The 72,089-nt window shown below is 44.9% G+C and overlaps 1 protein-coding gene across 1 annotated transcript; it reads left to right on the top strand.

Annotated features, from left to right (window-relative positions):
* Positions 1-21,858: 21,858 nt before the first annotated feature.
* LOC141134041 (carbohydrate sulfotransferase 9-like) lies at positions 21,859-39,184 on the top strand. The gene is made up of 3 exons (XM_073623630.1): positions 21,859-21,957; positions 32,502-32,532; positions 38,282-39,184. Exons 1-3 carry the CDS (start codon positions 21,859-21,861, stop codon positions 39,124-39,126), a joined length of 975 nt encoding a protein of 324 aa, XP_073479731.1. The 3' UTR covers positions 39,127-39,184.
* Positions 39,185-72,089: the final 32,905 nt, after the last annotated feature.

Genomic DNA, 72,089 nt, shown 5'->3' with positions numbered 1-72,089 from the left:
CACGGTCGGACTTTGTTCGGACATTCCGACAACAAAATCCTAGGATTTTTTCCGACGGATGTTGGCTCAAACTTGTCTTGCATACACACGGTCAAACAAAGTTGTCGGAAAATCCGATCGTTCTAAACGCGGTGACGTAAAACACATACGTCGGGACTATAAACGGGGCAGTGGCCAATAGCTTTCATCTCTATTTATTCTGAGCATGCGTGGCACTTTGTCCGTCGGATTTGTGTACACACGATCGAAATTTCCGACAACAAATTTTGTTGTCGGAAAATTTTATCTCCTGCTCTCCAACTTTGTGTGTCGGAAAATCCGATGGAAAATGTCCGATGGAGCCCACACACGGTCGGAATTTCCGACAACACGCTCCGATCGGACATTTTCCATCGGAAAATCCGACCGTGTGTACGGGGCATAAGTCTATAATTGCTGCACTTCTCTCTTCTGCCGCTAGGTGTCCAGGTACCTGGTGGCATTAGATACGAGAAGGGTAATGCAAGGTCAAATTATGGGTATAAGGGGTATCCCAGGCAATGGGCAGGGGTTTTCTTAAATCCCTTGGCCTGCTGGGAGCACCTATATATTTGGGTGGAGTCAGGTGATCAGGGTTCTTTGCCACCTGGACGGCTGTCTGGGTGGAATGTGTGTTGTATGGCCCGGACTGCTGAGCTGGAGTTTCGGCCTATCCCGGGCACATCTGGCTGCTAGGCTGTCTGAGGGCCTATCCAGAAAGAGAGCAGCACAGGGCTGGGATTGGGGCTTACAGTCCAACCAGAAGTGATGGTTCTAATCGTCAGAGAACCTGTCGTGGTCGGAGGTAGAGGGGAAGCTGTCGCCACTAAGGATCCATCCACCTTATTACCAGGGACCACAGTGAATAGCTGAAGCAAGTACCGGAGCAGTATTCTCACCAACCGGGGACAGTGAAGAATCGGGAAACTTCAGAGTATCAAGCCAGGGACCCAGCCAGCAGAGGTGACGCTTGCAGAACAGCCTTGTGTGTCAAGCCAGGGACCATGCAGGCCAGTGGGGTGAAGCTTGAGAAGTATCTTGAGTGCCAAGCTATGGACCCAGCAGAGAAGCGGGGGTGACGCTTGAGGAAGATACTACAGTGAAGATTGGATGAGCTCACAGGATTCAGTGGCAGTGAATCATCCAGTCTGGTGAGAGAGAGAGAGCTCAGTGGGCTGAAGAACTACAAGAAGTGATTGTAGTGGAAGTGAAGGAACTTTAGTGTGAGAAACTGTTAAAGACTGTTGCCATAGGAGACATCATTCCTACACATGCAGATATGGCATCTTGCTGGATGCCTTTCCCTGCATGGTTAACCTCCTGTTGAAGTCTCTGAGTCTGCCAATTAATCTTGCAACCACCTAAGGGTGTCCTGGCCCTAACCCTCTCTCCCAAAGTTCTGTTAAGAGAAATAAAATCTCTTTTGCATTCAAGAAGTGTCTGGTGCCCAATGACTAACTGCTTTTCACCAACTATGCCTCACAACCCACCACATACAGAAGGATGGCAGCTTTCCCTAACCCTTGAGGTCACCATTAGACCTTGCTACAGGTGGAACAGGAGATTCCCATCATGGATGTCCAGTCGACAAATCTACAGCAGCTGTGTGATGCTATCATATCAATATGGACCAAAATCTCTAAGGAAAAGTTTTTAGCACCTTGATGAATCTATGCCATGAAGAATTAAGGCAGTTCTGAAGGCAAAAGGGGGTCTAATCCGGTACTAGCAAGGTGTACTTAATAAAGTGGTCAGTGATAGTATATTTACATACTTTTTTTAATCATTTAATCTTTTTAACTTCTTTACATTTTTCTAATTTTTATTTATTGACTTATAAATGTAATCATTTATTTATTTCGATATATAATATTTCGTGCATGAATTCATTATACCATTTATTATTGTTACCATCATGCCATCATTATTAATAACTGTCAAGTGTATGTTTGGAGTCTTATGCCCTGTACACACGGTCGGACTTTGTTCGGACATTCCGACAACGAAATCCTAGGATTTTTTCCGATGGATGTTGGCTCAAACTTGTCTTGCATACACACGGTCACACAAAGTTGTTGGAAAATCCAATCGTTCTAAACGCAGTGACGTAAAACACGTACGTCGGGACTATAAACGGGGCAGTGGCCAATAGCTTTCATCTCTTTATTTATTCTGAGCATGCATGGCACTTTGTCCGTCGGATTTGTGTACACACAATCGGAATTTCTGACAACGGATTTTGTTGTCGGAAAATTTTATATCCTGCTCTCAAACTTTGTGTGTCGGAAAATCCGATGGAAAATGTGTGATGGAGCCTACACACGGTCAGAATTTCCAACAACGAGGTCCTATCACACATTTTCCATCGGAAAATCCGACCGTGTGTACAGGGCATAATTCCTACATATCCATTGATTTATTCAATTTACTTTTTGAGCATTGTTAGATAGCTTTTGTATGCAAACTTTTTTCATATGCAACACCCTGATAGTAGGCAGGGTTGCTAACACATTTAGCTTGCTAGGTGGTAACTAGCCTGGCTGATTGATAGGGGATTACCTGGATTTTTCCCTAACTCTGGATTTGTTGCACCTCTCTCTTCTGTCACTAGGTGGCATTGTTGCCTGTGGCAGTAGAATGATAAGGGCATAGGCAATCCAGACAAGGAGTGAATAGGTTGACCCAGCCAATTGGCAGGGGTCTCTTTGGTCCCTTGGCCTGCTGGGAGAGCCTATTTATTCGGGAGGAGTGAGGTGATCGGGGGTTCTGTACCACCTGGATGGCTGTCTGGGTGGGCATGTGTCACAAGGCTCCGGGTTGCTAGACCAGAAGCCTGAGGCCTATCCCGGAAGCACCTGTCTGCTAGGCTGTCTGAGGTCTATCCAGGTTTGAGAGAGGCAGAGTGGGGTTGGGGCTTTAGGCTGGAAGTCCAACCAAGTTGCAGAGGTTCTGCCAGACGGGGGAACTGGATCTTTGTCAGCAAGAGGGAGAAGCAGTTGCCACAAGGGACGACCACTCCTTTTGCCAGGGGCAAGTGATGATGAAGGCCAGAGGTAAAGGGAGTAATAGTCGCCAGCAAAGCAAACCATTCTTGTTATCAGAAGCCAGTATATGGAAGTCTGATTGAGTACCAGAGCAGCCTTTACACCAGCCGGGGATGGTGAAGAAGTGGGAAAGCTTCAGCAGAGTGCCAAGCCAGGGACCCAGCGGGTAGTGTGGGTGAAACTTTAGGAGTATACAGCAGGTTAGCTGTGGAAGAGCTCAGGGGATCCAGAGAGGTCTGGGGTTTTGAAATCTAGTGAGAGACCGGGAGCTCAGTGAGTGAAGATCTACAGTAGGATACCGTGAGATGTGATTGAAGATCTATAACAGGTTACTGTGAGTTACGTGTATGGATCGCTATTGACTGTTCAAAGTTCAGATGTCATAGGACACAGCAGTTCTACAAATACAGTTGCTGCATCCAGCCTAAAGGCCTTCTACCTGTATAGCTGTCTGCCAGAGGCGTTGCTAGGTGTGAAAAAGACCAGGGGCTTCAGCCCGAGGGTAAATTTGATAGCCCCTCCCACATTTAAGTAAGACCAGCCCAAGCTCCACCAAATGCCCCCTCACCCCTGCCGAATTCCCTACCTTAAAGTAAACCCATTATGACATCAAATCTTGGAATGGTTGCTAATTGGCAATTGACTCTGAATATTATATAAACCTATATTTAAGACAGTAATAATCTCATGCAGAGAGCAAAATAAAATATATGCATGCACAGTTGCACACATACCCCTTTGTGCACACATCAAAACACATTGGCAGAAGAGAAAAGTCAGACTCAAGTAAAAAAAATATGCGTACACATTTTTAAACAGTTGTATGTTTATTATACTTAATAAACGCAAAGTAATCAACAGCGAATATAAACAGAAGCAGCTTACACACATCAATTCACTACTTAACCTCCTTGGCGGTTTTCCCGAGTGTGGCTCGGGGTTAAAATTCAGGACCATTAGCGGTAACCCCGAGCCACACTCGGGATTACATCGCAGGATCCTGGTGTGGCTTTACTTACCTTGTCCCTGGGATCCTGCGATGTCCCCCGCACTATCTGCGGGCTCCGTCCTCCTCCGAAGCCTCTCCGTGCCAGGCTCCGTTCCCTGTGAGCGGCACGACGCACGGGGGCGGAGCCTGGCGGCAAATTCAAAAAAGTGTAAAATCATAACACATACAGTACTGTAATCTTACAGATTACAGTACTGTATGAAATTATTTCACATCCCTTTTGTCCCCAGTGCTTTGTCCTATGCCCTGCATGCAGTTTTATGTTATATATACTGTTCTTTCTGCCTGGAAACTGGAGATTGTCCATAGCAACCAAAAAGTGTCCCTTTACATCAAAAGTGGCTTTAGACCAGCTAGAAAACAGCGATAGTAAATTAGAACACTTGCAGAATTGAGCGATAGTGAATCGTGGGGAAATTTATTTTATTATTAATTTTTTTTTTTTTAATTATTTATTTTTATTTATTATATTATAATTTATGTTTTTGTGTTTCAAACTTTATCATACCCGGGATATCTACTAGACTCTTGGTGGACAGATTTAAGTGTGTCATTGTTAAGAATTACAGACCTACAATATAAGACGCCAAATTTCCATGCAAAATAATTGTACCGCTTTCAGCACCTAAAATCCGAAATAATCATACCGCCAGGGAGGTTAAAAGTGCAAGGTACTCACTGATGTAAAATACACATCAGTTTAATCCAAAACAACCAAAAAATGTAGCTTACACACATCGATTCACTACTAAAATTGATATATTACAGGCAACAAAACAACCGGCTGAATCAGTTTGTGTATACACCATACACCTTTATTTTCTCTGCCATTTAGGAGTTGAATGACTTGTTTGACCATGCAGGCAGCCCTAATTACACCTCCCCTTTGATGTGACTGACAAAGCCATCATGAAAAAAGGGTTTCCTGTGGCCAGGTGAACTACACTGCAGGAGATGAGAAATTTTAAACACAATGGAGTTGTATTAATAAAATAGTAGAGTGCAAAATCTGGTGCAACTGTGCATGGTAGCCAATCAGCTTCTAACTTCAGCTTGTTCAATTAACCACTTTAAGACCGGGCCTCTTTTTGAGATTTGGTGTTTACAAGTTAAAAACAATTTTTTTGCTAGAAAATTACTTAGAACCCCAAACATTATAAATTTTTTTTCTAACACCCTAGAGAATAAAATGGCAGTCACACCATATTTGCGCAGCGGTCTTTTGAAACAATACACTTTATTTTAATTAAAAAATAAGACAACAGTAAAGTTAGCCCAATTTTTTTTTATATTGTGAAAGATAATGTTACGCCGAGTAAATTGATACCCAACATGTCACGCTTCAAAATTGCACCCACTCGTGGAATGGCGACAAACTTTTACCCTTAAAAATCTCCTTAGGCGACATTTAAAAAATTCTACCGGTTGCATGTTTTGCGTTACAGAGGAGGACTAGGACTAGAATTATTGCTCTCTCTCTACCGATCGCAGCGATACCTCACATGTGTGGTTTGAACACTGTTTTAATATGCAGGCGCTACTCACGTATGCATTTGCTTCTGCACGCGAGCTCGGTGGGACAGGGCGTGTTTAAAAATGTTTTTTTTCTTATTTATTTTACCTTTTATATTTTATTTTTACACTGTTTTAAAAAAAAAATTGTGTCACTTTTATTCCTATTACAAGGAATCCCTTGCAATAGAAAAAAAAGCATGGCAGGACCTCTTAAATATGAGATCTGAGGTCAAGAAGACCTCAGATCTCATATTTACACTAAAATGTAATTTAAAAAAAAAATTTGTCATTTAAAAAAAATGAAAAAAATAAAATGGCCCTTTAAGAGCTATGGGCGGAAGTGACGTTTTGACGTCGCTTCCGCTCTGCAGTGTCATGGAGACGGGTGGGGGCCATCTTCTCCTCACTCATCTCCATGCACAGCCACAGGAAGGATCCGATCACCTCAGTCACTGCCGACGGCTCTGGTAAGCGACGGAGGGCACCGGATCGTGGTGGGGGGCCCTCTCACGCTGCCGATAAAAGTGATCTTGCGGTGAATTCGCCGCAGAGACCACTTTTATCTCGTACTGGACTGCCGGCCGAACACTGGGATACCGGGGTTATGGCAGCTAGCTGCTGCCATAACAACAATATCCATCCTCAAAGGTGGGACGTACATCGGAGTGCGGCGGTTAAGCTTTGACAATAAAACCTGGAAGCTGATTGGTTACTATGTACAGCTTCACCAGATTTTGCACTCCACCCAGTTGTAGTAAATGAACCCCAATGTGCAATAAAGGAAGTCTTAGGCCCCTTTCACATGGGCGAATAGAATTGTGCTTTTAGTCACTGACTGTGATCAATTAGTGATGGTTGCATTTGCATTAAAAAGGAATACCATTTCATTGCTGCATTCATTCATTCATTGCATTATTAACTGTATCAATCATGCATAATGCATGCATCATTACCTGCTGCTGCTGCTGTAGTACGCTAGTGCTCCCATTATCAATCTCATCTGATGCTGCATGCCACCGCCAGGCAGTGACCGTGGACAGGTAACTAACCAAGCCTAGTGCGCGGCCTTTCCTGTTTTCCACCCGACAAGGCCGCAGGCCCGCAGTCAGTGCCACGCCCACCTTCTGGATCCTCACCTGAAGTGCGTGGGCGGCTTTTCCACCCAACAAGGCCACAGACAGTGTGCCACACTCCTTCCAGAAGGACTGGTGCTGACTGGTCCCGTGCTCCGGGTCCTCAAGTGCGTCCGTCCATCCATGCCAGGTGGTGCCGGCGGGTTTTCCACCCGACAAGGCCGCACTGCCTCTCTGAGCTCTCTCTTCCCGGCTCTCCCACCTTCTGGACTGGTGGTGGGAGGTTGGGACTGTCCGACTGGGATGGATGCTGGCTGGTCATCACCTCAAGTGCGTGGTGGCGGGTGGTGGGCGGTGGCTTTTCCACCTCACACAAGACCGCAGTGCCACTCCCGCCTTCTGGTCCTGTAAGCGTGTGCTCTTCCTACCGCCGTGCGTCACTTCGCTTTATGAATAAGCCACGCCTATGAATGACGTCACACGTCCCGCAATCCTGGCATTGATTGGACTTTGGAGCAGTGTGACATGACTGACGTCCAATCATAGGCGCTGCCTGGACATGGCAGCGCGTATGATTGGATGTCACACTGGTCCAATCAATGCCAGGATCGTGGGACGCATGTCCTGCTGTGTGATGTCCACCACTGGGTCGAGCCAACCAGTAGCACTAGCACTATTAGCAGTTGCAATAGTAAGATATAGCTAGGCAATATTGCGCCGGCGCCGCCACCCACCGGACTTTGTGCACTGCTGAGCTGAGTGCTCGCCCCTTAGATCAATCCCCGCTCAGGCTGGACGCCCATTCGGGGCTCCAGCCTCCCCCCCCCCCCCCCCCCCCACGCCACTGCTGTCTGCCTATTTTTTTTTCTGCCAATTACTATTGCATCTGCCTAAGGGTGTGCTGACCCTGACCCCCTCTCATCCAGTTCTGTTTAAGAGTTAATAAATCTCTTTTCTTGCATTCCAAAAAGTGGAGGTCACCATTAGGCCTTTGGAGGTTGGGGATGCTGGTACACATATACTGCATAGGTGTGTGCCGGCCTATTGCATTAGGGTGTGCACCCCAAATCTCAAACACACATGCCTTTCTCTGCAGCCTCAGCTGCACTGGACAGTGAATGAAAAGGAAGTGCTCTGTGCTGAGTGGCTTCCTGTTCATTCAGAAACCGAAGCATAGTAAACACATTTTACTATGCATCAGATATGAATGAACACAGTGAGTGTGTTCACTGTGTTCAGTTAGAAAAGGAAGGGGAAGGTAAATTACATATTTACTAGTACCTTCCCCTGCTTTCTGTTCTAAAACATCCCCCACAGCAGGTGGGGAGAAAGAGCAGAGGAGGGAACCCAGCAGCACTGCTGGGGGAAAAGGTGCAACACAGGGGGAAGCCTGGGCAGTGGGGGGAATCTGCACATAGTGATTAGAGTGTGCTCGGGCACACCTGGCACACCCCCTGTGCATGCCTATGGTGCCGCCTCATCATTGCCACCTCATCAGTGCCTATCAGTGCTCCTCAGTGCAGCCTCATCAGCGCACATCACTGAAGGAGAAAAATTACCTGTTTACAAAATTTTTATAACAAACTATATAAAAAAAAAATTTCAGTCTTTCTTTAGCAAAAAAAAAAAAAAAAAAAAAACTCCAGCGGTGATTAAATACCACCAAGTGAAAGCTCTATTTGTGTGGAAAAAAAAAAAAGATAAAAAAAATTTTGTTTGGGTACAGTGTTGCATGACCACGCAATTGTCATTGTCATTGGCCTTTGCAAGAAGGTGGTATAAGTGCCCAGTAGGCAAGTGGTTTATCATCATTCATCAGCGGTCCACTATATATGCAAAAACCAAATAGAACACATAGAAAGGAATAGCAAATCAATCAATAAAAATCTAGGAAGTGATGCAAAAGAATAATTCAGTAAATGTATAATACAGAACAAAATCCTGAGCATTCAGCCCCACTATCCTAGCCAGCAAAAAAAATAATCTGAACTAAATTGCTCTCAAATATGTAATGAAGAAGTACCTGAGTTTTCCCACATTCCAAAGACATGCTGGTGGGTTAATGGGCTCCTATCTTAATCAGCTCTAGTATGTAAGAATGTTTTTCCAGCCCAGTGTGCATAGAGCCTTAGGGACTTTAGATTGTAAGCTCCTTGAGAGCAAGGACTGAAGTGAGTGTACAATACAGGTGATACTTGAAAGATTGAAATATTAGAATATCGTGCAAAAGTTCATTTATTTCACTAATGTAACTTAAAAAGGTGAAACTAACATATGAGATAGACTCATTACATGCAAAGAAAAATAGTTCAAGCCGATATTTGTCATAATTGTGATGATTATGGCTTACAGCTCATGAAAACCCCAAATCCACAATCTCAGAAAATTAGAATATTACATGCAATCAATAAAACAAGGATTGTACATAGAGCAATATCGGACCTCTGAAAAGTATAAGCGTGCATATGTACTCAGTACTTGGTTTGGGCCCCTTTTGCAGCAATGACTGCCTCAATGCGGCGTGGCATGGAAGCTATCAGCCTGTGGCACTGCTGAGGTGTTATGGAAGACCAGGATGCTTCAATATCGGCCTTCAGCTTTTCTGCATTGTTCGGTCTCATGTCTCTCATCTTTCTCTTGGCAATGCCCCATAGATTCTCTATGGGGTTCAGGTCAGGCAAGTTTGCTGGTCAATCAAGCACAGTAATCCCACGGTCATTGAACCAGGTTTTGGTGCTTTTGGCAGTGTGGGCAGGTGCCAAGTCCTGCTGGAAAATGAAGTCAGCATACCCATAGAGCTCGTCTGCGGAAGGAAGCATGAAGTGCTCCAAAATCTCCTGGTAGATGGCTGCATTGACCCTGGACTTAATAAAGCACAGTGAACCAACAACAGCAGATGACATGGCTCCCCAAATCAACACAGACCGTGGAAACTTCACACTGGACTTCAAGCATCTTGCAGTGTGTGCCTCTCCATTCTTCCTCCATACTCTGGGTCCTTGGTTTCCAAATGAGATGCAAAATTTGCTCTCATCAGAAAAGAGGACTTTGGACCACTGAGCAACAGACCAGGTCTGTTTTTCTTTAGCCCAGGTAAGACGCTTCAGAAATTGTTGTTCAGGAGTGGCTTGACAAGAGGAATGCGACATTTGAAGCCCATGTCCAGGATCCGTCTTTGTGTGTGGTGGCTCTTGATGCACTGACTCCAGCCTCAGGCCACTCCTTGTGAAAGTCCCCAACACTTTTGAATGGCCTTTTCCTGACAATTCTCTCCAGGCTGCGGTCATCCCTGCTGCTTGTGCACCTTTTTCTTCCACACTTTTCCCTTCCACATAACTTTCTATTAATGTGCTTTGATACAGCACTTTGGGAACATCCAACTTCTTTTGCAATTACCTTTTGAGGCTTTCCCTCCTTATGGAGGGTGTCAATGATGTTTTTCTGCACAACTGTCAGGTCAGTAGTCTTTCCCATGATTGTGATTCCTACTGAACCAGACTGAGAGACCATTTAAAGGCTCAGGAACCCTTTGCAGGTGTTGTGGCTTAATTAGCTGAATAGAGTGGGACACTTTGAGCCTAGAATATTGCACCTTTTCCCAATATTCTAATTTTCTGAGATTGTGGATTTGAGGTTTTCATGAGCTGTAAGCCATAATCATCACAATTATGACAAATCACAGCTTGAACTATCTTGCTTTGCATGTAATGAGTCTATCTCATATATTAGTTTCACCTTTTAAGTTGCATTAGTAAAATAAATGAACTTTTGCACGATATTCTAATTTTTCAAGTATCACCTGTATATATGTAAAGTGCTGCGTAAATTGACAGCACTATGTAAGAACCTGTAATAAATAAATAAAATGCAGAGAAGGTTTCTCTGCTTTTATTTTTAATAGGAAACCAAATGAAAGGGCTGCCTTAGCTGGAGTATTGGGGATTTATTTTTATTCACTCTAGATGGAAATATAAATATATATCTCGGTCTTTCGTGCAAGAATTAGGTGTCCGTTTATGAAGCAGTGAAATCTATTCACTGCTTCGTTCTCCGGCATTCACAGTGAAGATCTTTCTCCTCTGTGTGCCTGTTTATGAAGCTTTGTAGACCGCTTCACCTTCGGAGGAGTGAAGAGATCTACAAATGCTTCAAACAGTGGAGAACGGCCCCAGATACTGGAATCTCGTGAGACTTTACGAGATTACAGCACCAGAAATACAGAGATGTCAGTTTATTAAGCGGTGATAAATTATCACCGCTCAATACACGGACGATTAATGTTAATAAAATAATGAGTCCCCCTACATTATATACATATGTATACACACACACACATTATATATACATGTATATACACACACATTATATATATATACATATACACATTATATGTATATATGTATATATATGTATACACATAAATATGACAGGGGGACATGCTAACAGTGTTGGGGGGTCTGAACGAGGCATAAGGAAGTTAAAAATCTTCCTCCTTCCCCCTCAGATCCCCCCAGATTTCCTCTTCACTCCCCGATTCACCACCTCTGAGCTGGTGAACCTGGGAGTGTGAATTCTGACTCAGATCGCCAGTGAAGCGCTGAGATCACCGCTTCATAAACTGGCCGTTACTGTGTCATTCATGAGAATTCTCCGCGTGTAGAGATAATCGGCGGGAGAACAAGTTCAAACATGTTCTCCCCCGATTATCACTGTTTCATAAACTGTTTATGGACTGTGATCAGCGGTGATCCTCCGGATCACCGCTGATCACTGCTTCATAAATGGACACCTTAAAAAAAAGATGGGTTCACCCACAATTTTATTTTTTCTTTCTTGCAGTATCAGGTTGCAATATTTCTGTTATAATTAAAGGAAGTCACTCCAATAACATCATTTGGAATCAGCCTAGAAATAAAATTCTACTGCTTTTGGCGAGCGAAATTGTCCAGCTTACACGTGTAACAGCAGAAAGGGAAGGTCAGAACTATGCTGGAGGCTAAAACAATAAATGAATGCACTAATGACATGGACACAACATTGAAGAAGGTGTGCATTTACATGAGAAGAGAAGAGTAGGTGTGGACTGGAAATGAGTAGAAGAGCTCACATCTCTATGGAGAAGGTGGACAAAACAGATTCCTAAGAAGTGGAGCTTAGGTAAGCTGTCTTTTATCTATCTATCTATCTCTCTATCTATCTATCTCTCTATCTTCCACTGTGCCCTTTAAAGGCGGCCACTGTGCCATCAAACGCAGCCACTGTGCCCATCAAACGCTGCCGCTGTCCCATCAAACGCAGCCACTGTGCCCATCAAATGCTCCCACTCTGCCCATCGAATGCTGCCACTCTGCCCATCGAATGCTGCCACTCTGCCATCCATCGCCGTCTGCCTGGCACTTACCCTGTCTCTGTGGGGCAGCAGGTGACAGCGGTGAGCGGTGTCTTCCGAGTGGTGTCTTCACGTGTCTCTTCCCGTCCTCTCCTCCTGTCAGGCGTCCAATCACAGTGCCAGTGTTAATTTCGTAGACTAAAATGACTAACACTAAAACAACTGAAATGACTAAAATATGACTAAAACTAAAATGGCATTTTAGTCAAAAGACTAAAATGGATCCTTAGCGGATTTCACTGGAATATTAATTGATCTCTCTCCCGATATGGCCCTCCTAGGATTAAATTTAAATTTTTACCCACAAATGTTTAGAACAATAGTAGTCCACATACTTATAGCAGCTAGACTATCAATATCTAATTTATGGAAATCTCCTAATGCTCCGAACATATCCAATGTAATTATCAAACTGAATATACAAGCACAATATGAGCTGATGTTAGCTTATAAAAACTTTCACATGACATGACTAGTTATAAAAAACAATGGCAAGCTTGGATGGATCACACTAGAGCTTCCAATTATTTAAAAACCTGTAACCTTTAATTGTTTAATTTTTGGATATCAAAAATAACTTACCTCTATCCTATACATTACAAGAGCTTAATAATAAACTTTGTTTACAGCTTGAACCCATTTGGGGTAAGCAAAGGTTTATATTTTGAGATTGATATTATCGAGTTGAATTGTTACCTGTGTATTTTAAGACATGTTTACATAGATGGAAGTATACTATATTTCTTCTTTTTCCATTTTTGTTTGTTTGTTATTATTTTATTCTTATCTATTTTACCCATATATTACTTAGAGCGAATGATATTACTTTAGTCCAGTGTTTATTGTTCTATAAACATTATTGATATTCGAATTTCTGAATAAATAAATATTTTAAAGTTAAAAAAAGACTAAAATGGGACTAAAACTAAAATGCCATTTTAGTCAAAAGACTAAGACTAAAACTAAATTGAAATTTGACTTCAAAATTAACACTGGTCTGTAGTGCATGTTCATACCTCAATTTTTTGCAAAAAAGAAACAAAATTTCTAAAATTTTTACAATGCCTCATAGGAACTACACATCCCATGAGGCATTGTAAAACTCTGACATTGACAGACATTACTAGGCATGATGGGAATTGTAGTTCCTGAACAACTGGAGGATCGTAGTTTGAAGACCCCTGTGCTAGACCATTATTATGCCTCCAGAATGGGGAGTGTGGCATCTACCCAACTTCTTTCTGCTGGTGGACACAAGAACCTACATCTATAGATAAATATAAAATTATTATTATTATATTATTATTATTATTATAAATTGTGCAGTCATGCGCAACACTGTACCCAAAACAAAATTTTTATCATTTTCTTCCCACAAATAGAGCTTTCTTTTGGTGGTATTTGATCACCTCTGCGTTTTTTAATTTTTGCGCTATAAACAAAAAAGACTGACAATTAAAAAAACAAAAAACTGATGGGCACTGATAGGCGGCACTGATAGGCAGCACTGGCGGCACTGACAGGTGACACTGATAGGTGGCACTGATGGGCACTGACAGGTGGCACTGTACTGTACTGAGGCAGTACTGATGAGGAGCTACTGACAGGCATTACTGAGTGGCACTGATTGGCACTTTGATGGGGCACTAACAGGCATTACTGATGCGGTACTGATTGGCACTTTTTTGGGCACTGTTGTGGGCACTGACATCCAGGCTGGCAGGTGATGGGCACTGATTGGCAGCTGATGGGCACTTTTTGATGGGGGCTGTCCTGATAATCAATGTGCTGATTATCAGCACAGACCCCCCTACTGACAGGGAGAGCCGCCGATTGGCTCTCCCTGTCAGCGTGAACCGAGGAAAGCCCTTTACCGGCACTTCCTGGTTCAGGCGATGATCAGCTCTGATTGGTCACAGCTGATCACGTGGTAAGAAGCCTCTGTCAGAGGCTACATACCATGATCGGAGTTGCAGTGTGTCAGACTGACACACAGCACCTCCGATCGCCACACTGCGCGCCCCCGCGGGCGGGCCCCAGCTCTGTTATCCTGATCACGGCATATGACATCCGATCAGGATAACACAACCACTTTGCCGCCATCATTCTGCTATATGGTGGGTGGCAAGTGGTTAATTTACTATGGATGGGGTCATTCTAAATAAACCCCAGTGTCAAGAGATTTTGACTACATGCAGGTGTCTTCTGTAGTATCAGAAAAAAGAAAAAAAAAAGATAACAAAGCAGATTCTATTTAGTAAATAATGGTAGAATTAATGTAAAAAGTAAAAGTGATTTATATATTGTTTCACTTTGAGCTTGCCTATTTGAGGCAATTATAGATTAGATCCATTGAAATAAATATAATAGGTAATGAGAACACAGTTGTTTTAGGGTTACTGGTAAGGTTATTGTTAGGGTTGGGGTTACAGGGAGGATTATTGGGAAGATTAGGGCAGTATTGGGGTTACAAAAAGGGATTTTTTTTTAAAAAAAGGATATTTTTTACTTTCTGCTGTAGCACGGCCCCCTAGGGACTGCTGAGAAATACCTGCTCATCTGCACGGCCATGACCAAGTGAACCTTCCAACCCACCTGACACTCTGGGTTAAGAAATCCTTGTAGCACTCTGTGGCAATAATCAATTCAGTATAATTAGGTTCTGAAATATTTTACTTGAACCAAATAAGGTTCAAGTAGAGAACTTCAAAGAGAGAGGTAATAAATCTGCTGAGCCGAGATAACAGAGCCAATTCACCAAACAAATTCCTCCCAAAGACACAATAAAATAATGGTTCAGCAACAACAATATTATATACATATATGTGCACTCACTTTTGATCAGAGGTCACCTCCTAGTGGTTATTTAAATTAACTACTTATGCGGCCACACTGAGAAAGATGTAATCTAGCCAGGCCATGCTATCCTAATGAAAGGAGCAGGTCTACAAAGAGTAATATAGGGGCCTTCCTATAAGTATTGGCAAAAGAGTTCCACGTTGCAGATCTGTTGTTCTACGCCAGCTAGTTGGAGCTCGTTAACTGTAATCCATTTGGGTATAATGAAAGCAGTAGATTTCTAGTGATGACGATCTAAAGGTGTCTGAGCACAGTGTTCAAGCAATGCAGTAAAGTGTTCTTGGGGTAAAGATGTCTGTGCAAAGTGTTTCTGTAATGGTGGCAATTAATAGATAAAGGTGGAGCAATCTGCCCTCTCACCAACGACCAAATCGCTCCAATGTCTTCCAGTAGCGGCACTCATGCAGCGGATCAGCTGTCTGGATCTTCCGAAGTGAAGCTTACCACTTGTACCCACACCGACAGGCAGGCAATCTGTTGGCGACAGGATGTCCGACAGCGAATAACAGAGCTAGGCCCCCCTTAGGCCTCGGGTTGGAAGTAAAACTCTGCGTGGTAGGCTGCAACCTCTCTCCCAGTTGCACAGAGAGGTCCGTATGGCGTTAGGCCCAGGAGGAAGAGACCCTCGCGCAGGCTTCTGTTCTTTTTATAGTTACTCCCAGCAATCTTCATGTTACAGCAAAGCTCCCTGGGATATGTACTCTTAGGGTACATGGGTGCAAAGCAACTATCTGAAGGAGAACTATATGTCCCATAATTCACTTTGTTGGGCACACCAATATGAGATTACTGATTACCAAAAGGACAAGCGATGTCTAGAAACACTGAAAGGTACGGTGCTTTCTGCTGGTAGTCCATATCGCTACACTGCTATAAAACATATGCAATAAAAAAAATAAATCTAATTTCTTCAAGAATTTAGGCTAAAATGTATTCTGCTACATGTCTTTGATTTAAAAAAAAAAAAATCACAATTAGTGTATATTATTTGGTTTGCATGAAAGTTATAGTGTCTACAAGCTATGGTATATATATTGGAATTTTTATTATTTATTTGTTTTATACTAGTAATGGTGGTGATCAGCGACTTATAGTGGAGCTATGATAGGGCTCATGCACACTGCTTCTCAAAGAAGCTCAAAGAAACTGCTCTTACAGGCTTTTGAGTTTTTTTGAGCTCTTATTTTTTTCTGCCTGGAAACTCCCCTCCATGTTATCCAATGTGTCCATGCACACTATGGCCTTTTCAGGAGTTTACAGACATATTCTCTTACAGGCAGAACCCCCCCCATAAAACTCACGTTTTGGAGAGGAGCTTTCGAGCAGAAAAGACGCCTAATGGCGCGTACACACAACCGTTTTTTCCATCGGAATAAACTCTGAAGGTTTTTCCAACGGAGTTCCGACGGAGTTCCGCTGAAACTATCTTGCATACACACGATCACACCAAAGTCTGAGCATCTAGCACGCGGTGACGTACAACATGTACGACGGGACTAGAAAAAGGAAATTCAATAGCGAGTAGCCAATAGCTTCCGTCTTGTACTTGCTTCAGAGCATGTGTCGTTTTTGGTCCGGAACAGTTGGTTGGAACAGCATACAGACAAGCGGTTTTCCCGATAGGAACTGATTCCGTCGGAAAGATTTAAAACATGTTCTATTTCTAGGTCCGTCAGAATTTTCGAAAAAAAATAGTCCGACGAGGCCCACACACAATCGTAATGTCCGATGAAAAGATTCCGTCTGACTTTTCCTGACGGAAAGTCCGACCCTGTGCACGCGACATAAGTGCTCAAAAACGTGCGAAAAAGAGCAAAAAAAGCGAAAAAGCACCAAAAAGCTCAAAGAAGCTCTAAAATGCACAAAAAAAAGATAAAAGCTGGGTTTAAAAAAAAAAAAAACACTTATGCTCAAAACAGCTCAAAGAAGCTCGAAGAAGCTCAATAAAAACGCAAAAAAAGAGCACACAAACGCACAAGCTTTTTCAAGCTTTTAGGCAAAGAATTAAAAGCTCAAATGCCTGTAAAAGCAGCTTTTTTTTGAGCTGCAATGTGCAAGAGCCCTAAGTGCTCAAAAATGTGCAAAAAATGTGCATGAAAAAGCACAAAAAGATTGAAAACACACACAAAAAAGAAAAATTAGCTATGGGGAGGGTTTGTGAAAAAAAAAGCTCAAAGCTCAAGCTGGCTGGGGGGTACACTAACTGACATTGACATTAATAGTTACACTAATACAGCGATCAGTGCTAATGTACCGCTACCCCCATGAGGGCCGCTTCCTATTTTATACCCCACTGGTTGCCCCAACCTTGCAAGTCCTACGAGACCTCAGTTCTACCTGTGATTTCAAATCATGGCACAGGACGCTTGTACGATGCCCTTACTTCTTAATGGCACACCAATTGTGGTGCGATTGTCGTGTGATTTTGTGGCAAATTGTGTGGCAAATCACAACACACGACGCTGTCGCTCAAAAGAAGCTCCTGCTCCTTTCTGAGGAGCAAGCTTTGAGATGTGCCACGATTGCAGCGCAATTTATCGTGCGGCAATCACTGCAAAATCGCGCTGCAATTGGGATGCCATTAAGAAGTAAGGGCATCGCACAAGCGTTCCGCGGTTTGCTGCAATTTGGAATCGCGGTGATTCCGCTCCGCGATTCAGATCACTCAGGTGTGAAAGGAAACTAACTGATTGCGGGATATAAAGACTACTCACACAATACACTGTTTAGTTGGAACCTATGTGAACAGGCAGGAGAAGGGCAGAGGAATGACCTTTCTTATGTCAAACCGCTCCCTCCTGTGCTGAACACCACTGTCCAGATGAGACAGGAAAGTTACAACACTGTTCTTATATTGATGAAACTACTAAACCCTTGAGTACTTAAACCCATTTAATTACCAAATAGTGTCCTGGGTGAAAATACTTGTCCTTATGGCACAAACTGCTTTAATCCCTTAGTGAGGGGAGGATTTGTTGTAGTCCCTCAGAGAAAAGAAAACCTTTTTGTCTTCAGCTAGCTCTTTGGTGAAGTGCTTATCCTGGTAATCAGAAGAAGGTGAAGTAGCCTGGTGATGTCTTAACAAGCATTGGGGTTTATTTACTAAAGGCAAATCCACTTTGCACTACAAGTACACTTGGAAGTGCAGTTGCTGTAGATCTGAGGGGGACATGCAAGGAAAATAAGACAGCATTTTTGCTTGCACATGATTGAATGCTAGAAATCAGCAGAGCTTCCCCTCATTTCAGATCTTCCCCTCAGATCTACAGTGACTGCACTTCCAAGTGTACTTGTAGTGCACAGTGGATTTGTCTTTAGTAAATCAACCCCAATGCGTATCAAAGTGTACTTGCAGTATCCTGTGGAAACAGGAATGCTGATGCTGCTATGCAGGGAGTACGTTTAGCACCAGGTCCTAAAGGCTTGGGTAAAAGAACAAGACAATGGTGTCTGCATGCAGTGTCTCTTGTGGTACCAGAAAGGGCAAGTGAATCAGTCTCAACGACTCTTGATAATGGCGTGGGTTTCTGCAATAGACCTCGGTAGAGCCCTGCTCAAGGGCTAATGCAGTCTGGCGACACACGTGTGAAGAGTGGCCTCCAGACTGCTGCTGGACAGTCAGAAGTAGCTGGCAGTGGATGCTCCTGCACCCGCATGCAATGACACTCTCTCTCTATAGCACAGGCCATGACTTGGCCACAGCACACACTGACAAAGTAACTTACTCACAGTCCCAAGCCGGGATCCCGAGAGAGAGATCACGCCCCAACTCAGAGTTTTTTTTATCACCTCTCCCAGCATCTAGTTCTTCTTCCCCAGTCCAGCTGAATGCAAATCTTGGCTCCCTAGATTACAGGCCCCAAGATGCTTTGCTTTACTCTTAGAACTCAGTCACTCCATCTTCAGGATATGACAACACAGACAATACTAATACCAGGGCTTTTTTTCAGCGGAAGCGCAGGGGAACGCAGTTCCAGCACCTCCAGCACTGAATGTATTTTATGGCAAGGAGTGCTGGAGTGTGCTGGAGAGTCTATTGAGCTGGCTGCTGGGGGACCTATTGTCGCTGGTGGGGATCTATTTTTGTTTGGGGGTCTATTGTTGCTGGGTAGGTCTATTGTTGCTGTGGGGGGTCTTATGTTGCTGGGAAGGATCTACTGTTGAGGGAGAGGTCTATTTTGTTGCTGGCTGCTGGAGGATCTGTTGATGCTGTCTGCTAGGAGATATGTTGTTGCTGGGGGGGTCTATTGTTGCTGGAGTAGTATTTTGTTGTGGGGGGGGGGTCCATGGTCACGGGGGGGGGCAGGTCTGTTGTTGTGTGGGGGATCTAAAGTTGTGGGGGTGAGGGCTATTGTTGCTGGGGGGGGGGGGGGTCTACTGTTGCTAGGGTGGGTTCTATCAAATTCCATAGAAATTATTTAGTAGCACAAAATGATACTTGATTCTGTATTTTCTAAAAGGGGCGATACTGGGAGGTGGGTAGGGCCTGGAGCCAAGAGACAGCACTTAGAGGTGGGTAGGGGGGTGAGTGTCGAATCCAAAGAGAGTGGGACTCAGGTGATGTGGTGTCAGTGATTGGTTTCATGGAATATCGGAGTATTATCCCACTAATGTCACTCATTTAGAGACTGTTTTACAGTTACTGTATGTTTTGGTGGGCTTTATGTAAATACAAGATACCATTGGGAGTTGCGTGCATGCATGTGTTTCAAGCTCCTTCTAGTAACACTTGTGTATGATGATAGTGGCAGCTGAATTTTAAATAATTTTATTCTATTTTATTTAAACTTCCTGCCTATGTGCGCTTAGTAGAGTGTTTAAATGTTTTCATCACAGTTTGGAGATATCGTGATTTTTCGTATCTACAGCAGCCATGGATGCAGTGAAGTTTTTAAGCACCAGACAAATACATTTGGATACTCTTTTTTTTTTTAAAGGAGATGTTGACACTGAAACCCTGAGAGGATTGCAGTGGAACTTTACAAGTTTATGGCAATTGCTTGAAAAACAGGTTAGGACATGGTGGGACCGCTGCGGGATAGAACACTATTTTAAAGAAAAGATAATTGTGCATAGCTTAAAATGGGAAGTAGCCCTTCAAGATGGACTGGAAGATCCAGAATCCATCACTGAATAGTTGGAATTTTTTAATGGAGTAGCTGCTAAGGCCTGGTTCACCACTATGCGTTTTTAGTTTTGCAGACACACACTATAGTCCATTTAACATGGTTTCCTATGAATGTAGTTCACATCTGTGAATTTTATGGAAAGACTTCAATGGATTAAAAACGTGTATTGAAAATCGCAAAATGCACCTGCAATATGCAAACTGCAACCTGCATAAGTGTGAACCAGTCATAAAAGTGTTTCAAGTTCCTTCAAGTAACACTTGTGTGTGATGAATGTTTACAGCGGCAGCTGAACTATTTTAAAGAATTGAATTCTATTTTTTCCTGCCCGTGTGCGCCCAGGCTCGATTCACATGTGTGCATGTTGCTTTTGAGCGTTTCTGCAGTGCTTTTTGCGGTGCTTGTTTTTGCCGCATTTTTGCCGCGTTTTGCATTTTTTTTTACAGTGTTTTTTTTTATACTGTATAGAGTGTAAAAAAAAAGAAAGAAAAAAAATGCGGAACGTGGCAAAAACGTGGCAAAAACGTGGTAAAAACGCGGTACTTGCGTTTTGGATGCGGGTCCATTGAATTCTATTACATGCAAAACGCTGCATTTTGCATGAAAAAAAAGTCCCTGACCCTTTACAAAAATGCAGAGGCACAAAAATGCATTGATATGAACCTGTTCCATAGGAACCCTTGTTAAAAAATTCCCATGCATTTCTGCAAAATGCAAAATGCATCAAAAAACGCATTAGTGTGAATAGAGCCTTAGAGTGTTTCAACTTTTGATTACAGTTCGGAGATTGACAATGTATTGCTTGTGTATTCCAGAGATATTGGAAAACTGAAGGATTGACTTGAGAATTTATATATACACTAATTGTCAAAAGTATTGGGACATTTGCCATTACACACACATGAACTTTTTTTTTTTTAAAAAAAAAAGGTGTTTATTTTGATTTTGTAACATAAAAACAATAAAGGAAGGACTGCAATTACAGACATGTAAAGTGCACATAACAGACCCAATCACATAATATAGAGAGTGGATCAATTTTAACAGTCCATAAGGAACAGAAATACCCCAACAACAAACAATCGCGCATTCATAATTACACTCACTCAAACCAGCAACACGTACAGCCCCGTAACAACAGTAGAGGTCCAGGTTCCCCCCAGACATTGGATGTTTCATATAAGACAATCTGTGATTATTAGTTTTGGCATCTTGCCGAAAAGTGTTGTTGGAGTACATTAGTGGAGGTCCTACTGGGAGAGCTGTGAGGAAAGGACATGCCCCAAGAAATCCTCCGAGACATCAAGCCATGGCTGCCATATTTTGGTGAATTTTTTAGGGCATGCTCTACTCTTGTATATCAATTTGAATTTGGGGAGGACCCCATGAACAATGCGGAAGAAGGCGTGGGCTGAAAGGGGGGCCCACCTCCTTCCAGTGCAATAGGATGGGTTTACGTGCATAAACAGTATACATAGCAAAGTCCTGGTGTGTGTACAGGGAACATGGTCATTAAGAATTCCTAAAAGTCCAACTTCCGGAGTATGAGGTATCGGTAAGTGAAGTTTGTGGTCAAAGAAAGCAAATAAATCCTTCCAGAAGGTTGAAAGTCCAGAACATGTCCAGAACATACGAAAAAAGTCAGCAGCAATCATATCACATCTAGCACATGCAATATCCTGACCAGCCTAGCTGGGGTGTAATGCAGGTGGTCTATAAACTTAAGCAGGTCAGCAGTGCTAATTATATCCTTAAAACATATCTCGGTTGCTTCTTCACAGTCCTCTTCAGAAAGCTCAGGCATAGACAATAGCCATTTGCGATGAGAGTTCTGGAAAGGATCTGCTTCCACCAGCTGGAGGTGACCATAGAAGGTCGTCACCAGTTTGGCAATTTCCGGGAACGACAGAAGGTCTTCAATGTATGATTCCGTGAGCTAAATGGTCAATGCCCCACACTGTGCCCGGGTGGCGTGTCTTAGTAAAAGATATTTGAAAAAGAATTTATTGTCCATGCCATATTTAAGTCCATCAAAGGATAGTAAGGTATTCTTCTCAACTATATGGGTTAGGTGTGTAATTACAAATCGACTCCACCATGTGGAGTGCGGGTCACCGAGGAGCTCAGGGAGGTTGGGGTTCCGCCACAGAGGAGTCTGTGTCAGAGTTCCCCCCACCTCCCTTAAGGCCATAAAGCTAACCTCAACAGGGGAAAATCTGGAACCACCCGATCTCCTCAATCTATGGAGTTCATCCCTTAGAGAGGTAGGAGGTCCAAAGAGGGTGAATAAAAGTGCCGTGGCAGGAGTCAGGGGGTCAGAGTGTAACCACACATGGACATAGGTGAGTTGGGAAGCAAGGAAATAGTTTCTTAAATTTGGGCAAGCCAGGCCACCCGCAGCCTTTGCCACCTGTAAGGAGGACCTGGCTATACAAGGTTGGTGACCATTCCAGACAAAGGAGGAAAGGGTGGAGTCTATTTTTCCCAAAAACTTTTTAGTGAAAAAAACTGGGGCAGCTCGAAAACAATATAGAAATTTTGGTAGAAAAATAAAAAATATTTATTTTAATTTATTTTATGTGGCCAATTAGATTAAGGGGCAATGACGACCAGGTATGGAACCTATCCATCATCTGTTTGACTACAGGAGTGATGTTAAGTTCTTCGTATTTAGAGATATCAGCATGTATTTGCACGCACATGAACTTTAATGGCATCCCAGTCTTAATCCATAGGGCAGTGGCAGCTGGTGGTCAAAATTTAGGGGGGGGGGTGCAAAACAGACCCGGCCTCCTCACTCGCACCCCACCCCCACCCCCAAGGCAGGCTCTTGCACTACATAGTAGTTGGCAGATCTATAGGAGATTGCACAGACTGTATTGTGTATGGTCTGCTGAAAAAGGGGATTGGACAGAGTAAGGTCAGCTTTAGGACAATACCAAGAAATGAATTGCTTTCATATAGGAAAGAGGAGGGATAGTCAGGATATACACAACCAGCAGGAAGGGGTGTGCAGGGATGGATGAACAGGTAGGTGGGTGGATGGATGGATAGGTTGGTGGATGGATGGATGGATGGATGGATGGATGGATGGATGGATGGATAGGTGGATGGATGGATGGATAGGTGGATGGATGATAGGTGGGTGGATGAATAAGTGGATGGATGGATGGATGGATGGATAGGTGGATGGATGGATAGGTGGGTGGATGGATGAATAGGTGGGTGGATAGATGAATGGATAGGTAGGTGGATGGATGAATAGGTGGGGGTGGATAGGTGGGTGGGTGGATGGATAGGTGGGTGAATAGGTGGGGGTGGATAGGTGGGTGGGTGCATGGATAGATGGATGTGTGGGTGGATGGATGTGTGGATGGATGGAAGTGTAGGTGGATGGATGTGTGGATGGATGGGTGGATGGGTGGATGGATGGATGGATGGATGGATGGATGTGTGGATGGATGGGTGGATGGATGTGTGGATGGATGAGTGGATGGATGGGTGGGTGGATGGATGGATGTGTGGATAGATGGGTGGATGGATGGATGGATGGATGGGAGGATGGATGGGTGGATGTATGTGTAGATTAATGGATGTGTGGGTAGATGGATGGATGGATGGATGGATGGATGGATGGATGTGTGGATAGATGGATAAATGGATGTGTGGGTGGATGGATGGCTGGGTGGATGGATGGGTGGGGGTTGAATAGATGTGTGGATGGATGGGTGTGTGGATAGATGAATGGATGTGTGGGTGGATGGATAAATGGATGTGTGGGTGGATGGATGAATGGATGTGTGGGTGGATGGATGTGTGGATGGATGGATAAATGGATGTGTGGGTGGATGGATGAATGGGTGGATGGATGAATGGGTGGATGTGTGGATGGTTGGATGTGTGGATGGATGGATGTGTGGATGGATGGATGAATGGATGGATGGATGAATGGATGTGTGGATGGTTGGATGAATGGATGTGTGGATGGATGAATGGATGTGTGGATGGATGGATGTGTGGATGGATGGATGAATGGATGTGTGGATGGTTGGATGAATGGATGTGTGGATGGATGAATGTGTGGATGGATGGATGGATGGATGGATGAATGGATGTGTGGGTGGAGCCGATTCACATATCCCCGTTGCGGCTGCGGAGCACACTGCACAGAAACGCTTTGCGTCTTTGGCTCTGTTTCGGGGCCGCATTCAGGCATAGATTCGGCCCTGATTGGTCCCTGAAATGGAGAACAGGGACGGACAGCGTTCCTGTGCGATCCGCAGCCGGTTCTAGTGTGAACCGAGCCTAAGTTTGAAGACTAGTCGATGCTGGACGTCCTCCAATCAGGATATGAGGTAGACTCTATCTGACTTGCTGCAGCTTCTATATACTATAATACTCACGGTGAGAAGCTTACAGTGAAATCAGAGTATACAATTTTACAATTTTAGTACAGGAGATCAGCCTGTACAACTGTGCAATCCCAAAGGTGAGTTGGAGTTCAGCTTTATAGGGTTTATTCCACCTTTTTTCTTTAAACAGATTGTAATGATCTGGGGTGATTATGCTCAAGTAGTGAATGCGTTTTCAGGAACACCGGTCAGTCCAGACTGTATTTTTAAGGGCCGTGGCAGCCTCATTTTATTTAACCACTTCCCGCCCGCCCTATAGCGGATTGACGTCCAGGAAGTGGTTCCGTTATCCTGACTGGGCGTCATATGACGTCCAGCAAGATAACATGCCACCACGCGCCCGCAGGGGCGAGCATCGCGGCGATCGGTGGAGCGGTGTGTCAGCCTGACACACTGCTCCACTGATCTTGGTAAAGAGCCTCCGGTGGAGGCTTTTTACCACGTGATCAGCCGTGTCCAATCACGGCTGATCACGATGTCAATAGGAAGAGCCGTTGATCGGCTTTTTCTCACTTGCGTCTGACAGACGCGAGTAGATGAGAGCCGATCGGCAGTTCTCCTGACAGGGGGGGGGGGTCTGCGCTGATTGTTTATCATCGCAGCCCCCCCTCAGATCACCACACTGGACCACCAGGGATCGCCACTAGGACCACCAGGGAAGGGGCAACATGTGGATGGCCAGGTATGTACCCCATGGCCATCCACATGTGCCCAATCTGTGCCAATCAGTGCCCACATATGGGCACTGATTGGCACCATTATGTTTTAGTTATGCCCAGCAATGCCACCAATAAATTTTATCAGTGCCACCAATCAGTGTCAGCAGTGCCACCTGTCATTGCCCATCAGTGCCACCTGTCAGTGCCCATCTGTGCCCATCAGTGCCCACCTATCAGTGCCCATCAGTGGCACCTATCAGTGCCACCCATAAGTACCCATCAGTGCCACCCATAAGAAAGCTCTATTTGTGGGAACAAAATGATAAAAATTTAGTTTGGGTACAGTGTAGCATGACCGCGCAATTGTCATTGAAATTGCGACAGCGCTGAAAGCTGAAAATTGGTCTGGGCGGGAAGGTGTCTAAGTGCCTGGTATTGAAGTGGTTAAACAAAACAAACTTCACAGAAAGTCTTCCTTCGCAGGGGGTTCCACCATCATTGTATAACAGAAAACTTCAGCCTCCTGGCTCACTCATTCTTACTTAGTCAAACTCCCTCCTGGAGTTTACTTGCTCAGCTGCGTGCTGCTTGGCCACATCTGCCTCCTGCAGACATACACACTCAGACTCCTAGAGACCGCCTGTCTCTCTTTCGTGGAGCCGTCTCCACCTGAAAGCCCTCCCAACTCCTACACCAGGCCACCTGCCTGTAGGGTGGGGCTGTTCCCAAGTGTGAGCCCTGAGGGGAATATAAACCCAGCCCACAGGTGTGCAATCATCATGCCTGTCTTTGCAAAAACCAGGCTGAAGGTGCTAATGTGACCTCACCGTGACCTGGGGTCGCCTCTCCATTCCAAACACTGCCTGGTCTTCCGGCAATACCGGTTCTTCACATCTGACCTGAGGTCGACTGGTCTCATCTGTTTTTGCTGTGATTTGCCTATATAGCACATTTGTTTGTGTGTGCAACCATTGTCATTTTTATTTAGAATAAGAAAAAAATGCGCTGGGTCGGTTCATCCTTCTTTTGCTATTATTTTACAGCTCTAAGGATACCCATTGTCCTAAGGAGGGCAGCAAGGCTGTTGGCATAGAAAGGAGTTGTCTGTACTACACATCCCCAGCCCTTCCACTCGAGCGCAAGAGAATCACTTTGAGAATAAATTGACGTTTAGGACTGTCCTAACCCTGCTAAACACAGTGTGATGTGTATTACAGACTTTGGCATTGCTCATGGCAACCACAGTAAATGCTTGCTACCATCTGCTCCCAGTTGTTTGGGCATAGTCAGTGCCGAGCGGCATGTCTCGACAAGTTCTGTAAGTACCACTGTGCATATACCAATCACCAGCCTCAGTGGCGGCTGGTGGTCAAAATTTAGGGGAGGGGGGCAGAAAACAGACCTGGCCCCCTCACTTGCACCCCCACCCCCAGGGCAGGCTCTTGGACTACATAGTAGTTGGCAGATCTATAGGAGATTGCACAGACTGTATTGTGTATGGTCTGCTGAAAAAGGGGACTGGACAGATTAAGGTCAGCTTTAGCACAATATCAAGAAATAAATTGCTTTCATATAGAAAAGAGGAGGGATAGTCAGGATATACACAACCAGCAGGAAGGGGTGTGCAGGGATGGATGGATGGACAGGTAGGTGAGTATGTGGGTGGGTGGATGGATAGGTGGATGGATGGATAGGTGGATGGATAGGTGGATGGATGGGTGGATAGGTGGATGGATGGATGGATGGATGGATAGGTGGATGGATGGATAGGTGGATGGATGGATGGATAGATGAGTCGGTGGGTGGAGGGATGGATGGATAGGTGGATGGATGGATGGATAGGTGGATGGATAGGTGGGTGGATGGATGGATAGATGGGTCGGTGGGTGGAGGGATGGATGGGTGGGTGGATGGGTGAATGATCCTCCCCGCGCCACATACTGCACAGTGAAAACATGCAGGATGTGGTGCTGGGCGGCCGCATAGTGCTGGAATATAGCCAGTACCCGCCATTGGAGTCACCAAGATACAGCCACCAAAGAGAGGGGGAAACAAAGAGCCAAATTAGAAAACATTTGTAATAACATGATAGCAATCATTGAAACATAAAGCATAATAAACAAGCACACCAAAAACTATCCAATATAAAAGTTGCAATCTAGATGTCAAAAGACATTCTCTGCTATAATCAGATAGCATGATTTAAAGAAACAAGAGATATGAACAATTGAAGGCATGATACAAAGGCAATAATTATTGCCAATTTTGAGGGTTGTAGTAAGAACAAGAAATATGCCAAATATCAGCATGGTGGTTAGGTTGAAAAAACCTGGTAACTGCGATTGATAATAAGAATTCTTTGAGAATAAGAAATTTGGGGGGGGTGCAAACAAGCTGAAAAATTCTGAACCCCCCAAATGCAGTGCTGTGCCCATCAAACGCCGCCACTGTGCCCATTAAACGCTGCCACTGTGCCCATAAAATGCAGCCACTGTGCCCATCAAATGCAGCCACTGTGCCCATCAAACACAGCCACTGTGCTCATCAAACGCTGCCACTGTATCATCAAATGCTTCCACTGTGCCATATTAAATGCTCCCACTGTGCCATCACATGCTCCCACTGTGCCACATTAAATGCTCCCACTATGCCATCAAATGCTCCCACTGTGCCAATCGAATGCTTCCACTGTGCCCCCCTGCCCGCCGTCTGCCCGGCAGTTAACCTGTCTTGGTGGGGCCGCGGGTGACGGCAACGAGCAGTGTCCTCCATGTTCCTCTGCTCCTCCTTGTCCTTGATGTCTTCTCCCGTCCTCTCCTATGATTGGACGCCTGATAGGCGTCCAATCACAGCGCCTGTCGTTTCAGCCAATCAAGTGACATGTAACAGACCCGAGCACCTGATTGGCGGAGAGGCAGTTCAGTGTTAGGAAAGTGAATATTCATTAGCTTTTCCAACACAGCTGGGTGAACTGCGAGCGCCAAGCATGGCGCTCGCTGTTTACCTTTTTTGACGTCTGTTTGAGCCTATGGCTCTAATCAGGTGCATAACAAAAAACCCCTGCGGCTGTAATTCAGGCGCCCCATGCCCGAAAAGGGGCTGGGCGCCAGAATAGGGGCTGGCAGCGGCAGCCATGGATAGATTCATGCAATGCATGAATCTATCTATTGGTGATAGAGGGGGTGGCTGGAGAGAGGGGGAGGCGCCCGTGTGCCCTTATGGATTCACCGCCACTAAGATGCAGTTTATAAGTTTGGGCCTCATTAATGCCTGAGGCATGGGTAGCATTGAGGCGCTCAATCCAGATAGTAGCCTTACAGTGAATGTATATATCACATTCACCGCCTCTAGGATCCTTGGGGATCACAGCCAGGGATACATCAAATTAATGATAGAGGTCCAAGTGTCTATTCATGGCAGTTAGCATTTTCCTTGTTAGCTGAGTAGTACACGTAATCTTTGATTCTAGAACGAAAATGCCTGGCTGTTTTCTCCACATAAAAGGCGCAGCATCTACAGGACATAAGATATACAATCCCCTGTGTATTACAATCCGCATGAAAATTCGGGATAAACATTTCTCCATTGGGGAGCAAAAATCTAGTGCCTACAGCAATCCATGGGCATCAGAAATATTTGACCTTCAATCTAAAATGTCTAAAATGCTTTAAATGTAATTAATTTGCTCTCAGAAAACTGTCTTCATCTTCTTCATCCTCTCACTAGTCTTCATTATTATTTGCATGTAAATGATACTCGCAATAGTGTATTAACACACATAAACCACTTTAATTTATGTTAAATAATGCAAGTGTCCATCAGCTTTTCAGCCCTGTTCACAATTATCAGGATTTTGTGTGGGTGATTTTCACGAGATTCAGTGTGTTGCGCATGGGGCAGCCCATGCACTTAAATAGGCTATGCACATTTGTCATGGCCAAAATAAAAACCGGGACCAAATTTTGTGCTAGGCTCGTTTTTACAGGCACATTTTACAGCAATTATTGAGTGTTTTGTCACACTGTGTGTGGGGTGTCACTTAGGATGAATGGCACTCATATGCGCATTGCATGTTTTGCCGTGAGCAACTTCAATCCATAATTCCACACTAGTGTGTGTACAAAACACCTGCCAAAGTATTTAACCTTCAGCATGAATGGTCAAAAGGAGTATTTGATGTAATTAATTATGCCTTCAGAAACTGCCTTCATTATCATCCTCCTAACCATTAAGACTCAGTAATATTTTGAAATATGTGATAAGAAAAATCTGCACTTGGGCTCAGTGTTACAATAAACGGGTAAAGCAGCCTACACCTATATTTGTGATACCAAATTTAAAAGACAAAAATACAAAAAGAATAGTTCTAAACCCATACAGTGTGTAATTGATCAAAATGACCCAAATAAAGTAAATACACATTGTATGAAATGTGGAAAATACTAATTGCCCACAAACAGGCCAATCTACGAGCCATAACAAATTGGCATTTAATTTAATTAACGTACATATAATAAATCGACATTCCATTAAACAAAAGTGCAAATAATAAATAAACAACACATCAAGTGCAAATTACCCGTACACAGACCAATCTATAGGTGATGACCAGTGTCTACAAACCAATAAATCTTGTGATCCCTCTTCCAGAATGAATTATCCAGCTTTACTCCACAAAGTGCACATTTAATATTTTGAATACCTCTTCTTTGCTAATGGCAAGAAAAATTGTGATAGTGTCTACTGAAAATTAAAATTACACTCAATAATTCATTTTTATTTGTATTTCCAGATTTTTTTGTGCTGAAGAACTAATACCTGTGCACCAACCTAACATGGGAAGAGTGACTCTTAAAAAGTTATTTCTATGTGCCATCTTCTCTGTTTCATGTGTCCTTATTCTACACATTCAATGGACCGAATTCTCCAGTTTTATTTGTAAGTAGTACTGGCTAATTATAAAAAAAAATACATTTTCCTGATTCAGTCCAAATGCTTAATAATATTTCACATTGAGAACTCTACATTCTTTCTCCCTCATCATTAAAAAAAAAGAAAAAGGACATTGGCTCAAAGGGCAACATTGCTTACATGCTTACATTAATTTTACAAAGTGATGTAGAAAATTAATATCTGGACTTGAGTTGTATCTGTTCTGTTCCTTTTGCTGTGTCATTATAGTTGTGAATGACCTTTCATAACACATGTCAAACTTCAGGAAACAGGACAGTAGCTCTGATTTTAGCAAAGTATGTAAATTTAACCAATTAAAACAATATTGCAGTTGTTGTTCTACATTAATGCGATGCCGGTTAAATATGCAGAAACTAGAGAAAAATCAAGAACCACTTACTATCAATTATTAGCTATACATGTAGCCTAGCGTATATAGGCACTTATCTGGAACATGCATTTTGAGAACTGGCTATTACTTTCCTCGCCGCCACTATAAGGCATGTGTAGGGAAGGTCCTGTATCCATGTGACCATTATTCAATGCCCAAATGTGGCAAAGCTAGTGATAGATACGGTTAAGTATTAATTTGAGTAACAGGAAGTAATAAACAGAAGATGTAATTCCAAAAGAGTATGAATTTGCAGCTTGTTCAAAAGATGTGAAAAAGACTTCCCTTGTGGTTGCATTCTCTTAAGAATAATGGGGAAGAGTCAAGAAGAAATCAGGATAATCTGAGTTGTATAGTACAATTTGTGGAATTTTTTCTGGAGACTAGGGGGAGGTCAACTTGCAGCCTATTACCAAAGCGTTTCCAAAAAAAGTCAGAGCTATGTTTTTTTCTAATTTGTATTATTGTTAATGTTTTTACGCAATCTTGCAGGTTGGGTAAATTAACTATACAATAGGGCAATTCCTTTTATACATTTCAATGTTCCAGTATAATAGTGGAGAAAGGCTACCTTAGGTTTCTTAGTCGACCATTCTAATGCAGTGGTATTTGTGCAAGTCTTTGTTGAAAATATGGTAGGTTTGTTGTAAATCTTCAAAGTCCTAAGTGAGTCCCCATCATACAGCTTACTGAGGGTATCTAGACCCAAACGTGGAGAGAGAGGTCTACTGTAAGAAAGATGTGAATGCGTACATAATTTGTTTTTATGATAATGTATTTTTCCCTTTTGTTTAGAACTAATTTACACACGTACAAATGTGATTACATGCATTGAAATGAGTAAGAGCATAAATCACATCTTCTTGGATGCAGATTTTTGGATTTTGTGTTATGGCTGTGAAAGCAGCTCATGTTTACGCACCTGTGTGAAAAGTTTCATTTTACCTGGTGGACATGTTCCATTACGGTTTTGGACCAAGGTCTTGAAGCTCATACATTCTTTGTTCAATCACCCTTACCCCAAAGACCCTTGGTATGTCTTATTACACCTTAAACCCCCCTGAGTTTACTAAAACCCAATTTAAATTGGTGACTTACATTTTGTTAGCAGCAAAACAGACTATTGCCAAAGCCTGGAATTTGTTTCCTTCGATGGAGCTCATCAGCGGATCAACAGTTTCTTTGTTAACAAGAAACTGACCAGTATCCTGCTGGACATGCAAAACGAATTCAGCCAGATTTGGACCCCGTGGATACAATATGCCCATCCATTACTGTCCACGGAAAGCTATACATCATTATAATAGTCCAGCATTTGGATGCTGGTCATGGGCATCCCTGGCACTCACTCCCTTCCCCTTCACCCCACCTTCCTACTGTGGACACCCTTCTCTTTTTTTTTATTCAGACTTGATGTTTTGATCTGCTTAATGTTTCACGGCGTGCAACAAAGTTACCTGGCCCATTGATACCTACTCTAACTTACAGGCTACAGGTTTTGTTTATTAATATGCTACTTCTACTGTTGGATGTTATCACATCCTTAGCAGCTACATTCCAGCTGTCTAACACCTTTTTGGCAATTACAAACAGTCCTATTACGTTATGTTTTGTACTTAAATTTTTCAATAAAAATCCTATGAAAGTGAATAGCTCCATTTAAAACAATGCAGCTGTGTTCAGATCTGTAATTATAAAACATTTGTATATGCGTTTTTTTTACGGTCATGAATGAAGCCTAATTGTCGAACATTGGGATGTTCCAGATTTATATCCCAAGAGAATTTATCCCAAAAATCCCGGGGTTCAAGACCTAACGTTGTTTGTTCTATTTTTATCCAATGTTTATCTTGAGTGGGGGACCGCCAATATTTCTGTTGGTCCAATATTATGAACTTATAGCAATCAATAATGTCAGGGGTACCTGTGGCAGCCAAGGTTTTTGGCAAAAGTAAGTATGGTGTTCCTGAATCTGGGTAATTTCATCCCCCATACATATATAGGTCGAAATTCCATTGAGTTTTTATTTCTGTCTGTGTCCCTTTTTTAGGGTGATTCTCCCCCTATTAACAGGGCAGAAAGTAAATCTCCTCAATACACCCACTAACACCAATTAAGCATTTTTTAATAGAGAAGATTGTGTGTAACCTAGTGTCATCTTCACCAGGACAAAAGTGGGTGGAAGAGCTCACGAGCAAAAATAAGACAGCTACAGAAAGCTGACAAAGGTATGTGTGGGTGTGTATATATAGATATATATATATATCTATATATACACACATGTAAACAGAGTTAAGGAGTGTGTTGTGTACAGGGTGCAGAGTTAAAAAGTGTGCTACGTACAAGGTACAGGGCTCAGGAGTGTGCTATGTACAGGACACAGGGCTCAGGAGTACGTTATGTACATGTTGCAGAGTAAGGAGGGCGTTATGTACAGGTTCCTGGCTCAGGTGGCTCAGGAGTGTTATATGTACAGGATGCAAGACTCAGGAGTTGCGCAATGTACAGGGTGCAGAGTTAAGGAGTGCACTATATACAGGGTGCAGAGTTAAGAAGTGCGCTATGTACAAGGTGCAGGGCTCAGACGTACGCTATGTACAGGTTGCACAGTTAAGGAGGGTGCTAAGTATGGGGTACATGGCTCAGGAGTGTTCTGTGTAAAGTATGCAGAGCTCAGGCGTGTGCTATGTACAGGGTGCAGAGATAAGGAGTATACTATGTATAGGGGGCAGAGTTAAAGAGTGCAATATGTACATGGTGCAGAGTTAAAGTGATTGTAAGGTTTCATCTTTTTTTTTTTTAATAACAAACATGTCATACTTCCACTGTCAGTTTGTTTTGCACAGATTGGCCCCTATCCTCGACTTCTGTGGTCCCTCAGCGGCTCTTACAGCTTCTCCTCTTATCAGATAACCCCCTAGGAGAAGCGTTTCCCCAGGGGGTTACCTTGCGGGCATGCTCCCAAGTCCAGCATTTGTGTCCATAGACATGAATGCCGGACTCGGGCCTGCCCCCCCGGCGCCCACATCATTGGATTTGATTGACAGCAGCGGGAGTCAATGGTTGTGCTGCTATCAATCTATCCAATCAAGAGCCGGGACCCTGTGCAGAGAGGGAGTGCGCGACTCCACCGAGTGAATGAAGGGGCTCAGGTAAGTAAAACGGGGGGGCTGGGGGGCCGGTCACTGCCTGGAGTTTTTTCACCTTAATGCATAGAAAAAACACAAGGGTTTACAACCTCTTTAAGGAGTGCACTATGTACAGGGTGCAGAGTTAAGGAGCGCGCTATGTACAGGCTACGAGCTAAGAAGTGTACTATGTACAGGGTGCAGAGCTAAGAAGTGCACAATGAACAGGGTGCAGAGTTAAGGCATGCTATGTACAGGGTGCATGGCTCAGGAGTGTTCTATGTACAGGATACAGAGTTAAGGAGTGCACTATGTACAGGGTGCAGAGTTATGAAGTGCGCTATTTACAGGGTGCATGGCTCAGGAGTGTTCTATGTACAGGTTGCAGAGCTAAGGAGGGCACTATGTACAGGTTGCATGGCTCAGGAGTGTGCTATGTACAGGGTGCAGAGTTAAAGAGTGCGTTATGTACAGGGTGCACAGTTAAGAAGTGCGCTATCTACAGGGTGCATGGCTTAGGAGTGTTCTATGTACAGAATGCAGAGCTCAGGGATGTGCTATGTACAGGATTAGAGATGGGCCCGATCTTCAATTAGAACATAAGTTTGACTCGAACATCGGGTGTTCGTTTGTTTGTAGAACAAACAAACATATGGGGCGCTCGTGGGACATTCGCCCGCCGACGATGCACTGTGAAATAGCAGTGCATTGAAGGCTGCTGTTTGGCCAAAGCATGCACCTGACCTGTGTGCTTTGGCCAATCACAGTGCGATGTACAGTGAGAGCCATGATTGGCCAAAGGCAGGGTGCCTTTGGCCAATCATGGCTCAGGGCCATGGCTCATGGCCTGAAAAGGGATTACTGGGATCAGTAGCCGCATGCGGGACAGCTAGCATCTGAAATTTCTCTATACTATAGGGGCCCACGGTCTCTGCCTGCAAAAGGCAATTGCTAGGGCCTGGCTGAGTCAGTATCAGGTCTAGGCACTTCATGCTAGCTGTACCTGAAGATTTAAGAGGAAGCGATGTGCAGGAGGAGAAAGGCCTGAGGATTAAAGAGGAAGCGATGTGCAGGAGGAGAAAGACCTGAGGATTAAAGAGGAAGTGATGTGCAGGAGGAAATGTACATAGTTGTCCCAAAACGAATTGCTTTGATTCACGCTGGGCATCTCAGAATTTTCCCTAACCTCATACAAGATAATCCCCTCAATAAAAATACAAAACAGCAAGTGTATGGACTGTTCAATGACTCTAGATGCTTGAGAAATTGAATGCCTGGCTGGGCAGGGTGAAAGGCAGATCACTACATTCAGCAGCCCCTACGGGGGTACTGCTACACAAATAAGTAATTTTTGTCCATACATTTGGGCCAAAATTGATACTGCTACATATCTTGCTCCCAAATGACCCCTTTTTTGGAAAGTAGACAGTCCACGGTATTTAGTAAGAGGCATAGTGAGTTTTTTGAGGTTGTATTTTTTTCCACAAAATTGTCATATTAACAAGTTATTTCTCACATAAAGCATATGTATACTTCCAATTACACCTCAAAACACATTCTGCTACTCGTCCCGAGTATGGCGATACCACATGTGTGAGACTTTTACACAGTCTGGCCACATAGAGAGGCCCAACATGCAGGGAGTACCATCAGGCGTTCTAGGAGCATAAATTACACATCTAATTTCATTCCTACCTATTACACTTTTGAAGGTCCCGGAGCACCAGGACAGAGGAATTGCCCACAAAATGACCCCATTTTGGAAAGACATTTGGGAACACCCCAATGTATATTCTATGAGGCATGGGCTGCAGATAGGTACTCGGGTAATCTGATGGGCTGCAGATAGGTACTCGGGTAGTCTAATGGGCTGGAAACAGGTACTTGGGTACTCTGATGGGCTGCAGATAGGTACTCGGGTAGTCTAATGGGCTGGAAACAGGTACTCGGGTACTCTGATGGGCTGCAGGAGGGAGGGAGTGGTGTCATTTTACAATGCACTGGTAGGGAATTGGTTAAAATCCATACCAGACCCAAAGGGTCCCCCCACGCCATTTTTTCCCTATTTTTTTTTTAATTTACAATTTAATTTTGGTGGAGCCTGAACACTGTAACAACTGACAGTTACTCTTGCTGGGCGCAGGAATGGGCCTTGCTGTTTAAAATGAAAAAAAAAATGAAATTACATGCACCTGTCAAACAGGTGCAGAAAAATTGTGCCTCTTCTGCATGTTGTGACTCAATAACATGGCCAGCACCGGAAAAAAAGAAGAAGCGTGCCCCGCTTGCAGAGGATGCACCATGTCCACGACTACTACTTCTCACTGTAGACACAGAGGCTGCTTGTCCTTTTTTAGTGGCCTGTGAGCGTCTGCCTCTCCTTGTTGGCCTTTCGGACATGATGAGGATTTTTTGGGTGGATTTTTATAACTTTTTATTATAGAGTGTGGGATGGAAATATGGTGCTTGGGTACAATACTTTTGTGCTTAGTGCACCATAAACCGTTCTGTTATCATTTTTTTTAAATAAAGAAAATAAGGGTGCAGCAATTGTGCAGATTTTTATTTACTGCTGCTGGAAAAAATACCTAAAATAAAATAAATTTACAAAAAATCAAAAAGCCCCTCCCACCCAAAAAAAAAGGGAAAGAGGAACACCTGCAATGCAGAAGGGGGGACAGCAATAATGCTTTAAATATTGTTAATGCTGCTGCTCCACCAAAAAACAAAAAAGAAATCAAGAAAAAAAAAAAAGTATGCCACTGCTGTGCTGATGCAGAAGGAATAACACCTGCTACACAGAAGGGCGAGTACTAATAATTTATCAACAGAACCTGATACTGCAAAAAAAAGTAAAAGAAAAAAAAATGGGATCAGTGGTGACACAGAAGTGTTGTACACACCAACACTTCATTAGCACCACAACTGTGTTATTCACATTACACAACACTGTGTTATAAACACCGCACTACACTGTGTTATATACTCTGCCCTACACTGTGTTATATACTCTGCCCTACACTGTGCTATATACTCTGCCCTACACTGTGCTATATACTCTGCCCTACACTGTGTTATATACTCTGCCCTACACTGTGTTATATACTCTGCCCTACACTGTGCTATATACTCTGCCCTACACTGTGCTATATACTTTGCCCTACACTGTGCTATATACTCTGCCCTACACTGTGCTATATACTCTGCCCTACACTGTACTATATACTCCGCAGTACAATGTGCTATATACTCTGCAGTACACGGTACTATATACTCCACAGTACACTGTGCTAAATACTCTGCCCTACACTGTGCTATACACTCTGCCCTACACTGTGCTATACACTCTGCCCTACACTGTGCTATATACTCTGCAGCATGCTGTGTTATATACTCTGCCCCACACTGTACTATATACTCCGCACTAAACTGTGCTATATACTCTGCCCTACACTGTGCTATATACTCTGCAGTACGCTGTGTTATATACTCTGCCCTACAGTGTACTATATGCACCGCAGTACACTGTTATATGCTCTGCCCTACACTGTACTATATACTCTGCAGTATACTGTTATATACTCTACACTACACTGTCATATATACTCTGCCCTACACTGTTATATACTCTACACTACACTGTCATATATACTCTGCATTACACTGTGTTATATACACCAAGCTGACTGACCGCACACTACATTAAATACCTTGCCTAATCTCCATTCATAAACACTATATACGACCGCTGTGTAAGCAGCCTTATATAGTGTGGAGCGTGGACTTAGCCCCTGAGCCAGGATTGGCCAAAGGCACCCTGCCTTTGGCCAATCATGGCTCTTACAGCACATCACGCTGTAATTGGCCAAAGCATACAGGTCATGTGCATGCGTTGGCCAATCAGAAGTCGTCAATGCACTGCAATCTCGCAATGCATTATGGGGCACACTGAAGCAGGCAAACTTCCCGGGAGCACCCCATTTGTTCGTTCGTTCTACGAACAAATGAACAGTCAATGTTCGAGTCGAAGGCTTATTACTGTGAGATTATTGCTCTCACACTGGGGTGTTTGCCAATATGTAACATGTGTAACAAAATTACTTTTTCTACATAGACATCCCCAGGATGTACATTTACATACATATGTGCATGTACATCGTGGAGGGGCAAGCTCAAAAGTTTTGGGGATTTAGGTGCTTGGGTGTAATTTTTTTCACTTTTTTTCACTTTATTGCAGATCAATAGCCCCCTGTGTGATAGCATTTTTTCTTTGATATGTTCTCTTTAATGAGACACCAGTGGTCCATTGAACCCCTGATCTCAACCCTACAATCCACTAAAGCTAATGAAGTGCAGATCATGCTCCATTAGCTTCTGCCCTAGCCACAGGGGGAGTGTGTGTAAAGCACCCCCACCAACATTATGACATACATCGGTGGCAGTTAAAAGGGTTATTGAGCAGTGTCGCGTCCATATATGTCTTTTATATCTGGCTGGAGCTCAGCATTAAACGTAAAGTAGTTTGAAATTATTGACCTTTTCCAGCTAGAGTAAGCTGCGGCTAAACAAATGATGCTGACGATAACTGTTGCATGGTTTATCTACCAGGTGTGTGTTCACTATGTTTCCATAAAAAAATCTACAAATTAAATATGTGTTTCACAATGTATAATTTCTGATAAGTTATGTTTTTCTTTTGTAGACCCGACACCATTGGAAGTGATTTACAGACACAGACAATCTGTTGTGAAGTTTGTTTGCGAAAGGAATAATTTCACCAACAGTTCCTTTAAACTGGATAAAAAACTTAGTGCACAGTTGTATGTTGAACACAGCCATAGATTTATCTATTGTGAGGTTCCAAAGGTGGGCTGTTCCAACTGGAAGAGGATCATTCTTTCACTCAATCCGTCTCTGCAGCTTTCAGCAAGTGAGCTTAAACATTATGAGGTTCATAATTCATCTTCACTGCGGAAATTAAGCTCTTATTCCGCATCGAAGCAAAAAGCGTTTCTTGCCAATTACACCAAAATCATGTTTGTTAGAGATCCTTTCGAGAGGATAGTTTCAGCCTACAGAGATAAGTTTCTACATGATGATGATAAGTACTACAGTAACTTTTATGCTAATTTAATAAGAAGAAGACTTGCAATTAATGTCAATTCTAGAGAATATATTACTTTTCCAGAATTTGTCCGCTTTATACTCCAAGAGAATCCTTATTACAGAGACACTCACTGGAAGCCAATGTTTCATCTGTGTGATCCATGCAACATTCAGTATGACATTATTGGGAAGATTGAAAGCATTACTCGGGATGCTGATTTTGTTTTGAAGACTATTGGGGCACCAAAGGATCTGAAATACCCCACTATGAAGCATCATTCAAATGATAGTCGTACTAATGAGGAAATCACTAAACAATACTTGGAAACACTGCCTCCCAAATTGTACAGACAACTTTTGGAAATTTACAGTCCTGACTTTTCCATGTTTGAGTACAGTTACTATAACATCTTTGGGAATGAAACAACCCCTATTAACTAGAGTAAAAGAACTGTATTTTATAGAGATCTGTGGGGTATCAAAGTAATCAAGTACCAGACCCAAGACACTAATAGATTGAGACAGAAGAGGTCCCGACTCCCTTCTGATACCTGGAGATTCGCTGCTAGGATATTTTGGTTGTGGGCCCAGTTGATGCATTTTGGTCCAGTGTGTGCCTCTACACTGGAAAGACAATGAAAAGCAAGTTGTGTTGGAGGTGTGTATTCCAAGAAGAAAGCCTGTGGGAGATGAATGCAGAGACTCATAGACTGGGAGAAGTGGGTCCTAATGTAATGTATTGTGAATAGTTAGTTAGGGAGGATGTGATCCTTCTGTTTTTTTTTGGGGGGGGGGGGGTTTGTTTGTTCTTTGTTTGTTTTTTTTACAGGAGGCAGACAACCTCCAAGCAAGATCTTACTATCTCTGCATTTTAACAAACTTTTGCCATTTGGCATTTTATCACTAGACAGTCACATAGCCAGGAATGGACTTCTATATTGAGTTTGCAATTGCCATTGCCTTTTGTATGCTATTGGGAGTACAAATATCACATAACATACAGTACCCATGTTATGGGATATCATTGTGACCTGTTAGAGTTGTACTTGAAGAATTGCTGCAAATTATGTGATATGCCTCTTTTGTCTACACATAGTAATAGGGGGCTAAGAGTAAACAGCATCTGACACTTGAGCACTCTAATCAAATAAGAATACCAAACAATACATGAAAATATTTTTAAACTAATATTATTTTCAAATGAAATAAGTTCAAATGAAGCAATCCAACTGTGTAATGACTATAAAATTCCCATCACCATTATTATCGTTCCAAGTGTAGAAAAATCCTTGATCCAAGGTGACCACCACCACTAATACAGGAAAACACACTTACCAGAAGTGCATGCCTATCTCACTACAAGATTAAGCAAACACAGCTTATATTACTTCCAAAGATCTTCCAAACAGGTGCAGTGCACTTACATTTATTTGACACAAAAATCAAGGTACTTTCAAAAACTGTTTAAGCAAATAAAATAAAACAGACCTCCTCCTCTTCCCCCTTGATGAAGTCAGAATGGATGAAACATGTAAGGGAGGAGTCTGATGCTGGGAGTGAGTAGGAATTTTGTCCTGACATTTTTGATCTTTCTGTAAGCTGGGAAGGACTGGAGCTCTGGCGGCTACTCTGTACGCCGACACATCTATACAATTGATTTTAAAGGGGTTTTCACCTTAATGCACTCTATGCATTAAGGTGAAAAACCTTCTGTGGTGCTGCAGCCCCCCAGCCCCCCATTTTACTTACCTGAACGCTGTCATCCTCAGACTGGGAACGAGTATACCAGCTCTAGCTGGTGTCTCGTGTCCTGATTGGATAGATTGATAGCAGGGCCTTCATTCTGTGTGAATGGACACAGATGCAGGACTCGGGAGAGTACCCGCATGAGTGTCCACCAAGGAGAGCTTTGAAGAAATTATTTCTGTGAAGAAATTATTTATTTCTTCACAGATTTTTTTTAAAAGCAGACCTTCCATTTAAATGGAAGGTCCACTGTATTGAAATCTTCTCATGTTGCAAAGCCAATTTGCCCGCAAAGGCAATTTCAAAATGAAGCTTTTGCTTAGAAAAAAAAAGAAGAATTACTTGCCTCAGCCCTAGCTCCAACTGCTTCTGGGAGGCATGGATGGCATCACTGTGCCTCATCACTGCCTCCTGGGATAGCTGAACACTCAAAACCCCACTAGAATATGCCCCTGCAATGGGCTGAAGTGCATTTTTGGAGGATATCGGGAGCGCATTCATGCCAGGAGGTAGTAGTGAAGCACAGTGACATCACCCTCTCCTCCCAAGAGCATCATAAGCCAGGGCCAAAGTGTGTGTTTTCATAGAAGGTCCACTTTAAACGGTGACAAGTGTGGAATATACCTGAGCAATGAGTGTCAGTACAGAAGCTTAAAGTTTAGTTTTGAAGAGCATATAACAGGTCGATTTACAGGATTTGCGGGAGACAAGGGAAGAGCATTGACACATTCCTTAACACTAAGGAGTGACTGCCATACAAGGACCTTTATAACAGTTTAACAATCTTATTTTCATGAAAGCTAGCAATTAAAATTAAAATATACCTCTCAAATGATAATAACATGTTGAAAATTATATGGGATTTTTGAGTCTGAGTCTGAGTTTACACCTAGTTAAAAAAACTATGGGGGTTATTTACTAATGTTGGATAGTGCAAAATCTGGTGCAACTCCGCATAGAAACCAATCAGCTTCCAGGTTTTATTGTCAAAGCCTAATTGAATAAGCTGAAGTTAGACGCCGATTGGCTACCATGCACCACTTCACCAGATTGTGAGTGCACCGGTTTTATTAAATCTCCCCCTATGTTTGAGTTATTGGGTAACCTCATGAAACCATTCTCAAATCTAAGACGGGAATTTAATATTTCTAACAATACGTTTTATAAATATCTCCAGATTAGGCACTCCATTCAAGCCCAATTCAGGTCTCAAACCATTGAATGGACCCAGATTCCGGTACTTACAAAAATAATTAAACCAGTTTCAACTAAAGGCTTAATCTCCAAGCTATATGCTAGCTTGGGGGATAGAATTATGAGTGGAGTGGAACTGCTTAAGAGCAAAGCGGGGTGGGAGAGAGACATGGAGCAATGGGATAAGATTCTAGAACTAGGAGCCCTGGTCTCGATCTCCCCTTCACACAGAGGCATATCTAGTGAAAATAGCGCCTATTACAAGAACTGAAACTGCGCCCGTCAAAACATTTGAAACCTATCTTTCAGATAACCTTAACACAGTAACATTAGCACCCATAAATACAGTAACATTAGCAACCATAAATACAGTAACATCAGTACCCATAAATGCAGTAACATCAGCACCCATAAATGCGGCCTCACCAGCACCCAAAAATGCACCCATAAATGCGGCCTCACCAGCACCCATAAATGCAGTAACATCAGCACCCATAAATGCTGTAACATCAGCACCCATAAATACAGTAACATCAGCACCCATAAATGCAGCCTAACCAGCACCCAAAAATACAGTAACATCAGCACCCATAAATGCGGCCTCACCAGCACCCAAAAAATGCACCCATAAATGCGGCCTCACTAGCACCCATAAATGCAGTAACATCAGCACCCATAACCATAAGTGCTGTAACAACAGCACCCATAAATGCGGCCTAACCAGCACCCACAAATACAGTAACATCAGCACCCATAAATGCAGTAACATCAGCACCCATAAATGCGGCCTAACCAGCACCAATAAATACAGTAACATCAGCACCCATAAATGCAACCTAACCAGCACCCAAAAATGCAGTAACATCAGCATGATGATCAATACCGTGGTGACAAGTGCTGTACAGTACTAGTACCTGCTGCTGCTGCCTGGGGGGGTTCCAATTATTTTTCTTCTCTCCGAAGTCTCTCTCTTCTCCTGGTCTCCAGCCTCCATGTTCGGGTGTCAGCACGTCACACAGACCCGGCCCGAGAGACCCACCAGAAGAGAAGCTGAAGCAGCTGCGCAGAGGAGGGTAGGCGGAGCATTAGGCTCCGCCTCCCCCAGTTACTGTATCTCAACGTAGACGTCCCTGGCGCTTGCTCTGTGGCCAGACGGTCCAGACCAACTCATCGGCCGTCATGGGGAGCGCCTGTCACTGGCTTCAGTCCTGACTTCCTCACTTGCTGTGCCAGCGCCGCGCTCCAGCAGGCCGGTCTTGCCGCCGGGGACAAGATTAGAGCGGGAGGCGGCTGCTAGAGGACGGGTGGGACTTTATTTTTTGTGCAGGGGGGTGGCTTTTTTGCCGCCCCCCCCCGTATGGCGCCCATGGACTTGCACTTGCCATGGCTGCCATACCCTAGATACGCCTCTGCCTTCACAGAAAGTCTCTCACCTCTTCCTAATTCACAGAGTCTACTACACCCCCCCAAAAAATGTTTAAACTTGGATGGAAACCAAATGACGAGTGCCCCAGGTGTAAGGCGACAGGAGATCTCATCCACATGATGTGGAAGTGTCCAAAGCTATTTAGATACTGGGTGGAGATAGTTGATAGGATAAATAAATTCTTTAGGACTACATTGAAACCTGAGGCTAAGACATGTCTTTTAGGGAGCTTGGAGGAAGATAAGGCCCCGCCCAGTACTATTGCAGCAGTGCTGAGATGCTTGTTTCAAGCGAGGAAACTAATCGCACAGAAATGACAGGCACAGTCCCCCCCAACTGTTAAGATTTGGATTGAGACCATCAATTCAATGGTTTGGAGTGAGAAAGTGGTATATATTAGGCAAAATAATCTTAGAAAGTTTGTGAGACTGTGGAGTCCTTGGTTGGAGGAGATGGCATGTCCCTATTGAGGGGATGGTGGAGGGCTGGGGAGATTTCTCCCCCGCTCTCCACCATACCTCCGCCCCTCCTACTTTTTTTATTTTTCATGGTCTCTGTCCTACATCTTCTTTTTGCCCACAGGGTGGACTGATTCTCTTTTTTTGCCTACTTTTGATAGTTAATAGCCAATTTGTTATGTATAATCAATAATGATGTGTGGTAGAGGGTTGGGAGTAGATCGGGTGGGAGGGTGGGAGTAGAAATATAAAATAACAATAGTTTTTCTTTGTATTATGCGGTTCTATTTGTTAATTCATGATGCTGTATGTTTTTAGTTTTGCAATATGAAAACTAATAAAAAGGAAGTTAATCAAAAAAAAAGAGACAGTCCAGACATATGGTTTAGTCGATTATTCACACGCATAATGAGAATTGACCCTTCTATTATAACCTAATCTAACTGACTAAACACTTATGCCCTGTACACACAGTCGGACATTGATCGGACATTCCGACAACAAAATCCTAGGATTTTTTCTGACGGATGTTGGCTCAAACTTGTCTTGCATACACACGGTCACACAAAGTTGTCGGAAAATCTGATCGTTCTGAACGCGGTGACATAAAACACGTACGTCGGGACTATAAACGGGGCAGTAGCCAATAGCTTTCATCTCTTTATTTATTCTAAGCATGCGTGGCAATTTGTGCGTCGGATTTGTGTACACACGATCGGAAATTCCGACAACGGATTTTGTTGTCGGAAAATTTTATAGCCTGCTCTCAAACTTTGTGTGTCGGAAAATCCGATGGAAAATGTGTGATGGAGCCTACACACGGTTGGAATTTCCGACCACAAGGTCCTATCACACATTTTCCATTGGAAAATCCGACCGTGTGTACGGGGCATTAGTCCAAAATAGTTTACATTCCATCGATTTCCCTCTGGGTGGACTATATTTCTCAGCAGTTTGCCTTCTTCTCCAGGGACAACTTTGGGAACAAAAAAAAAAACACAGCTGCATTTCAGGCAACAAGCAGCCAGGCCTGTACTTCAGGACAAAGGTCCTCTTGCAAAGACATCTTCAGTCTGTCCACATGACAGCTGGGGACTTAGAAGATTTTTTTTTCACTTAGGAGCAACAACATGCTGAAGATCACAGGTCGCCCTTCAGGGTGGATCACCCCAACAACGTCAAACTTTAACCAACATGGCTCAGGTGGGCACTCTATGTATCTGCCGGCAGCATCCAGTCCAGCATAGTCTGGGCAGTACAGCTCTCTGGAATGTTCTCCACTAGCAATATTTTAAATGTGTGTGTGAAGTGGCTGTCAGCAAAGCGTCCTTGACGTCACACAACACATATTTGTAATCCAAGTGGTAATGGTACTATTTTGATGATGTTTCCCCAGTAGTAACCAGGGTCGGGTAGAATTACAGTCTCTCCCTGTGCATTCACTGTGGTGACAAATCACTTTAGTGAGGCCCGGAATGAAACTGACTAGAAGGAGGGGTAGTGTAGGGCCGGACATGACAGTGTGTCTAATGGAGACACTGAAGGGGTTAAAAAGAGTAGGTAGAAAGGTTTTCTGGGAGAAAGGGGAGGCAAGAAAGTTAAGTTGGTAGCAAAGGGGGAGTGGTGATATTTAAGGGGGGGAGGAGTAGAGAGGTCAGTGTGAGGAAGAATTTTAAAAGAGGAGGCAGTTTTTCACTACTGCTCCTCCATAATGGCCGCCATAGAGGAAATTTTAGAGAAGCTGAGAAGGGCGGCAGCGCAGAACGGACCGGAATGGTTAAAACAACAAGTAGGGGACATTGGAGGAGAGGAACCATGCGGATCGGCGGCGGGTGAGGTGTCCGGCCGCGCGCGGAGGTCTCGGCCTCCGGCACGTTTTTCACCAGGGCCTACATCCAGGCCCGTTCGGAGGATGAGAAGCCCGAGGGATGTGCGGTCGGCCCCTCCGGTGAAGTGGAGACAAGACACAGCGGCCCCTGGGCGGTCTACACGCCGCCGGCCGAACTCGGGGGGCGGGGCCACGGGCCGTTATGGCGCCGGTTCCCTGCCTGGGGAGCGCAGCAGAAGGGACAGTCCGTCCATGCTGCACAGAGGAACTCCAGAGGGGTCGGTGAGGAGGATCGGGGAGCCTAGCAGAGCCCTGGGAGATGGCCCCAGTCAGTCGGTGCGGATCCAGAGGGGGCGGAGCCTGACGGGGGAGCGTGGGGCCGGAGGAAGTGGCAGAAACGGGTGGGAGAAGAGCAGCAGCCTGACCACCGAGCAGGGAGGAGGAAAGAACAAGACTGTCAGAACACAGGCTGTCAGGTCAGGTCAGCGACGCCTGTCTGTCAGCAGCAGTGCTTCTGGAGGGAGGATGGCCCCACCGCTACCTCACACCACGGCCTCAGGGGCTTCACCACCCGGAGGCTTACCAGTCAAGAGAGTGGAGAGCGGGATGACCGGTCGGAAGGGGAGCTGTCGGAGGAAGAGGAGCCAGAAGTGCCAGCGAGGGTGAACACCGCGACGGCTGTGGGGAGTGTGCCTGGTCAGCCTGGTAAGTTGATCTCATCAGTATTGTTGTCTGGGGCAGTACAGGATTTATTAGGGGGGGTTACAGTGGGTACGTTAGCACAAGGGGATCGGGGGACGCAGTCGGGAGGGGAGCGGCCGGAACTGCAGCTGGCGGGGATCAATCCTGCCAGTGCGGGGTCCGGCCAACAACTGACAGAATTTTTGCAGGGACTGCGGACCTTAATGGGAAGATTTGAAGGGGGTCACGGGCAACCTCCCCAGGTGGCCCCATGGACAGCACCGGTGATGGAGTCCGGGGGGGGAGTAATGGGGCGGAGAGGGTTGGGGTGCCCCCGGTAATATCGCCTCCTGGACAATCTGGGGTCGGAGGAATGGCGGTTGAGGCGGAGAAAGCAGGGTCCATGGCGCAGCGGAAAGGTACGACGTGGTCAGGTTGGCGGATGCTGCGAGGTGTGAGGTTTACGTCTGCTTCGAGGGCCCCTTGGGAGCACATCTGAAGCAGGAGGTTAGGGAGAAAATTCAAAGAGGTGAGTATGTGGAAATTTTTTCTCTGCTGCCATTGGAAAAATTTAATTTGGACAGGGTAAAACCAGATTCTTCCAAGAAGGAGGATGAAGAAAAAAGGAGGTACCGGCTGATACCGCGTACATTTGTGAACTGGCTTCAGGCGTTTGCCATCATGGCGAGCGTAATTGGCGAGAGGAGCCCCGAGCATTGCTCGGCGTTATTCTGTTACATGGACGCTATTGGAGAAGCACATAGGGTATATGGGGGTTCTGCTTGGCTGAGATATGACGAGCAGTTCAGACAGCGTATGGCGGTTCGCCCGTCCCTGCGTTGGGACCATAAGGATATTAGCTTATGGATGAGGCTTATGTCATCGGCGAAGGCCCCGTTTCAGCCGTTTCATGGGGGGGCTGGGGGTGCGAATTCCTCAGGACCCTCGGCCGGCAAAAAGTGGGGTGTGTGCTGGCAGTATAACGAAGGCGCATGTAAATTTGGGGGGACATGTAAGTTTAGACATGAATGCTCGGGGTGTGGGGGAGCCCACCCGTTGTCGAGATGTTTTAAACGTGGAAAGCGTGCCAGTGACGCTGCGCCAAAGAGGGATGACGCCGGTGAGAGTGGAAAGAATGCTTCCTTTTCTAGGTAAGTATCCAGATCAGGGAGCGGCTCGGTTGTTGGAGTTGGGTTTTACGGAGGGATTTAAGATTCCGTGCTCATTGGCGATTGTTCCCCCTATGGCACGGAATCTCAAATCAGCAGTACAGCATCCAGAGATAGTTGGGAATAAATTGCAGAAGGAAGTGGCGTTAGGACGCATGGGAGGGCCGTTCGCCTACAAACCTTGGCCGGACTTAGTGGTCTCACCTTTGGGGGTGGTGCCCAAGAAGGAACATAACAAGTTCCGATTGATACACCACTTATCTTTCCCAAAAGGAGGTTCGGTCAATGATTTCATTGACCCGGAAGAGTGTACAGTGTCTTACACTTCATTTGATGCGGCAGTTAAGTGGGTGAGGCGCTACGGCCAGGGGGCTCTCATTGCAAAAGCTGACATAGAATCGGCTTTTCGATTGTTGTCGGTACATCCGGAGAGTTTTCGACTGTTGGGATGTCACTGGCAAGAACGGTTCTACGTTGACAAATGTTTGCCCATGGGTTGTTCTATTTCCTGTGCCATGTTTGAGGCGTTCAGCTCCTTTTTAGAATGGGTGGTTAGGGATGTCGCGGGCCTAGACTCAGTAATACACTATTTGGACGATTTTCTGTGTATAGGCCCCCCTGCCTCCGCTGTGTGTGCGATTTTGCTTTCCACGTTGCAGCACATCGCGGGCAGGTTTGGAGTGCCTTTGGCGGCGGAAAAGACCGAAGGCCCCACGACAGAACTTATAGTTTTTTAGGCATAGTTATAGATTCACTAGCTATAGAATGCCGTTTGCCCAGGGGTAAGTTGGTGGAACTGCAGAAGGAAATTCGAGATATCCACGGGTTGAAGAAGGTGCAATTGAGAGCTCTTCAGTCGTTGTTGGGTAAGTTGAATTTCGCTTGCAGAATTATCCCAACGGGGAGGGTTTTTTGCCGACGGTTGTCGGCGGCTACAGCAGGAGTAAAATGGCCAACTCATTTCATTCGGTTGACGAGGGAACATAGGGACGATTTGAAAGTTTGGTATGATTTCTTAACTTCATACAACGGGAGGGCGGTGTGGATGTCTGGCCCGGTGAGCAATTTCGATGTGGAATTGGTTACCGACGCGGCGGGCTCCACAGGTTTTGGGGCTTATTTTCAGGGGAGATGGAGTGCGGAGCCCTGGCCACAGTCGTGGGAGAGGGCTGGGTTCCTCGGCAATCTGGTTCTGCTGGAATTGTTTCCAGTGGTGTTAGCATTGGAGTTATGGGGTGAGGCATGCAGAAATTTGAAGCTGAGGATCAACTGCGACAACATGGGTGTAGTGCAGGTGGTTAACCGCATGTCAGCGTCTTCGCAGCCGGTTATTCGGCTGTTGCGACAGCTGGTGTTTAGGTGTTTGAGTCTGAATATTTTATTTATGCGGTTCACATTCCAGGGGTGGATAATGCGCTGGCTGACTCCTTGTCTCGTTTTCAGTGGGACAAGTTCAGGGAGCTGGCGCCGGAGGCAGACAAGGAAGGAGTTCCTTGCCCGGTTTGGATGTGGGAGCTGCCTTTGGAGTCGCCGCGGGATGGATCAGGCAGTCAGTAAGTGATTCCACTTGGACGGCCTACAGCAAGGTATGGAAGGAGTGGTCGATGCTGGTGCAGGAGGCTGGTGTGGGGATGTTGGCGTCAGAAGGCAGGTTACTGGTGTTGTATTTAGTAGCCAGGAATATGGAAAGGGGGTGTGCAGCGTCTTCGATTGACCGAAAATTGGCAGGATTGTCATTTTTGTTTAAATTAATGGGGGGTGATGATTGGTCCAAGGATTTTTGGGTTCGGCAGGCTTTAAAAGGCTATAGGAAGCAATATAAAAAACGGGATGCGAGACGGCCTGTCACTTTTTCGAACCTGGTTTCCATATGTGACATGTTGAGGTTTATTTGTTTGTCGCATTATGAAATCAGATTGTTCACGGCAGCGTTTTCACTGGCTTTTTATGGGGCTTTTCGTGTAGGGGAATTGGTTAGCCCGTCAAAACAGGTTGGGGGCGGGTTGTTGGATCAAGATGTACGATTGAAGGCGGATAGGGTATGCCTACGTTTGCGGAGGTCCAAAACTGACCAGCAAGGTAAAGGGGTGGATGTGTCCCTGTTTGAGTTGCCCGGGTCCAGGGTATGCCCAGTGGAGGCTGTAAGGGCATTTAGGTCAATCAGGTGTAAGGGGGCGGGGCCGTTCCTAAGGCATGAAGATGAGTCTTATCTGTCTCGTTTTCAATTTATAACGATTTTTCGAAAATGTTTAACAAGGGCTGGTTTGGTGGGGTCGGACTATGCTTCACACTCCTTCCGCATAGGGGCAGCTACAGAAGCCGCCAGATGCGGGTTGGACGAGGCGGCGGTGCGCAGACTCGGGAGGTGGGAGTCTAGGAGATTTCGGTCTTATGTAAGACCTAACTTGGTGATGGAATAAATTAATACATATATTAGCATACTGTTGTTCAAGGGGTTGGTGTTGTTTTGTGTAGTTGGTTAGTGGGTCAGGTTCAGAATCAGTGGGTGCCGCTATCTTGTGTCTTGTTTGCATTACAGATGGAAACCCTGTGCGCCTTGTCTGGATCGTAGGTCACTCCTATGTTTGCTGGGGGGCCAGGAGAGGTGACGTGCGTCCGGACGGCAGACAGCTGGGGATTTCCAGAAAGGAGGCGTACATACGCTGGTTGGGTAGACCAGGAATGTTATGGGGTAGAGTAATAGGAGAGGTGGAGAGGTATGTAAGGTTGGATAGGCCCCCTGACGTTTTAGTGATTCACGCGGGAGGGAATGACTTAGGTGTCCGGTCGGTCAGGGATCTGATAGCGGACATCAAAGCAGACTTTATGCAGTTGCGGGAAAAATTTCCAGCTACCCTTTTAGTTTGGTCTGACATAGTGGCCAGAACAAATTGGCGTTGGGCTAGATCAGTGGCGAGCATCAATAAAACGCGCATCAGGATTAATAAAGTGGTTGGGCGTTTCGTCAGACAGCAGGGTGGGATTGTGATTCGTCATCGAGAGCTGGAGACGAATGTGGGTTTATACCTTAGGAGGGATGGGGTTCATCTCTCCGACGTGGGGATTGATTTATGGTCCCTGGGTTTGCAGGAGGGGATATAGCAGGCCCTGAGGGTGTGGAGGTGCCCTCAAACGTAAGGTGGTCACGCTTTCTGGCTGTGGCGGTAGTTTTCTTCTGGTGGTCTTTGACGGGGGCGGTAAAACAGATGGATTAAAAGGGGTGGGGGGCTCATCATTAGCATGTTCCCCTCCGGTGTATTCCTGAACGGTGGAGGGAATACTGGTTTTGGTGGAGCTGCGGGAAAACGGTTGTCTCCGAGCGGCTACAGCTGGAGGCCTATTAGTTGGAAAAGTCCCGCAGTGCGTTGTTTATCCATGGTTATACATAGTTATATATATATATTTATATATATATATTTTGGAAAGGGGGGTCACCGTCAGAGACCATCAGACTGGGGTTAACCGTTTACGTTATTAATATGTTATTATTTTTGTTATTGGTTATTTATTGGTTATTTATTGGAGTGATTTATTTTGGAGTTGTTGTTTTATAATAAAAGGGCTGTTGTGGCCATATTACTCCAAAATAAAATGTGTGGTCTCATCATTTAAGGTGGAGTTTGGAGTTAAGAGGTGGAGTATAAAAAGGGGAATTATGGAAATGTAAGGAAGGTAACATTTGGACTACACTAGTCAAGTGAGGCCCGGAATGAAACTGACTAGAAGGAGGGGTAGTGTAGGGCCGGACATGACAGTGTGTCTAATGGAGACACTGAAGGGGTTAAAAAGAGTAGGTAGAAAGGTTTTATGGGAGAAAGGGGAGGCAAGAAAGTTAAGTTGGTAGCAAAGGGGGAGTGGTGATATTTAAGGGGGGGAGGAGTAGAGAGGTCAGTTTTCCCACCCTCCCTCCCTTTTTTAATTGACAGGGAAGTAATGTAATGTGTTGTGTAGTGTTTGTTGTATTTTTCTCGTTTCAGGAAAGAACAGGTCGTCATGACAGCTGAGGTGACTACGTTTGGGTGGGGCGGTAGTTTTCTTCTGGTGGTCTTTGACGGGGGCGGTAAAACGGATGGATTAAAAGGGGTGGGGGGCTCATCATTAGCATGTTCCCCTCCGGTGTATTCCTGAACGGTGGAGGGAATACTGGTTTTGGTGGAGCTGCGGGAAAACGGTTGTCTTCGAGCGGCTACAGCTGGAGGCCTATTAGTTGGAAAAGTCCCGCAGTGCGTTGTTTATCCATGGTTATACATAGTTATATATATATTTATATATATATATTTTGGAAAGGGGGGTCACCGTCAGAGACCATCATATATATATATATATATATATATATATAAAAAATAAAAAATATGAATAATAATAAAAAAATTAATAAAATATTTTTTTATAAAAATAATTAAAAAAATACATATACATATATATATATATATATATATATATATATATACACATACATACATACACATACACACGTGTGTTTGAGCTTTGGGTGCACACCCTAATGCCATGGTCTGCGCACGCCTATGCACAGAACATACAGTAGCTCACAAAAGTGAGTACACCCCTCACATTTTTTGTAAGTATTGTATTATATCTTTTCATGTGACAACACTGAAGAAATGACACTTTGCTACAATGTAAAGTAGTGTACAGCTTGTATAACAGTGTTTATTTTCCTGTAGCTTCAAAATAACTCAACACACAGCCATTAATGTCTAAACCGCTGGCAAAAATAGTGAGTACACCCCTAAGTAAAAATGTCCAAATTGGGCCCAATTAGCCATTTTCCCTCCCCGGTGTCATGTGACTCGTTATTGCTACAAGGTCTCAGGTGTGAATGGGGAGCAGGTGTGTTAAATTTGGTGTTATCGCTCTCACGCTCTCATACTGGTCAATGGAAGTTCTACATTGCACCTCATGGCAAAGAACTCTCTGGGGATCAGAAAAAAAGATTTGTCTCTCTACATAAAGATGGCCTAGGCCAGTAATGGCGAACCTTGGCACCCCAGATGTTTTGGAACTACATTTCCCATAATGCTCATGCACTCTGGGGTGTAGTTGAGCATCATGGGAAATGTAGTTCCAAAATATCTGGGGTGCCAAGGTTCGCCGTCACTGGCCTAGGCTATAAGAAGATTGCCAAGGCCCTGAAACTGAGCTGCAGCACGGTGGCCAGGACCATACAGCGGTTTAACAGGACAGGTTCCACTCAGAACAGGCCTCGCTATGGTTGACCAAAGAAGTTGAGTGCACATGCTCAGCGTCATATCCAGAGGTTGTCTTTGAGAAATAGATGTATGAGTGCTGCCAGCATTGCTGCAGAGGTTAAAGGGGTGGGCGGTCACCCTGTCAGTGCTCAGACCATACGCCGCACACTGCATCAAATTGGTCTGCATGGCTGTCGTCCCAGAAGGAAGCCTCTTCTAAAGATGATGCACAGGAAAGCCCGCAAACAGTTTGCTGAAGACAAGCAGAAGGATAAGACAGATAAACTTATATGGTTCAGATGGTGTCAAAAGTGTGTGGCGGTGAGGAGTACAAGACAAGTGTGTCTTGCCTACAGTCAAGCATGGTGGTGGGAGTGTCATGGTCTGGGGCTGCATGAGTGCTGCCGGCACTGGGGAGCTACAGTTCACTGAAGGAACCATGATTGCCAACATGTACTATGACATACTGAAGCAGAGCATGATCCCCTCCCTTCAGAGACTGGGCCGCAGGGCAGTATTCCAACATGATAACGACCCCAAACACACCTCCAAGATGACCACTGCCTTGCCAAAGAAGCTGAGGGTAAAGATGATGGACTGGCCAAGCATGTCTCCAGACCTAAACCCTATTGAGCATCTGTGGGGCATCCTCAAATGGAAGGTGGAGGAGTGCAAGGTCTCTAATATCCACCAGCTCCGTGATGTTGTCATGGAGGAGTGGAAGAGGACTCCAGTGGCAACCTGTGAAACTCTGGAGAACTCCATGCCCAAAAGGGTTAAGGCAGTGCTGGAAAATAATGGTGGCCACACAAAATATTGCCACTTTGGGCCCAATGTGGACATTTTCACTTAGGGGTGTACTCACTTTTGTTGTCATCGGTTTAAACATTAATGGCTGTGTGTTGTGTTTTTTTGAGGGGACAGCAAATTTGCAATGTTCTACAAGCTGTACACTCACTACTTTACATTGTAGCAAAGTGTAATTTCTTCAGTGTTGTCACATGAAAAGATATAATAAAATATTTACAAAAATGTGAGGGGTGTACTCACTTTTGTGAGATACTATAGGTCACCTGACTCCACCCAAATATATAGGCTCTCCCAGCAGGCCATAGATTCAAGAAAACCCCTGCCCATTGGCTGAGACACCCCACATACCCATAACCTGACCTTGGGTTGCCCTTTTCATGTCTAGTACCACCAAGTACCCGGCCACCTAGTGGTAGAAGAGAAAAGTGCAACAAGGCCAAACTTAGGGAGGAATCAATAGATCTCTAATAATCGACCAGGATAATTATTCCTGGCAAGTAAATTTGTGAGGCAAAACCCTGCCTAAACTCCAGGGTGCTACACACACTTGCATACATATATGCAGATGCATGCATGCACGCACATACCCCTACCATACACACATGCATAGACATACATGCACACACACATACACGTATGAAAATGGTAGACTCCGTGCTTAGGATAAGAACGGGTTGCAGCCCCCCTAATAGGCTCCCATAGGGAGCTTACAGATAATAATAAAACAAGACATGGGGTAAGTGGCGCTACCCTAGTGTAATAAAGGGTGATGATACTCTGTAACCCACAATAGTATACTACCCACACCTTACTTATAAACAAAGATGATGGATAATCATATGTGACAATATTAGAATATCAATAGTGTGACAAGTGTAAATACACACATCAAGAGATCATGTAAACCATCTGTGCTTAAGATCAGATACCTACATCTAAATTTAAGATGCAGCACCATAAAAAGAAAAGATGAAAAAATTATATATAACTAGTGTCTAAAAAAGTATACCAAATATCAAATAGTGTCAATATATGTGTTGCTGAAAAAAACGAAAAATGTATATATAAACAAAGAAGTGCTATTCCATAGTCCCACAGCTATAATGTGCAAAAAATTGCTGTAAAAAGTGCCAGCGATTCCAAGGTGACCACAGTGCTCAGCAGATCAGGTAACTCTTGTGCTCCCCCTCAAGGGTCCCCATTCACCAGCTCCCACTACCCCTACAGGGGTGATTGGCATGTGTAGATTACCGGGGGGTTAGATGTCCCTTGGTATTTTCTCCAACCGATTCACCTGGCTCTGTGTCTCCTGATAGCTCATCTGGTCCGTCCTCCAAATCAGAATCTCCAAAGCCGATCTCCTAATCAGAGCTCTCCAATTTCAGTATGCAGGAAAAACATCCAATGAATTTCCAGGGATTGATCCTCATAAAAAAAGAGATAGGGCTCCCATAGTGCAGTATAAGGTAGGTTTATTTAAAAAATCAACTTAAAAACAATTAATAATCTTCCCACCATGTGGGTAAGCTCTTAAAAAAAGACTGCCTAATTAGATTCAATGTGTGCAGGGGCCAGTTCACAGCGTGCGCTCCAGCTGCGTTCCAGCTCCCTGCTAGCGTACCAGAAGTAGCGTGAGTGCGTGGCTCCCCCTTACGCATTTCATCATTGACGTTCTCAAAGGCAGCCACACTGAATCTAATTAGTTTTTTTTAAGAGCTTACCCACATGGTGGGAAGCTTATTCATTGTTTTTAAGCTGATTTTTTAAATAAACCTACCTTATACTGTACTATGGGAGCCCTATCTCTTTTTTTTTTTGAGGATCAATCCCTGGAAATTCATTGGATTTTTTTGCTGGATACTGAAATTGGACAGCTCTAATTAGGAGATCGGCTTTGGAGATTCTGATTTGGAGGACGGACCAGATGAGCTATCAGGAGACACCTCACCAGGTGAATCGGTTGGAGGATATACCAAGGGACATCTAACCCCCCCGGTTATCTACACACAGGGCTTTTTTTCAGCAGGAATGTGGGAGAACGCAGTTCCGGGACCTTTTGGACTGACTGTATGTAATGGTAAGGGGTGCTGGGGTGTGCTGCAGGGTATTGATGCTCACTGCTGGGGGATCTATTCTAGCTGGAGGGGATATATTTTTGTAGGGCGGGTCTATTGTTGCTAAGGAGGTCTATTGTTGCTGGTGGGGGACCTATTGTTGCTGGGGGTGGGTCTTATGTTGCTGGGGGTCAGTTGTTGCTGAAAGAGATCTACTGTTGGGGGAAGGGGTCTATTGTTGATGGCTGCCGGAGGGTCTATTAATGCTGGCTGTGCGGAGATCTGTTGATGTTGCCGGGAGTCTATTGTTGCTGGGGTGTGAAATTTTGTTGTGGGTTGCTCCATTGCTTTTAGGGGGATCTATTGTTGCTGGCTGCAGGGGATCTATTTTACTGCTTTTCTTGATATCATTACCAAATTCCATACAAATTACTTACAGTGGGGACAGAAAGTATTCAGACCCCCTTAAATTTTTCACTCTTTGTTATATTGCAGCCATTTGCTAAAATCATTTAAATTCATTTTTTTCCCTCATTAATGTACACACAGCACCCCATATTGACAGAAAAACACAGAATTGTTGGAATTTTTGCAGATTTATTAAAAAAGAAAAACTGAAATATCACATGGTCCTAAGTATTCAGACCCTTTGCTGTGACACTCATATATTTAACTCAGGTGGTGTCCATTTCTTCTGATCATCCTTGAGATGGTTCTACACCTTTATTTGAGTCCAGCTGGGTTTGATTATACTGACTGGACTTGATTAGGAAAGTCACACCTGTCTATATAAGACCTTACAGCTCACAGTGTATGTCAGAGCAAATGAGAATCATGAGGTCAAAGGAACTGCCTGAAGAGCTCAGAGACAGAATCATGGCAAGGCACAGATCTGGCCAAGTTTACAAAAAAATTTTTGCTGCACTTAAGGTTCCTAAGAGCACAGTGCCCTCCATAATCCTTAAATGGAAGATGTTTGGGACGACCAGAACCCTTCCTAGAGCTGGCCGTCTGGCCAAACTGAACTATTGGGGGAGAAGAGCCTTGGTGAGAGAGGTAAAGAAGAACTCAAAGATCACTGTGGCTGAGCTCCAGAGATGCAGTCGGGAGATGGGAGAAAGTTGTAGAAAGTCAAATCACTGCAGCCCTCCACCAGTTGGGGCTTTATGGCAGAGTGGCCCGACGGAAGCCTCTCCTCACTGCAAAACACATGAAAGCCCGCATGGAGTTTGCTAAAAAACACCTGAAGGACTCCAAGATGGTGAGAAAAGGGATTCTTTGGTCTGATGAGACCAAGGTAGAACTTTTTGGCCTTAATTCTAAGCGGTATGTGTGGAGAAAACCAGGCACTGCTCATCACCTGTCCAATACAGTCACAACAGTGAAGCATGGTGGTGGCAGCATCATGCTGCGGGGGTGTTTGTCAGCTGCAGGGACAGGACGACTGGTTGCAATCGAGGGAAAGATGAATGCGGCCAAGTACAGGGATATCCTGGACGAAAACCTTGTCCAGAGTGCTCAGGACCTCAGACTGGGCCGAAGGTTTACCTTCCAACAAGACAATGACCCTAAGCACACAGCTAAAATAACGAAGGAGTGGCTTCACAACTCCGTGACTGTTCTTGAATGGCCCAGCCAGAGCCCTGACTTAAACCCAATTAAGCATCTCTAGAGAGACCTAAAAAGTCCATCACACCTCCCGGCAAGATCCAGGGCACCGACCCACATGCCGGGTGACCACCAAAAGAAAGAAGTTAGCTGCCAGCTGGACGAGGAGGCATGGAGGATCAGGACTCCATTGCTGACCCACCATTACCACACTGGCAGCCTTTTCCCTTGCTGGCAACACCTGTGAGTAGCAGCACCCCCCAGGGGATCTCCCCAGCCTCCACCTAATCCCTGCTGTGCAGGACAATGGGGGATCTCCTCCACACTCCCATGCTGAACTCCCCCCTAAGCCTTACAGGTCCCCAGAAGACCTCCCCCACGCTGCCTGTTTGTCCCCCTGACATGAATCAATTTCTGTATAGCTTCTCTGAAATGCTGGCTGCAGGCCTTGCCCAAAATGCTATGCAGATTACAGCTACCATTAAGGCTGACTTGCAGAGCCTGGGAGTCCGCATGGACGTCATTGAGCAGGCAGTTGACAACACAGCCGCTCGCACCAATCAAAACACCACCTGTATCCAAACGCTACAAGATCAACTTGAAGCTGCACTAGCCAAATTAGATGATTTGGAAAATAGAAGCAGGAGATACAATTTTCGCATTAGGGGGATCCCTGAATTGGTTACAGATATACCAGGCACGGTCAAACTTTTCATCAAAGACATTATACCAGACATCCTGGGCCACAGACTCGAACTGGACAGGGCACATAGAGCCCTACAGCTCCCCCGTCAAGATGTGCTCCTGAGGGACGTTGTAGTCAAACCCCTTTATTTTGGCGTTAAAGAAGACATTATGAGACGAACCCGCAATCTGGAAAACCTCTCCTTCCAGGGAAACAAAATCCAAATTTTTGCGGATATCTCCCCTACCACTATCCAAAAGCAGAGATCCCTCAAACCTCTCCTTTAAATTCTTGCTCAGAAATCCATCAAATATCATTGGTCATTCCCTTTTTGTCTCCAGTTTCAATTCAGAGACAAATCATACTGATTCACTTACTTTCAAGAAGATGAACATTTGCTGTTGCAACTAGGATTTATCTCCAAAGAATTAGCACCTCCGCAACCAGCAACCAAGACAAGTTCCTCCAAGCGACCCCCTCCAGGTAACCCCCACTGACCGCACTGTGGAACATGCAACTATCAAAGAGACACCGAGACTCTTACCCTCCGTGATGAGCTGCTATTCCTTGATTACCTGACGGGATGTTTTACCCCTACTTTTTGGGCTGGATGTTTGCCCCACTCGTTTGTGTAGTCTCCCCCCCCCACACACACATTAGAGTACTGATGACTTAATTGGACCTCTAGTTTCATTGTGTGGGGTCCCATTAGCCCCTTCAATGGCTAATTGAGATACCTACCTTCCCTCCAGCTCCACCCCCTGGCAGACCTGGTATCTGCCTGACAGTGATTGTATGCACAAAGTTACGCTCCCTCTAGTTACCTTTCCTCAAATATTTTTCTGCCATCCTCCTCTCCTCTCCCTTCCCTCCCTTTCCATGCAGAGACCCCCATATTCTGCAGTTAATGTGTGGTTTACTTTACTGTTGCTTATTGTTGTTTCGAACCTGATTACTCCTCATTACACCCGCCTTCTTAGGTCCCACAATTATTTTTTTTCTCCAAAGGGGGACCTGACAGCCGGAGCGGCCCAACATGCCACCCCTTCTGTTGTGACGTAGAGGGATTCATCCCCCTCTGGTGACACCAGGAAAACAACCCTTTTACACGGTTGTTTCCTCTCTGACCCCACCCTAATCTGGGGGCTCGGACTAGGACTTGGCTTGCCAGTCCTGTAGCTATATTACTTTCTCTTATCATACTCTCTCTTCTCATCTCCTACTTCTTCCTCTCTACTCTCCCTATGCCTTATCTCCACTCCCCTACTCTTCTCAACTACATCCTACAGGAACCTTCGTGGAGAATACCCTCCGATCTATCCTCAAGGCTTCCACATGTTCCCAAGTCCTCGAGGGACGATCCCTGATCTCCAGAGGTAGAGGTAAGCTCCCCTCACACATATTCACTACCCCCTCCATACGCTCATGGCTGACCTGAACCCTCAACACATGTCTCTCAAGATAGCTTCACATAACACGCAGGGGCTTAACTCGCCTTCCAAATGCCGGAAGGCCTTCCAAAGTTACCATGCCAGAAGCCTTGATATTGTCCTACTACAGGAGACCCATTTTCCCACCAGCTACACCCCATCCTTTCTCCACCGTAACTTCCCCACCTTCTATCTAGCAAATGCAGACTCCAAAAAAAGGGGCATCACCATCCTTCTAGCTAAACGAATTCCATTCATACACACACAGTCAAGGACACAGACGTTAGATATATACTGATCAAAGGGCTCATTGAAGGGGTGTTGTACTCCATCATCTCCTACTATGCCCCTAACCAAGCACACTTCTTCGCATCAATGCTGTCAACCCTCTCCCCCCAACTGGAAGGCAGAGTAATTATAGGAGGTGACTCCAACATCACATTTGATCAAATGCTGGACAAATCAACCCAGAACAGACCACATCTCAAAAGACCACCTAAACAGAGTCTCCGTATTGCCCGGCTACTTCACAATCTGGGCCTAATTGACATCTGGAAGGAACTGAATCCCACAGCTAAGGACTATATACACTACTCTGCACCACATAAGACGTACGCCAGAATCGAAGAAAATTTTTATCCCCAACTCTGAGATTCACACAGCCTCACACGCATCTATCCATGAAGTACCCTGGTCTGACCACTGTTTGGTGATCCTTAGAACCACTAGCTCCCTTTCCCCTCCAGGGCCCCTCCAGTGGCACCTTATTGAATCCCTCTTATGCAACCCAGTTCACTGTAACATGCTGGAAAAAGATATTCTGGAATTTTTCCTCATTAATGACACGACCCCAAGCTCACTTTGGGGGGCTCACAAAGCTGTCTTAAGAGGAAAAATTATCCAGCTTGTGTCCAAACTAAAAAGGGAAAGGAAAGCAGACGTAGAGAAACTTGAAAAAGACTTTAAATCCCTCAGTAAATCCCATAAGAGTAACCCCACGTCTGATACTCTAGCCAAATTAGAATCCACTAGAGTAACCCTGAATCTGGCCCTGACCTCCAACGCGGACAAACACCGCCGAGAAAATTGGCCCACACTTAGCTGCTAAACTCTCCCCCAAAATAAAGACTTTCTCTCTCCACAAAATCAAATCCCTGTCAGGTACCCTAACCCAGAATCCCCCAAAAATCTTAGAAACCTTTCACTCCTTCTACTCCAAATTTTATTCCTCACTTAACCTGAATAACTCCAACTCCATCAACTCATTCCTGGAGGAAATTACCCTCCCCAAACTCTCAGACTCTCACCGCTCTATTCTGGAATCTCCCTTCCAGGAAGATGAAGTCCGAGAGGTTACTAAGAATCCCAAGAGAGGTTCAGCCCCAGGCCCTGACGGCTTTTCTGCTCATTATTACAAGACATTTTCTGAGGTCCTCTCTCCTCGTCTGGTTCGCCTCTATAACTCCCTGCGTGAAGGCTCCCCCCTGGAGCCATCAGCCAACCTAGCATATATAACCGTCATTCCCAAACAGGGTAAATATGCCACTGAAGTGGAAAATTATAGGCCAATATCGTTAAATAATAAGATACTTATATCCATAAGGATCAGGTGGGATTTATTCCCAGGAGGCAGGGGCAGGACCAGATTAGGAGAGTGGTAGATTTAATTTCCCTCATGCAATCCTCTTGGGATCGGGGACCCTTCCCAAGCAGGATATATCCTTTCCATAGACCTCCAAAAGGCCATTGACACGGTCACCTGGCCATACCTTATTACCATCTTACAAAAATGGGGCTTCGGACCGGAATTCTTTAGAACCCTGGAAACCCTTTACTCCTCCCCCAAAGCCCAAATTAAACTACAAGGTCACCTCTCGGGCCAATTCCCCACCCTGAAGGGCACCAGACAAGGATGCCCCCTCTCCCCCATCCTTTTCACAATTGCGATAGAAACGTTGGCATTAGCTATCAGACAACACCAGGACATACATGGGGTAAAATGTGGTCAACGGACCCACAAGTGTGCCTTATTCACCAATGACGTTCTTGTGTTTATCACTTCCCCTCTCATCTCCACTCCCAATATTCTCTAACTCCTTAAAACATTAGGATTCGTTTCAGGCCTGCAAGTCAACATGTCCAAATCAACAGCCCTTAACATCTCCACTCCCCAAGACCCTGTGGATAGGTTAAAAAAACGCTTCCCCTTCTCCTGGAGCCCATCCTCTCTTCCCTACCTGGGTGTACACCTCACTTCTAAAATTGAACTATTACACCACCACAATTACCCCTCCATGCTCAAGAGATTGTTGGAAGACCTCTTGCAATGGTCTCTTTATAAAATGTCCTGGCTGGGGAGAGTAAATGCGGTCAAGATGACCCTGCTTCCCAGGATTTTGTATCTCTTCCGCTCCCTTCCCATACCCATAACAAAGCATCTTCTAGATAAATTGCAGTCAGCGATTATACACTTCATCTGGGGCGGTAGGGGACATCATCTTTCCAAGAATGTCCTGTACAGATCCAGGAAAAAAGGGGGGTTTAGGACTACCCAACTTATGGTGGTATTATCAGGCTGCCCAACTCTGCCAATTTTCAGTTATTTTCTCCAAAGGCCTGAAACCGGACTGGGTAGACATAGAACGACAGGCAACACCCAACCACACTCTAGACTTTCTAATCTGGAGCCCACAGAAAGATTCAAACATTCAATGACCCTATGTGACTCCCTACATAAACGACACTCCCTGACATCGGCTTGGCGCCCTCTAGCGCATATCTTCCACAACCCTTAGTTCCCCGGGACTCAATATCAAAGCTTTCAGGTGGGGGCTTGACAAAGGCCTCTACAGAATAGGGCAATATTTCAACGGCAATGGTCCCATCACAATTAGCTACTGCATATCCAAATTGGATATGCCACCTTCGGAAACATTCCGATACAACCAGCTGTTACATTTTCTGCACCTGGTGTGGAAAAGCTCTGACATCCCGCTTTCTGTAACTCAATACGAGCTTTGGTGCTCCTCAGCCACGAGCGTGAGAGGGGGAATCTGCCTAATCTATTCAGCGCTAGCTGATCCCTTGGAGAAAGTGTCCTACATGTTGAATTGGGAGCGAGACCTTCAGATTGAGTGGGACCTAGATACATGGAACACGAATTTTGCCCGCTCTTACAGGGGAATACTAATAACTCCCTTGTGGAAGCAGACCTCAAAGTAATTTTCCGATGGTACCTGGTCCCCACCCGCCTCACCAAATTTTTCCTCTTAGTCCCCTCCACACTGCTTTAGAGGATGTGGCCACATAGGCTTCCTCCTGCACACCCTTTCGGAATGCCCCAAAATCAGGGGGTACTGGAATAGGATCTTTAATCTCATCCGCAAGTCCACCGGATACGCGGTGAAACAGGACCCCACCATAGCACTCCTCAATAGCCGAATCCCTGATGTGTCCAAATTGACCCAATCCCTAATCCACTTTATCCTCCTGGGGGCCAACATAGCAATAGCCCAAGCATGGAAATCCCCCTCGGTCTCCTTTTACTAGACCAAACAGAAGATCTCCTGGATAATGTTGCAGGAAAAAAATTTTAACGCCATTTTGCATACATCAGAGAAATTCAAACTGACATGGGAACCCTGGGCTAAACACATAGGAATCTCTCTACTCCCCTAGGGCACAGATGCCCCCCTAGGTCCACACGAGTTCCATGACTGCCCAGTCTCCTCCCCCCTCCATGAAGGTTCCCCCCTCCTCTTTCTTCCTATCCCTCCCCTCCTCCTTCAGACTCACTCTCTCCCCCTACTCTTCCTCTTCCTGTAACTTTCTTCCCCCCTTCTTCTTCCTGCTCAGCCTCAAGCTGAATCAACCTACTACATGTTCGAAAAATATGGAGAGTAACAATGTGTAAAAGAATGCACATCAGTGCCAACTTTATTAATTATAGAAAAAATAGTAATAGATATATATGAATACAAAATTCACTTTAAAATACTTCAATGAATCAGTCGTATACAAGATATTTATATCAACCCAAAGCTCACAATCCACTGCCTGAATCAAGCTGAGGTCAGACGGATAGTTTTACAGCATACATCCCAACATGTTTCGGAAATTCACTTTGAAATATAATATTCCTTCATCAGGGGATTTACAATTGGGCGATTAGATCCTTATCTGTAATATAAATGTAATTATATAATAGTAAAAAAAGGAGGTAACATCATTTGTGTAGTAATATAGGAAAGTGCCGATAATTACACTTTACAAAATTAAATTAATGAAAAATCGCTGATCGCCGCTATTACTAGTAAAAAAAAAATATTAATAAAAATGCCATAAGACTATCCCCTATTTTGTAGACACTATAACTTTTGCGCAAACCAATCAATAAACGCTTATTGCGATTTTTACCAAAAATATGTAGGAGAATACGTTTTGGCCTAAACTGAGGAAAAATAATGTTTTTTAATATATTTTTTGGGGATATTTATTATAGCAAAAAGTAAAAAACAATGCGTTTTTTTCAAAATTGTCGCTATTTTTTTGTTTATAGCACAAAAAATAAAAACCGCAGAGGTGATCAAATACCACCAAAAGAAAGCTCTATTTGTGGGGAAAAAAGGACGTCAATTTTGTTTGGGAGCTACGTCGCACGACCGCGCAATTGTCAATTAAAGTGACGCAGTGCCGAATCGCAAAAAGTGCTCTGGTCTTTGGGCAGCCAAATGGTCCGGGGCTTAAGTGGTAAAATGGAATGGTAGGAAGTATGCAACCAGTGCATAAAAGGTCACCCTTTGGGAAATTTTAAGGCAGAAAAATATGGAGAGTAACAAGAATGTGTAAAAGAATGCACATCAGTGTCAACTTTATTAATTATAGAAAAACAGTAATAGATATATATGAATACAAAATTCACTTAAAAATACATCAATGAATCAGTCGTATACAAGATATTAATATCAACCCAAAGCTCACAATCTACTGCCTGAATCAAGTTGAGGTCAGACGGATAGTTTTACAGCATGCATCCCGACATGTTTCGGAAATTCACATTGATATATAATATTCCTTCATCAGGGATTTACAATTGGGTGATTTGATCCTTATCTGTAATATAAATTTAATTATATAATAGTAAAAAAAGGAGGTAACATCATTTGTGTAGTAATAAAGGAAAGTGCAGATAATTACACTTTACACGGTATTCTATATCAAGGCTTATGGTACTTACATGGATGGGATTCATTACAAATCATAACAAGATAAAAACGATAACCAGTGAGGAACAGGCTGGCTGAGAGGTCCACAAAGATATAGGATGGACAATCATGGATCCAAAACCATTCACTGCAGCGCATCTACAAGAGACGCTTGATTGGAGTCTAGCATTCAAGATATGTTAGATATGTAGAAAAGTTGCAGCATAAAAGCAAGGTAATATATATCCCTGGTTAGCCTAAGTAGATAATGTATTTACCTTTAGCTGTACACATCTGAGATGCAGACATCTGGGCGGCAGTCCAACGACTGACAAATGCCTACTGAGTGTCTGCATCCTAAGTAGTACATCTGATGTGAGTTTGACCAATCAATTTGACTCTAAGCTGTGTGGGCTTTCCCCGCTTAATCAGCTGTATGTAAGACAGCTGAGTGCGGAGCTCAGAGCGTCTCCCAGACCCGGAGGTGAGCGGCATATCTACGTCCCATGGGGCGTGATAAAGTCACGCGTCGCCGCGTCACCGGCGCGTAGGAAGTCCCCATCTGTCTGGCAAGCTGACAGTGGGGACACAGAGGAGCTCCTCCCCGCGCATGCGGCTTAGGCGGGCAGCAGATATACCGTCGTCCCCCAGCCAAGTGCGGGTGGAGCCTACCCCCCGGGTGTCTGCGAACAAGCAGGATGGTCTATGCGATCCACATTGCACCACCTAATGGACAGATGAAAATTGACAGCCAGCCTGTTGCACAAAACACATATTGGGAAACACATTATATAATGTAATACCAGAATGATAATACATAGTAAAGGAAAAAGAAAAAGAAAAGAAAGGGAAAAAGAAAAAGGAAAAGAAAAAACAATAGGTATATAGAATATATTTACACCAAATATAGACAAAGAAAAAATATGTAAATGGAAAAATGAATAAACAATACATAATAAATAAAAATAATAATAAATAAAAATAAAAAAATGAAATGATAATAAAAATAATAATTATAAATCAATGAAATGAAACGAGGGTAAAAGGAAAGAAAAGTAAAGAAGAATAAATGGATGCTAAATAGCGTTACAAAAATCAGAACATTGGGATACATAAAAAGGAGAGAAATATACAAAAATACTGCAATACTAGAGAAAATGATATGCATATAGCAAGACATTGGCCACACCATATATAGACAAGTATAGTTCAACATCTGTTTAAGTGCATTAAGACAATTGTGAATAGTAGTGCAGTGATAGACCCTTCCTTTAAATAAACTCTAGGTATATATCATACTCTGTGCGTGACGGTGACAAAGAGAAAGTAAAGGAGAGAAAAACCTCTACAAGTTCAATTCACAACCCCTCAAGGTGAATCCTGGGAGAAAGGGTCTGAAATTAAATGCCTCATTGAGGCTAGGTGGAAAAGTCGCCTGTAAATTGAATATCCACCTCAACTCACATTGGAGGAGGCGTTTATTGTAATCGCTGCCTCTGGAGTTGAAGTGGATGCAATCAAGGGCAAGAAAATGGACTTTAGGAATCGACTCTGGATGAACCAAGGCCATATGGTGGCCAATGGGTACTTCGGGGTCACGTTTTCGTATGGTACTAAGATGTTGTTATATTCTTTTCCAGAATTCGTTTTTTGTCTTCCCAACATAGTAGCACACACATTCGCATGTGAGAAAATATACTATGCCAGGGGTTCTGCAGTTAACATAGTGTTTGGGATAAAATAGTTGCCCATTAGGTATATTTATATCCCTGTGTCTGTCCATATACTGGCAATATGGGCATCCCCTACATGGTAGGGTCCCCAGAGTTTTACATGCATCACCTCTATGGGATTTATACTCGCTGCTGACCACTTTGTCACCCACAGAGGGTGCTCTCCTATAGGTGACAGCTGGAGAGCTGGGAACGAAAGGGGTCAAAGTCTGGTCCATAGTTAATACATTCCAGTACTTGTTTAAAATATGTTTGACTTGCTTGTGTTGTAATGAGTAAGTTGTAATAATTCTTGTTGTGTCATCATTAGAGGGTTGTTTCTGTGTATTTAGCAGGTCATGACGGGATAAGTTATTCTTCTGTATGCTTTTTTCAGGCATGTATTGGAATATCCTCTTTCAAGGAGTCTCTTTCTCAAGATATTGGCCTCATTTTTTAAGCCAATATCATCAGAACAGTTTCGACGTGCCCTTAAATATTGGCTGTAGGGTATTGATGCGAGGAGGGGTTTATGGTGAAAACTTGTTGCATGAAGTAAAGAATTCCCTGCCGTTGGTTTTCGATATAGTTGACTTGAGAGACTCCCGTCTAGCTGTTTCTTCACAAGCACGTAGAGAAAGGTGATTTTAGTTGAACTATGGGTCATTGTGAATTTTAAATTAAATTTGTTGTTATTAATTAAATCCAAAAATACATATAGCAAATCGATTGTTCCATCCCAAATAAGGAATACGTCATCTATGTAACGTCGCCATGTCAAGACATGGCACATATACATAGACAGCGATTCATGGGTGAGCAGTGAATATTCCCACTCCCCCAGGTACAGGTTGGCGTACGATGGGGCACAACATGTCCCCATCGCAACGCCCTGTACCTGGAGGTAGTGGGAACCATCAAAGCAAAAAACGTTGTTGTGGAGTATGAACTCGAGGGAGGCCAAAATAAAGTCGGTATCAGGGGCGGACTGACCATCGGGCAATTCGGACAGGGACCGAGGGCCCGTGGCCAGTAGGGGGCCCCATGACAGCTTCCACTTCGATCTAACCGTCAATCACATCTAGCTGACGGGTAGATCGGGTCCCGAATCACTGCTCCCTGGTAAGAGACTGCTGCAGTGTAAGCGAACCTCTCATGATGTGCTCCTCCCCGCCGGCCCCTCCTTCCCTCCCGTCCATCCCAGGTGCTTGTATTTGTCATCACCTCGGACGGACGAGAAGAGAGGAGGGGCCGGCGGGGTGGAGCACATCATGGGAGGTATGTTTACAGCCGCTTCCCGCGCTACTCTGCATCTAGGAAGGAAAGTGCAGCAGCTGCTGCCCTGGCTCCCTCTATGTGCCCAGCATCCTGCTCTCTGCCCAAAAGCCCTGCTGTCTGCCCATACCCTGATGTCTGCCCATACCCTGCTATCTGCCCCATGCCCTGATGTCTGCCCATACCCTGATGTCTGCCCATACCCTGATGTCTGCCCATACCCTGCTATCTGCCCCATGCCCTGATGTTTGCCCATACCCTGCTATCTGCCCCATGCCCTGATGTCTGCCCATACCCTGCTATCTGCCCCATGCCCTGATGTCTGCCCATACCCTGCTATCTGCCCCATGCCCTGATGTCTGCCCATACCCTGCTATCTGCCCCATGCCCTGATGTCTGCCCATACCCTGCTATCTGCCCCATGCCCTGATGTCTGCCCATGCCCTACTCTTTGCTCCATGCCCTGCTGTCTGCCCATGCCCTGCTTTGTGCCCCTATTCCCTGATGTCTGCCCCATGCTCTAATGTTTACCCCATGTCATGCTCTGTGCCCCCTTGCCCTGCTCTGTGCCCCCATGCCCTACTGTCTACCCTATGTCCTGCTCCGTGCCCCCATGCCCTGCTGTCTGCCACCATGCCCCGCTGTCTAACCCCATGCCCTGCTCTGTGCCCCATGCCCTGCTCTGTGCCCCATGCCCTGCTCTGTGCCCCATGCCCCGCTCTGTGCCCCATGCCCCGCTCTGTGCCCCCATGCCCCGCTCTGTGCCGCCATGCCCCGCTCTGTGCCCCCATGCCCTGCTCTTTGCCCCTATGCCCTGCTCTGTGCCCCCATGCCCTGCTGACTGCCCCATGCACTATAGTCTGCCAATACCGTGCTATCTGCCCCATGACCTGATGTCTGCCCATGCCCTGCTCTGTGCCCCCATGCCCTGCTGTCTGCCCCCTCGCCTTGCTCTTTGCCCCATGCCCTGCTGTCTGCCCCATGCTCTGATGTCTACCCCATGTTGTGCTCTGTGCCCCCTTGCCCTGCTCTGTGCCCCATGCCCTGCTGTCTACCCTATGCCCCGCTCCGTGCCCCCATGCCCTGCTGTCTGCCCCCATGCCCTGCTCTGTGTCCCCATGCCCTGCTCTGTGCCCCCATGCCCTGATGTCTGCCCCATGCCCTATAGTCTGCCCATACCCTGCTATCTGCCCCATGCCCTGCTGTCTGCCCCATGCCCTGCTGTGTAACCCCATTCCCTGATGTCTGCGCCATGCTCTTATGTCTACCCCATGCCATGCTCCGTGCCCCCATGCCCCGCTGTCTGCCCCCATGCCCCACTCTGTGCCCCCATGCCCTGCTCTGTGCCCTGATGTCTGCCTCATGCCCTATAGTCTGCCCATACCCTGCTATCTGCCCCATGCCCTGCTCTGTGCCCCCATGCCTTGCTCTTTGCCCAATGCCCTGCTGTCTGCCCCATGCCCTGCTCTGTGCCCCCATTCCCTGATGTCTGCCCCATGCAGTGCTCAGTGCCCCCTTGCCCTGCTGTCTACCCTATGCCCTGCTCTGTGCCCCCATGCCCCGCTGTCTGCCTCCATGCCCCGCTGTGTGCCCCCATGCCCTGCTCTGTGCCCCCATGCCCTGCTCTGTGCCCCCATGCCCTGATGTCTGCCCCATGCTCTGATGTCTACCCCATGCCATGCTCTGTGCCCCCTTGCCCTGTGTCCCCATGCCCTACTGTCTACCCTATGCCCTGCTCCATGCCCCCCTGCCCTGCTGTCTGCCCCCATGCCCTGCTTTGTGCCCCCATGCCTTGGTCTGTGCCCCCATGCCCTGATGCCTGCCCCACACACTGCTCGGTGCCCCATGGCCTGCTGTCTGCCCCATGCCCATGCTCTGATGTGTGCCCCCATGCCCTGCTGCCTGCCCCCATGCCCTGCTGCCTGCCCCCATTCCCTGTTGCCTGCCCCCATGACCTGCTGCCTGCCCCCATTATGTGCCCTGTGATGTGTCCCATGATCTACTGTGTGCCCTGTGATATGCCCTACTGTGTGCCCCATGATGTGCTCTACTGTGTGCCCTTGTGGTGTGCCCCATGTTGTGTCCTACTGTGTGCCCCACTGTGTGCCCAATTCCCTCTTGTGGGCCTTGTAATGTGCCCTGAGCCCTACTGTATGCCCCATGATGTGCCCTGTACCCTGCTGTGTGCCATATGATGTGCCCTGCTGTGTGCCCCTTGATGCATCATTCAGTGCCCCATAGTGTGCTTTTCTGTGTGCACCATACAGTGCCCTATATGTGCCCTCTTGCTTCATGCAATATACCCTGCTGTACCCCATAATGTATCCTCTTGCCCCCACGTAATATGTCCTGCTATGCCTCATAATGTGCCCTGCTGTGCCCCATAATATGAGATTGTATCCCTCCTAATGTGCTCTGCTGTGCCCCTTAATGTGCTCTCATGCCCCCATGTAATATGCCCTGCTGTGTCCTATTATGTGCCCTCTTGTCCCCATGTAATATGCCCTACTATGCCTCATAATGTGCCCTGCTGTGCCCCATAATATGAGAATGTATCCCTCCTAATGTGCTCTGTTGTGCCCCATAATGTGCCCTCATGCCTCTATGTAATATACTCTGCTGTACCCCATAATGTGCCCTCCTGCCCCATGTAATGTTCCATGCTGTGCCCCTCTGTCTCCCCATATGTAATGTGCCCTATAATGTTCCCTGCTGCCCCCCCCCCCCTGTAATGTGTCCTACTGTTCCTCCCCCACCTGTAATGTTCCCTGGTGTGCCCCATAATGTGCCCTGCTGCTATCCATGTAGTGTGCCCTCCTACCGTCCACACACACATATTGTGCCCTCCTGACCCCCTGTGCTGCTGACTATACTTGCCATGGTTCCTCCATGCTCTACCCTGCTGCCCCCTGTGTACTGTGCTTGGTTGACATCCAATGCTCTGCCCTTCTGCCCCCTGTGCACTGTTTATCTCAGGTTCAACCCAGAATTGAGGCGTCCACGCAGTGCAAGATGGAGGGTGGGGCTTTGTGTGGGTGTGGCTTGAGTGTGGGCAGGGACACAGGGGGCCCCATGATCTCCTGTTGCCCGGGGGCCCCATGGCTTGTCAGTCCGCCCCTGGTCGGTATAATTAGGTTCGCATTCACTAAATTGTGACAAAACATGCCGTATGGCCGCTAGGCCCTTGACATGGGGGATAGTGCAGTACAGGGATTCAATGTCTATGGCAACTAGTTGGGTACCAATCCTTGATGTGTAGATCCTGAATGATCTGCAAAAAGTGGATGGTGTCATGTACATATGATGATAAACATGTGGAGAGAGGTTTAAGATGGTTGTCTACTGCACGACTGAGATTTTCAGTCAAGCTGCCACACCCAGATATAATGGGTGTACCCGGGGTTATTTTTTATGTTTATGTAGCTTTGGTAGCGCATAAAAAGACGCCTCCCTTGGGTGGCTAGTCCTAACAAAGTCCCATAGTTGCCTTGATATAACATTTTGATGAAATCCAGAGTCAATCATTAAGTAGAAATCCTGGGTAAATTTATCCAGCAAAGACCTAGAAATAGGTCAATACGACTCTAAATTGCAAAGTATAGCCATGCACATCTCAATGTATTGGACACTGTCCATGACCACGACATTGGACAGTGGTTTAATGACAATGTCGTGGTCACGGGCAAATGCCTTCAATGCAGCTCGCTCATCTCTGCTGAGATTCGCATGGGGGCCAGAAAAATTCTTCACTCTGCTGATATCAGCCGATACCATTTTAAGAAAAACAGATGCATTATGGTTAGAACTTGGCGAGGGGTAAATAGTGGATTTCTTCTTAAGTGAAAAATCGGGGGCACATACATTAGTTTATGGTGGGCACATCATCCACAGCTGCAAGGAGGGCCTCAATGTCAATTGAATCTATAAGATTCTCAGACTCACTTTCCTCCAGTAGAACAATTAAATTGTCCAATGATGCTTGAATCTCCTGGCTGGTTTGGCCAGGTTCTAGATTGTGTTTTTTGGGATATAAACTCTTTGATAAGATTTTACATATAAAGCGATGGATGTCCTTGATGGCCCCAAATCTGTCCAGACTAGAGTATAAAGAGATGGATGTCCTTGATGGCCCTAAATCTGTCCAGACTAGAGTCTGGGCAGAAAGCGAGGCCACGTGCAAGGACAGCCATCTCTTATTGATTAAGTGGACGTGAAGACAAGTTAACCACGTTTAACGTGATTGGTGCCTGTTGTCTTGTGAATTTGGGACGGATGTGTTTTTTATTTCTTTTGATGGGTCTGTATAGGACCCCTCATTTGGTCTAAAAAAGTGCCGGGAGCAAAGATTGTGATCGTGGGGTGGCAGATATATTAGATGATGTATTTAAAGAAGATCCGGAGCTGCTAGCTGGGGTATGTATGTCTGATATGTCACTATTGGTATTGTACCATTTGTGACTAACATTACCTTATAATAAAACAAATTTCTATCAGTGCAAATATTAATAATCTTAATCACTATGTAGTGATATGAGTAGTAGGAGATATAATAAAATCCCACAAAAAAACAAAAAAAAGAAAAATACTCCCTCACCTGGCTGCTGCACACACAGAAAATGCGCAAAGGATAATAACCTTAATCACTAAGTAGTGATATGTGTAGTAGGTGATGTGACAAAATCCCAGTACAAACCAAAAATTGAAAAATACCCCCCCCCCCACGTGGCTGCTGCACACACAGAAAATGGGTTCACTTCACATATAGAATATACATAACAAAACAGTGTTGCGCTTCCTAAATAACTACCAATAAATCCTAAAAGAGAATAGATAATTAACTTGCAATAAAGCAAGATACTGAGTGCACAATCAAATATTCGTGTTCCCTGACTGGGAATAGTGAACAATACACAA

This window comes from Aquarana catesbeiana, linkage group LG03, assembly GCF_042186555.1.
Source record: "Aquarana catesbeiana isolate 2022-GZ linkage group LG03, ASM4218655v1, whole genome shotgun sequence".
Lineage (NCBI taxonomy): Eukaryota > Metazoa > Chordata > Amphibia > Anura > Ranidae > Aquarana > Aquarana catesbeiana.
The sequence above is the reverse complement of the archived record's forward strand: the minus strand, read 5'-3'. Positions and strand labels throughout refer to the sequence as shown.

Bases quoted from the DNA above. Each gene is read 5' to 3' on its own strand.
- LOC141134041 (XM_073623630.1), top strand. From the start codon at position 21,859: ATGAGAGTTCTGGAAAGGATCTGCTTCCACCAGCTGGAGGTGACCATA. The intron at 21,958-32,501 runs GTATGATTCCGT...TCCCTTTTTTAG, and splicing joins AACGACAGAAGGTCTTCAAT to GGTGATTCTCCCCCTATTAA. The intron at 32,533-38,281 runs GTAAATCTCCTC...TTTCTTTTGTAG, and splicing joins CCCTATTAACAGGGCAGAAA to ACCCGACACCATTGGAAGTG.